Here is a 72,089-nt window from a genome sequence, read left to right as displayed (position 1 = left end):
TCAGGATACAGCACAGGATTTCCTCAGGATCTGTTATATACAGCACAGGATCTCCTCAGGATCTGTTATATACAGCACAGGATCTCCTCAGGATCTGTTATATACAGCACAGGATTTCCTCTAGAACTCTTATATACAGCACAGGATCTCCTCTAGAACTCTTATATACAGCACAGGATCTTCTCAGGATCTGTTATATACAGCACAGGATCTCCTCTAGAACTCTTATATACAGCACAGGATCTCCTCTAGATCTGTTACATACAGTACAGGATCTCCTCTAGTTCTGTTATATACAGTACAGGATATCCTCTAGATCTTTTATATACAGCACAGGATCTGCTCTAGATATATTATATACAGCACAGGATCTCTTCTAGATCTCATATACAGCACAGGATCTCCTCTAGAACTGTTATATACAGCACAGGGTCTGCTCTAGATATGTTTTATATACAGTACAGGATCTCCTCTAGATCTCTTATTTACAGCACATGGTCTCCTCTAGATCCGTTATATACAGTACAGGATATCCTCTGGATCCGTTATATACAGCACAGGATCTCATCTAGATCTGTTACATACAGCACAGGATCTCCTCTAGATCCGTTATATACAGTACAGGATATCCTCTGGATCTTTTATATGCAGCACAGGATCTCTTCTAGATCTGTTATATACAGCACAGGATCTGCTCTAGATATATTATATACAGCACAGGATCTCTTCTAGATCTCATATACAGCACAGGATCTCCTCTAGAACTGTTATATACAGCACAGGGTCTGCTCTAGATCTGTTATATACAGCACATGATCTCCTCTAGATACGTTCATATACAGTACAGGATCTCCTCTAGATCTGTTATATACAGCACATGGTCTCCTTTAGATCTGTTATATACAGCACAGGATCTCATCTAGATCTGTTACATACAGCACAGGATCTGCTCTAGATCTGTTATATATAGCACAGGATCTCCTGTATATCTGTTATATACAGCACAGGATCTGCTCTAGATCTGTTATATAGAGCATAGGATCTCCTCTAGAGCTATTACATATAGTACATGATGATCTCCTCTAGATCTGTTATATACAGCACAGGATCTCCTCTAGATCTGTTATATACAGCACAGGATCTCCTCTAGATGTGTTACATAGAGCACAGGATCTCTTCTAGATCTGTTATATACACCACAGGATCTCCTCTAGATCTGTTACATACAGCACAGGATCTGCTCTAGATCTGTTATATATTGCACAGGATCTCCTGTATATCTGTTATGTACAGCACAGGATCTGCTCTAGATCTGTTATATAGAGCATATGATCTCCCCTAGATCTATTACATATAGTACATGATGATATCCTCTAGATCTGTTATATACAGCACAGGATCTCCTCTAGATCTGTTATATACAGCACATGATCTCCTCTAGATTTGTTACATAGAGCACAGGATCTCTTCTAGATTTGTTATATACAGCACATGATCTCTTCTAGATCTGTTATATACAGCACAGTATCTCTTCTAGATCTGTTATATACAGCACAGGATCTCTTCTAGATCTGTTATATACAGTACAGGATATCCTCTGGATCTTTTATATACAGCACAGGATCTCTTCTAGATCTATTATATACAGCACAGGATCTGCTCTAGATATATGATATACAGCACAGGATCTCTTCTAGATCTCATATACAGCACAGGATCTCCTTTAGAACTGTTATATACAGCACAGGGTCTGCTCTAGATCTGTTATATACAGCACAGGGTCTGCTCTAGATCTGTTATATACAGCACAGGATCTCATCTAGATCTGTTACATACAGCACAGGATCTCCTCTAGCTCTGTTACATACAGCACAGGATCTCCTCTAGATCTGTTATATACAGCACAGGATCTCCTCTAGATCTGTTATATACAGTACAGAATATCTTCTAGATCTGTTATCTACAGCACAGGATCTCTTCTAGATCTCATATACAGCACAGGATCTCCTCTAGAACTGTTATATACAGCACAGGGTCTGCTCTAGATCTGTTATATACAGTACAGAATATCCTCTAGATCTGTTATCTACAGCACAGGATCTCTTCTAGATCTCATATACAGCACAGGATCTCCTTTAGAACTGTTATATACAGCACAGGGTCTGCTCTAGATCTGTTATATACAGCACATGATCTCCTCTAGATATGTTCATATACAGTACAGGATCTCCTCTAGATCTGTTATATACAGCACATGGTCTCCTTTAGATCTGTTATATACAGCACAGGATCTCATCTAGATCTGTTACATACAGCACAGGATCTGCTCTAGATCTGTTATATATAGCACAGGATCTCCTGTATATCTGTTATATACAGCACAGGATCTGCTCTAGATCTGTTATATAGAGCATAGGATCTCCTCTAGAGCTATTACATATAGTACATGATGATCTCCTCTAGATCTGTTATATACAGCACAGGATCTCCTCTAGATCTGTTATATACAGCACAGGATCTCCTCTAGATGTGTTACATAGAGCACAGGATCTCTTCTAGATCTGTTATATACACCACAGGATCTCCTCTAGATCTGTTACATACAGCACAGGATCTGCTCTAGATCTGTTATATATTGCACAGGATCTCCTGTATATCTGTTATGTACAGCACAGGATCTGCTCTAGATCTGTTATATAGAGCATATGATCTCCCCTAGATCTATTACATATAGTACATGATGATATCCTCTAGATCTGTTATATACAGCACAGGATCTCCTCTAGATCTGTTATATACAGCACATGATCTCCTCTAGATTTGTTACATAGAGCACAGGATCTCTTCTAGATTTGTTATATACAGCACATGATCTCTTCTAGATCTGTTATATACAGCACAGTATCTCTTCTAGATCTGTTATATACAGCACAGGATCTCTTCTAGATCTGTTATATACAGTACAGGATATCCTCTGGATCTTTTATATACAGCACAGGATCTCTTCTAGATCTATTATATACAGCACAGGATCTGCTCTAGATATATGATATACAGCACAGGATCTCTTCTAGATCTCATATACAGCACAGGATCTCCTTTAGAACTGTTATATACAGCACAGGGTCTGCTCTAGATCTGTTATATACAGCACAGGGTCTGCTCTAGATCTGTTATATACAGCACAGGATCTCATCTAGATCTGTTACATACAGCACAGGATCTCCTCTAGCTCTGTTACATACAGCACAGGATCTCCTCTAGATCTGTTATATACAGCACAGGATCTCCTCTAGATCTGTTATATACAGTACAGAATATCTTCTAGATCTGTTATCTACAGCACAGGATCTCTTCTAGATCTCATATACAGCACAGGATCTCCTCTAGAACTGTTATATACAGCACAGGGTCTGCTCTAGATCTGTTATATACAGTACAGAATATCCTCTAGATCTGTTATCTACAGCACAGGATCTCTTCTAGATCTCATATACAGCACAGGATCTCCTTTAGAACTGTTATATACAGCACAGGGTCTGCTCTAGATCTGTTATATACAGCACATGATCTCCTCTAGATATGTTCATATACTGTACAGGATCTCCTCTAGATCTGTTATATACAGCACATGGTCTCCTTTAGATCTGTTATATACAGCACAGGATCTCATCTAGATCTGTTACATACAGCACAGGATCTGCTCTAGATCTGTTATATATAGCACAGGATCTCCTGTATATCTGTTATATACAGCACAGGATCTGCTCTAGATCTGTTATATAGAGCATAGGATCTCACCTAGATCTATTACATATAGTACATGATGATCTCCTCTAGATCTGTTATATACAGCACAGGATCTCCTCTAGATCTGTTATATACAGCACATGATCTCCTCTAGATTTGTTACATAGAGCACAGGATCTCTTCTAGATTTGTTATATACAGCACAGGATCTCTTCTAGATCTGTTATATACAGCACAGTATCTCTTCTAGATCTGTTATATACAGCACAGGATCTCCTCTAGATCTGTTATATACAGTACAGGATATCCTCTGGATCTTTTATATACAGAACAGGATCTCTTCTAGATCTATTATATACAGCACAGGATCTGCTCTAGATATATGATATACAGCACAGGATCTCTTCTAGATCTCATATACAGCACAGGATCTCCTTTAGAACTGTTATATACAGCACAGGGTCTGCTCTAGATCTGTTATATACAGCACAGGATCTCATCTAGATCTGTTACACACAGCACAGGATCTCATCTAGATCTGTTATATACAGCACAGGATCTCCTCTAGCTCTGTTACATACAGCACAGGATCTCCTCTAGATCTGTTATATACAGCACAGGATCTCCTCTAGATCTGTTATATACAGTACAGAATATCCTCTAGATCTGTTATCTACAGCACAGGATCTCTTCTAGATCTCATATACAGCACAGGATCTTCTTTAGAACTGTTATATACAGCACAGGATCTCCTTTAGAACTGTTATATACAGCACAGGGTCTGCTCTAGATCTGTTACATACAGCACAGGATCTCCTCTAGATCTGTTACATACAGCACAGGATCTCCTCTAGATCTGTTATATACAGCACAGGATCTCCTCTAGATCTGTTATATGCAGCACAGGATCTCTTCTAGATCTGTTATATACAGCACAGGATCTCTTCTAGATCTGTTATATACAGCACAGGATCTCCTCCAGATCTGTTACATACAGCACAGGATCAGGTTTTTCTCTATAGTAGACTGTAGGATCCATTATGTGACCATTGTGATTGATCGGCGTCTCCCTCATTCCTTTGCTCCAATCCTAAACAATGTATGGCACAATGCTGTTGACTGATCTTTGCAGCCGCAGCAGGAGTCCAGGAATGATGAGGATGAACAGGTAATTCCCAGGCCATGGTGACAGATGACTCTGATCTCCTTCATGCTTTGTGACAGCAAAGACCAGAAAACAAAGCCGAGTCTTTCAGGCTGGACTGTGTATAGAGGGAGGACATTGCCCCCTGCTGGACCTGCCAGGTAATGTCCTGCAGAACAACCCACTGCCTATAGAAATGTATACATGACATATGGAAAAGAGCATAGAGAGGGGGGCCCTAGACCTAGTCCTGCCTGACATTACAGCTTTCAATGCCTGAAAATCATTTGCTAATATTCTACAAACTCTGCCTGCGGTCAGTGAATGGAAACCCTGGAACTGACCTTATACTTGTCACAGCAGGCTGCTCGCTACTGTACTTATGAATGAGCTTCTAGGAGAAGCAACCCCCCTCCAATCAATCACCTATTTCGCTGCTGCCCCTAAACCCTGCGGCCCTATGCAGGAGCCCAGTTTGTACTGGTTTGCCATACAGGTTTCTTTTTCTAAAACTAAAAGAAGACGATGGTTTATGGCGACAGTGTGGGTAAAAAACTGTTCTGATGGAAACCTTCTCCACTTCTCCACCCAACAGAGATATATCAGAACGTCCTCCGTAGTCGCTTTCCTGACGCCTGCGGGTTCCTGTCGCTGCGACCCGGACGATGGGAAATGTCTGGGTCGTGGGTCGATAAAACGGCCTAATTAGGCGCAGAGGCGATTAGATGGCGAGAGATTATCTTCTCATTGCTGAGAAATGATGTGACATAGGGCAGTGATGGCGAACCTTTTACAGACCGAGTGCCCAAACTGCAACATAAACCCACTTATTTATCGCAAAGTGCCAGCACAGCAATTTACCTTGAATATTACAGTCCGGTATAGAATATCTTCCATGTACTGTATCATTTATCTACAATATCCTGCCTACAGTCAGTGCGCTGCCTGCGCTGTTCATAGTGCGTCCTGCGCTGCTGAATGGCAGGAAAAGTCTAAGGCATATTGGTACACCTTAGACTTTTTCCAGGGTGCGGGTGCCCACAGAGAGGGCTCTGAGTGCCGCCTCTGGCACCCGTGCCATAGGTTCGCCATCACTGACATATAGTGTATGTGTCAGTCAGGCAGCAGCTACGCCGCCACTACCCTAGGGTGCCACCTTTCCCAACAAAAAGGGGGTGTGGATGTGGGTGTGGCTTAACACAGGGTGTGAAGTAGCTGTCATACTGTGACTTCCAGGAATCTTAAAGCCTCCATTAGTGCCCCCAGTAATAGTAATGCCCCATTAGTGCCCCCAGTAATAGTAATGCCCCATTAGTGCCCCCAGTAATAGTAATGCCCCATTAGTGCCCCCTCAGTAATATTAAAACCCCATTAGTGCCCACAGTAATAGTAATACCCCATTAGTGCCCCAGTAATAGTAATGCCCCATTAGTGCCCCCAGTAATAGTAATGCCCCATTAGTGCCCCTTCAGTAATAGTAATGCCTCATTAGTGCCCCCTCAGTAATAGTAATGCCCCCAGTAATAGTAATGCCCCCTCAGTAATAGTAATGCCCCATTAGTGCCCCCTCAGTAATAGTAATGCCCCCAGTAATAGTAATGCCCCCTCAGTAATAGTAATGCCCCATTAGTGCCCCCTCAGTAATAGTAATGCCCCCAGTAATAGTAATGCACCCAGTAATAGTAATGCCCCCTTAGTAATAGTAATGCCCCCATTAGTGCCCCCTCAGTAATAGTAATGCCCCCATTAGTGCCCCCAGTAATAGTAATGCCCCATTAGTGACCCCTCAGTAATAGTTATGCCCCCATTAGTGTGCCCCAGTAATAGTAATGCCCCCATTAGTGTGCCTTAGTAATAGTAATGCCCCAATTAGTGCCCCCAGTAAAAGTAATGCCCCCATTAGTGTCCCCTTAGTAATAGTAATGCCCCCATTAGTGTGCCCCAGTAATAGTAATGCCCCCATTAGTGCCCCCTTAGTAATAGTAATGCCCCCATTAGTGTGCCCCAGTAATAGTAATGCCCCATTAGTGCCCCCTCAGTAATAGTTATGCCCCCATTAGTGTGCCCCAGTAATAGTAATGCCCCCATTAGTGTGCCTTAGTAATAGTAATGCCCCCATTAGTGCCCCCAGTAAAAGTAATGCCCCCATTAGTGCTCCCTTAGTAATAGTAATGCCCCCATTAGTGTGCCCCAGTAATAGTAATGCCTCCATTAGTGCTCCCAGTAATAGTAATGCCCCCATTAGTGTGCCCCAGTAATAGTAATGCCCCCATTAGTGTGCCCCAGTAATAGTAATGCCCCCATTAGTGCCCCCTTAGTAATAGTAATGCCCCCATTAGTGTGCCCCAGTAAGAGTAATGGCCCTATTAGTGCCCCTCAGTAATAGTAATGCCCCCATTAGTGCCCCCTCAGTAATAGTAATGCCCCATTAGTGCCCCCTCAGTAATAGCAATGCCCCCATTAGTGCCCCCAGTAATAGTAATGCCCCCATTAGTGCCCCCTTAGTAATAGTAATGCCCCCATTAGTGTTCCCCAGTAATAGTAATGCCCCCATTAGTGCCCCTAGTAATGCCCCCATTAGTGCCCCCTTAGTAATAGCAATGCCCCCATTAGTGTGCCCCAGTAATAGTAATGCCCCCATTAGTGCCCCCTTTGTAATAGTAATGCCCCCATTAGTGCCCCCTTTGTAATAGTAATGCCCCCATTAGTGTGCCCCAGTAAAAGTAATGGCCCTATTAGTGCGCCCCAGAATGAATAATTCCCCCTTTTAGTGCCCCCCAGTAAGAATAATGCCCCCATTAGTGACCCGTCATCCCCCTCATTGTTATCCGGCCTGATCTGGGAGTGAGGGCGGCTCAGTCCCGGCGCGGCCGCCATGCTGTGGGGCGAGGGTTTGCTGCTCTCCTTCAGCAGCGTCTTCGTGCTCCTGACCACCCGCAGCCCCCAGCTCTCCGGCTTCCAATCCATCCTGACCGGCGGCCTCATCCTCTTCAGGTTCGAGCTGGTCCCGGAGTGCCGGCCGCTCACAGCTCGCCGCCGCTCAATCACCGCCAGCTGTCAGGACCGTGAGTGAGCAAGTCAGACAGTCTGCACTGCAGTTTGAAATTAATCCTGTGCCCGGGTGTGAGAAAGGCTTGTACCTGGGCACAGGATTACAAACCCGGACTGTCCGGCTCAATCCCGTACGGGTGGCAACCCTAGACTACGGGGGGGGGGGGGGGGGGGCGACTGGAGGTCACATCTGCGGTCACTTTTCCATGAAAGGAGCAGAAAAATTGAAAAAAATCAATCCAGTAAATGGATTCATAACAGATAAAGGGATCACCTTCTATTTCTGTCCGTTATTCATTCATTGCCTTTAAGCTCCTTATCGCCATGTTTCCACCATATTTGGGTCATATTTCCACCATATTTGGGTAATATTTCCACCATATTTGTGTCATGTTTCCATCATATTTGGCTCATATTTCCACCATATTTGGACCATGCTTCCACCATATTTGGACCATGCTTCCACCATATTTGGGTTATGTTTCCACCATATTTGGATCCTGTTTCCACCATATTTGGGTAATATTTCCACCATATTTGGGCCATTTTTCCACCATATCTGGGTCATGTTTCCACCATATTTGGGTCATATTTCCAACACATTTGGGTCATGTTTCCACCAAATTTTGGTCATGTTTTACACTATATTTTGGTCATGTTTTACACTATATTTTGGTCATGTTTTACACTATATTTTGGTCATGTTTTACACTATATTTTGGTCATGTTTTACACTATATTTTGGTCATGTTTTACACTATATTTTGGTCATGTTATACACTATATTTTGGTCATGTTTTACACTATATTTTGGTCATGTTTTACACTATATTTTGGTCGTGTTTCCACCAAATTTTGGTCATGTTTCCACCATATTTGGGTCATATTTCCACCATGTTTTAAACATATTTGGGTCATGTTTCCACCATATTTGGGTCATGTTTCCACCATATTTGGGTCATATTTTCACCATATTTGGAGCATGTTTCCACCATATTTGGGGCATGTTTCCACCATATTTGGGTCATATTTCCACCATATTTGGGTCATATTTCCTCCATGTTTCCACCATATTTGGGTCATGTTTCCACCATATTTGGGTCATATTTCAACCATATTTGAGTCATATTTCCACCATATTTGGGCCATGTTTCCACCATATCTGGGTCATGTTTCCACCATATTTGGGTCATGTTTCCACCATATTTGGGGCATGTTGCCACCATATTTGGACCATGCTTCCACCATATTTGGGTTATGTTTCCGCCATGTTTTCACCATATCTGGGTCATGCTTCCACCATATTTGGGTCTTGTTTCACCATATCTGGGTCATGTTTCCACCATATTTGGGTCATGTTTCCACCAAATTTTGGTCATGTTTCCACCATACTTTGGTCACGTTTCCACCAAATTTTGGTGATGTTTCCACGATATTTGGGCCATATTTGGGTCATGTTTCCACCATATTTGGGTAATATTAGGGTCCATGTTTCAAACATATTTGGGTCATGTTTCCACCACATTTGGGCCATGTTTCCGCCATATCTGGTTCACATTTCCACCATATTTGGGTCATATTTCCACCATATTTGGCTCATGTTTCCACCATATTTGGGTCCTTTTTTCTCCATAATTGGCTCTTCCACCATGTTTCCACCATATTTTGGTCATGTTTCCACCATATATGGGTCTTCCACCATGTTTCCACCATATTTTGGTCTTGTTTCCACCATATATGGGTCTTCCACCATGTTTCCACCATATTTGGTACTACAAGAGAATTTAGACTGGAACCTTCAGAATCACAGGTGCATATCCATGAACCAAACATAATTATAAAAAACTAAATGGCTGCACACCATTATACATACAAACAATAGAGCTAAGAAATGGGGGTCATTCTAAATAAAAGTGGTACAATACCGACCATAAATGAGTTATTGGAAGCTCTTAGCGCACATATTTGATCAAACGTGTGTCGGGCCCATCTACCAGGCGTCAAGGTGGCTTCCGCAGATGGGTGCCTAACACTAAATATACTGCCTCACTATACTGAGCTTGGTTCTGGTGCTGTATCTATGTAATGGGCTTGGTTCTGTATTTATGTAAAAGGATTGGTCTTGGTTCTGTATTTTGTAATGGATCTGGTGCTGTATCTATGTAATGAGCTTGGTTCTGGTGCTGTATCTATGTAATGGGCTTGGTTCTGGTGCTGTAGATATGTAATGGGCTTGGTTCTGGTGCTGTATCTATGTAATGGGCTTGGTTCTGGTGCTGTATCTATGTAATGGGCTTGGTTCTGGTGCTGTAGATATGTAATGGGCTTGGTTCTGGTGCTGTATCTATGTAATGGGCTTGGTTATGGTGCTGTATCTATGTAATGGGCTTGGTTCTGGTGCTGTAGATATGTAATGGGCTTGGTTCTGGTGCTGTATCTATGTAATGGGCTTGGTTCTGGTGCTGTATCTATGTAATGGGCTTGGTTCTGGTGCTGTAGATATGTAATGGGCTTGGTTCTGGTGCTGTATCTATGTAATGGGCTTGGTTCTGGTGCTGTAGATATGTAATGGGCTTGGTTCTGGTGCTGTATCTATGTAATGGGCTTGGTTCTGGTGCTGTATCTATGTAATGAGCTTGGTTCTGGTGCTGTATATATGTAATGAGCTTGGTTCTGGTGCTGTATCTATGTAATGGGCTTGGTTCTGGTGCTGTAGATATGTAATGGGCTTGGTTCTGGTGCTGTATCTATGTAATGGGCTTGGTTCTGGTGCTGTATCTATGTAATGGGCTTGGTTCTGGTGCTGTATCTATGTAATGGGCTTGGTTCTGGTGCTGTATCTATGTAATGGGCTTGGTTCTGGTGCTGTATCTATGTAATGGGCTTGGTTCTGGTGCTGTATTCATGTAATGGGCTTGGTTCTGGTGCTGTATTCATGTAATGGGCTTGGTTCTGGTGCTGCAGTGAGAAAGGCCGCCCCCATGACTCCAAAGAACAGAAAAAGCAGAAAGCTTTCAATATGTAAATTCCCTGTTTTCTGACTCTTTCCCTGTCACACCCGGCTCCGCTCCTCCTGCAGGCCGCACTGGTTACTCCTAGTTGTATTCCCCATTATAAGGTGAGGTGCAGTATACGGTAATAATATGTGTTGCTGTATGTGGAGCAGTAGATGTGATGGTCTGTTACTGACACTCTGCAGTGTGTTTTATAGGATGTGGAGCTCTGCTGTGGCATAGTGTGTTACCAGAGTATTGTGCACCCCAAAATTGTGACACATGATCACAGGGTCCACTGGAGGAGGCAACAAAGCGCTTCCTCAATTTCCTGCATATCACTCATCCATTCACCCAGCATTATCGTCTCCTGACAACACCTCCCCCACTGGCAGCAGTATTGTTCCCAGACCACCTATCCTCATCTCCCATGACAGCACTATTGTCCTCTGACAACCCCTCCTCCACTGGAAGCAGCATTGCCCCCATATGTCTCACCTGTCTTGTGGACTTGTAGGACAGGAGCCATAAAGATGGATTAGGAGGCAGAGAGCTTCTCTTGCAGTTCTTCTATATACTATCAGGAAATGAAGGACCTGCACCCCCCGATCCTCAGAACTAAACACCAAAAACCTTGAGCGTATCATGCAGTTTTGGAATGAAGTAAACGCACCAAAACGCATCAAAAAGCACAAAAAAAAAAAGCAATGTATGTACACAGTAACTGCACTGGCATAATAGTGAGTGCAGCTCTGGAGTATAATACAGGATGGAGCTCAGGATAAGTACAGGATAAGTAATGTATGTACACAGTGACTGCACCAGCAGAATAGTGAGTGCAGCTCTGGAGTATAATACAGGATGTAACTCAGGATCAGTACAGGATAAGTAATGTATGTACACAGTGACTGCACCAGCAGAATAGTGAGTGCAGCTCTGGAGTATAATACAGGATGTAACTCAGGATCAGTACAGGATAAGTAATGTAATGTATGTACACAGTTACTGCATCAGCAGAATAGTGAGTGCAGCTCTGGAGTATAATACAGGATGTAACTCAGGATCAGTACAAGATAAGTAATGTAATGTATGTACACAGTTACTGCATCAGCAGAATAGTGAGTGCAGCTCTGGAGTATGATACAGGATGTGACTCAGGATCAGTACAGGATAAGTAATGTAATGTATGTACACAGTGACTCCACCAGCAGAATAGTGAGTGCAGCTCTGGAGTATAATACAGGATGTAACTCAGGATCAGTACAGGATAAGTAATGTAATGTATGTACACAGTGACTGCACCAGCAGAATAGTGAGTGCAGCTCTGGAGTATAATACAGGATGTAACTCAGGATCAGTACAGGATAAGTAATGTATGTACACAGTGACTGCACCAGCAGAATAGTGAGTGCAGCTCTGGAGTATAATACAGGATGTAACTCAGGATCAGTACAGGATAAGTAATGTATGTACACAGTGACTGCACCAGCAGAATAGTGAGTGCAGCTCTGGAGTATAATACAGGATGTAACTCAGGATCAGTACAGGATAAGTAATGTTATGTATGTACACAGTGACTGCACCAGCAGAATAGTGAGTGCAGCTCTGGAGTATAATACAGGATGTAACTCAGGATCAGTACAGGATAAGTAATGTAATGTATGTACACAGTGACTGCACCAGCAGAATAGTGAGTGCAGCTCTGGAGTATAATACAGGATGTAACTCAGGATCAGTACAGGATAAGTAATGTATGTACACAGTGACTGCACCAGCAGAATAGTGAGTGCAGCTCTGGAGTATAATACAGGATGTAACTCAGGATCAGTACAGGATAAGTAATGTATGTACACAGTGACTGCACCAGCAGAATAGTGAGTGCAGCTCTGGAGTATAATACAGGATGTAACTCAGGATCAGTACAGGATAAGTAATGTAATGTATGTACACAGTGACTGCACCAGCAGAATAGTGAGTGCAGCTCTGGAGTATAATACAGGATGTAACTCAGGATCAGTACAGGATAAGTAATGTATGTACACAGTGACTGCACCAGCAGAATAGTGAGTGCAGCTCTGGAGTATAATACAGGATGTCACTCAGGATCAGTACAGGATAAGTAATGTAATGTATGTACACAGTGACTGCACCAGCAGAATAGAGAGTGCAGCTCTGGAGTATAATACAGGATGTGACTCAGGATCAGTACAGTCCCTTGGACCTTCTATGCGTTACACATACAGTCAGTGACTCTAGTGTATACATTGCACATGCGTAGTTGAGAGTATGAACACCTGCGCTCTCCGTCATTGGAACCCCGCCCCTTTTCTGCAGCCACGCCTATCAACTGACAGCCCCTCCCTCCCATTTGACAGCCACCGCTGTACAGTAGGTGACGTCACGCAGGTCACATGACCTCTCAGTACAGTAGCGGCCCCAACAACATGGCAGCTGTGGGCAAATAACCGCGGAACGACCCGGGGAGAACCGGACACAGCATGAGGGACGCGGCGCGGAGGAAGAGGAGGAGGAGGCGGCGGAAGAAGAAAGGCAGGACGTGGGCTGAGGCCGCCAGGACGGTAAGAGCCGGCAGGAGCCGCCACAGGTGTCTCGGGCCCGGGCACTGCCTGCTGTAAGGAAGAGAGCCCTGCCGGACACAAGGGGTTAATGCTGAGCCTGACCAGCAATGTGTATGGTGCTCGGCGGAACCCAGAGCTGTATGCAAGGTGCACAAAGGGTTAACCCTGATCCCAGAGCTGTATGCAAGGTGCACAAAGGGTTAACCCTGATCCCAGAGCTGTATGCAAGGTGCACAAAGGGTTAACCCTGATCCCAGAGCTGTTTACAAGGTGCACAAAGGGTTAACCCTGATCCCAGAGCTGTTTACAAGGTGCTCAAAGGGTTAACCCTGATCCCAGAGCTGTATGCAAGGTGCACAAAGGGTTAACCCTGATCCCAGAGCTGTATGCAAGGTGCACAAAGGGTTAACCCTGATCCCAGAGCTGTTTGCAAGGTGCACAAAGGGTTAACCCTGATCCCAGAGCTGTTTACAAGGTGCACAAAGGGTTAACCCTGATCCCAGAGCTGTTTACAAGGTGCTCAAAGGGTTAACCCTGATCCCAGAGCTGTATGCAAGGTGCACAAAGGGTTAACCCTGATCCCAGAGCTGTTTACAAGGTGCACAAAGGGTTAACCCTGATCCCAGAGCTGTTTACAAGGTGCACAAAGGGTTAACCCTGATCCCAGAGCTGTTTACAAGGTGCACAAAGGGTTAACCCTGATCCCAGAGCTGTTTACAAGGTGCACAAAGGGTTAATCCTGATCCCAGAGCTGTTTACAAGGTGCACAAAGGGTTAACCCTGATGCCAGAGCTGTTTACAAGACGCACAAAGGGGTTAGTAGTGATCTGAATGCTGCAGGCAACATACACAAAGGGTAAATAGTGATCCAAGCACCGTATACAAGATACTTAAAGAGTTAATGCTAATCCCAACTGTATGCAAAGCACATAAATGGTTATCTCTGATCCCAACTCTGTATTCAAGATGCAAAAAGGAATAATCCTCAACCTCGAGGGGTATACAGGGTGAATAAAGGGTTAATGCGGCTACAGGTGCAGAGTGGTAATTTAGAGATTTATGCAAGGTGTAGAAAGGGATAATCTGGAGCGTATACAGGGTGCAGAAGCGGTTAATATGGAGCCTGGCGGCGTATACAGGGTGCGGAAGCGGTTAATATGGAGCCTGGCGGCGTATACAGGGTGCGGAAGCGGTTAATATGGAGCCTGGCGGCGTATACAGGGTGCGGAAGCGGTTAATATGTAGCCTGGCGGCGTATACAGGGTGCGGAAGCGGTTAATATGGAGCCTGGCGGCGTATACAGGGTGCGGAAGGGGTTAATATGGAGCCTGGCGGCGTATACAGGGTGCGGAAGGGGTTAATATGGAGCCTGGCGGCGTATACAGGGTGCGGAAGGGGTTAATATGGAGCCTGGCGGCGTATACAGGGTGCGGAAGGGGTTAATATGGAGCCTGGCGGCGTATACAGGGTGCGGAAGGGGTTAATATGGAGCCTGGCGGCGTATACAGGGTGCGGAAGGGGTTAATATGGAGCCTGGCAGCATATACAGGGTGTGGAAGGAGTTAATATGGAGCCTGGCAGCGTATACAGGGTGTAGAAGGGGTTAATCTGCAGCCTGGCAGCGTATACAGGGTGTAGAAGGGGTTAATCTGCAGCCTGGCAGCGTATACAGGGTGTAGAAGGGGTTAATCTTGAGCCTGGCAGCGTATACAGGGTGTAGAAGGGGTTAATCTGCAGCCTGGCAGCGTATACAGGGTGTAGAAGGGGTTAATCTTGAGCCTGGCAGCGTATACAGGGTGTAGAAGGGGTTAATCTTGAGCCTGGCAGCGTATACAGGGTGTAGAAGGGGTTAATCTGGAGCCTGGCAGCGTATACAGGGTGTAGAAGGGGTTAATCTTGAGCCTGGCAGCGTATACAGGGTGTAGAAGCGGTTAATCTGCAGCGTATACAGGGTGCAGGAGGGGTTAGGATGAGAGTTTTGTTGAGGGTGACAGAACCCAGAAGGGGTTAATGCTGACAGGATTGGAGACTAGAAAGGGTTAATCTGCACATGGAGATAACAGGGAGGGGTATTTCAGCTGTATGACCGGGAATATAATGGGTTAACAGGATGTAGAGCTGGGCAGGTGACAGGTGCTGAAGGGAAGGGTTAAGGAGCGGTGAGGGGCAGATGCTTCCTGTTTACATCCTCTGCTTGCAGCCTGCCCTCTGGAGGCTGAATACTAATACTGCATGGAAACCATCAGCAAGCTGCTACTGATGGATCCGTCATTACCATGCTGTGATCAGTAACGTCCATCTGATGCCAGGTCCGGAGGCTTCCTGCAGAGCGTCGCACTGCCCGCAGCTTGTCCTCTCCCCATGATAAGTGATGTAACCTGATTCATCAGACTGGGCCGCGGCTTCCATCGCTTCGTGGTCTCCCATTCACCGATTATCGTTCCTTGGACCACATTTGGTAGGTACTGGTGACTGCCACATACTGGGAGCACTCCACCAAGCCGGACCCTCTGGAGATCCTCGGAGCCGGTCACCACAGTTTGGCCCTTGTCGCTCACGTCCTCCCGCTTGCTCATGTTTCCTGCTTCCAGCACATCTACCTCAAGACCTGACTATTTAAAGGGGTTTTATCATCTCAGACATTGCTAGCATATCGCTAGGACACGCCCACAACGTCAGAGAGGTGCCGCTCCCACCTCTGGGACCTGCACCTATCTCCAGAACAGGCTCCCAAAAGTGAAGGAGAGTGCGCTGCGCATGCGTGTGGTGCTCTCCATTCATTTATTTGGGAGTTCAGAAGATACTGAAATAATGAATGGAGAACACACTGCGCAAGCGCTGCCGCCGCTCCAGTCACCTCTATGGCCGCTCCAGTCACCTCTATGGCCGGCGCTCGGCTATTTTCGGAACTCCGATAGAAATGAATAGAGGGCGATGTGCATGCGCAGTACGCTCCCCGTCACTTTCCGGGCTCCCTCCGTTCTGGAGATAGGAGCAGGTCTCAGAGGTGGGAGCGCCACCTCTCTGAGACCACTACCCCCATCATTGGTATCACCACTAGGACGAGTGATTGGCCGCAGGGGGCACCTGGCGGGCGGGGGAGTGAACGGGTGAAGCCGGCCCTGCCTTTAAAACCATTATTTTCCTTACTGGAAGCCCCCTTTACAGGGCTGGAGACTCGGACAGATTGGCTGCCAGGATTAGACGGCTTTACAGGATTAGACTCTGCAGATGGAGGAGCGGTGATGGTGTCACATGTCACGTCTGGTTCGTGTCTCCTGGATATCTACACTGGTGCTCGAAAGTTTGTGAACCCTTCAGAATTTTCTATATTTCTGCCTAAATTTGACCTAAAACTACATCAGATTTTCACTCATGATTCCATGATCCCACCACCCCCGTGTCTCACAGATGGGATGAGGTTTCCATGATCCCACCACCACCGTGTCACTCAGATAGGATGAGGTTTCCATGATCCCACCACCACCGTGTCTCACAGATGGGATGAGGCTTCCATGATCCCACCACCACCGTGTCTCACAGATGGGATGAGGCTTCCATGATCCCACCACCACCGTGTGTCACAGATGGGATGAGGCTTCCATGATCCCACCACCACTGTATCTCACATATGGGATAAGGTTTCCATGATCCCACCACCACCGTGTCTCACAGATGGGATGAGGCTTCCATGATCCCACCACCACCGTGTGTCACAGATGGGATGAGGCTTCCATGATCCCACCACCACTGTATCTCACATATGGGATAAGGTTTCCATGATCCCACCACCACTGTGTCTCACAGATGGGATAAGGTTTCCATGATCCCACCACCACTGTGTCTCACAGATGGGATGAGGTTTCCATGATCCCACCACCGCCGTGTCTCAAAGATGGGATGAGGTTTCCATGATCCCACCACCACCGTTTCTCAAAGATGGGATGAAGTTTCCATGATCCCACCACCACCATATCTCACAGATGGAATGAGGTTTCTATGATCCCACCACCACCGTGTCTCACAAATGGGATGAGGTTTCCATGCTCCCACCACCACCGTGTCTCACAGATGGGATGAGTCTTCCATGATCCCACCACCACCGTGTCTCACAGATGGGATGAGGCTTCCATGATCCCACCACCACCGTGTCTCACAGATGTGATGAGGCTTCCATGATCCCACCACCACCGTGTCTCACAGATGGGATGAGGCTTCCATGATCCCACCACCACCGTGTCTCACAGATGGGATGAGGCTTCCATGATCCCACCACCACCGTGTCTCACAGATGGGATGAGGCTTCCATGATCCCACCACCACCGTGTCTCACAGATGGGATGAGGCTTCCATGATCCCACCACCACTGTGTCTCACAGATGGGATGAGGCTTCCATGATCCCACCACCACCTTGTCTCACAGATGGGATGAGGCTTCCATGATCCCACCACCACCACTGTGTCTCACAAATGGGATGAGGCTTCCATGATCCCACCACCACCGTGTCTCCCAGATGGGATAAGGTTTCCATGATCCCACCACCACCGTGTCTCACAGATGGGTTGAGGTGTCCATGATCCAACCACCACCGTGTCTCACAGATGGGATGAGGTTTTCCCTCCTCCAAACCTAATGCTTCTCATTTACACCAAGAAGTTTTATTTTGTTCCACAAAACATTGCTCTAATAGCAAACTGCAGATAGGCAGCAATGTTCTTTTTGGAGAGCAGCGGCTTTCTCCTTGCAGTCCTGATATGCACACCACTGTTGTTCAGGGTCCTCCTGATGGCTCATCAGCTAATGTGAGAAAGACATTTAGTTGCTTAGAGCTTACCGTGGGCAACTTTGTGACCTCAAGGAGTATTGTATTTTTTGCCCTTGACATGATCCTTGTTGGTCGACCACTCCTGAGGAGGGTATAATGGTCTTGAATTTCCTCCATTTGTACACAGTCTGTCTGACAGTGGATTGGTGGAGTCCAAACTCTTCAGAGATGATTTTGTAACCTTTTCCAGTCTGATGAGCATCAACAGCTCTTCTTCTGAGGTTTTCCACAAACGTGTTCCTTCAAATTATCTGCTAATCCTAAAGGTTCACATACTTTTGCCAGTCCCAGATGCGTGATATTGGATCATTTTCCTCAATAAACATTGACCATTTTTGACTTGGTTCTTTGATTTGGTTCTTTATGTACTTTTAGGACATGTGTGAGAATCTGATGTACAGTAGGTTTAGGTCAAATGTATGCAGAAAATTCTGAAGGGTTCACAAACTTTCAAGCACCACTGTATTTAAACACTTCACCACTCGATAACACCAAGAAGGCCACGATAACCCCTTCAGCACACAGTACCACCAGGGAGGCCGGGATAACCCCTTCAGCACACAGTACCACCGGGGAGGCCACGATAACCCCTTCATCACACAGTACCACTGGGGAGGCCACGATAACCCCTTCATCACACAGTACCACCGGGGAGGCCACAATAACCCCTTCATCACACAGTACCACCGGGGAGGCCACGATAACCCCTTCAGCACACAGTACCACTGGGGAGGCCACCGATAACCCCTTCATTACACAGTACCACTGGGGAGGCCACGATAACTCCTTTAGCAAACTACCACCGGGGAGGCCACAATAACCCCTTCATCACACAGTACCACCAAGAAGGCCACGATAACCCCTTCAGCACACAGTACCACCGGGGAGGCCACGATAACCCCTTCAGCACACAGTACCACTGGGGAGGCCACCGATAACCCCTTCAGCACACAGTACCACCGAGGAGGCCACCGATAACCCCTTCAGCACACAGTACCACCGGGGAGGCCACCGATATCCCCTTCAGCACACAGTACCACCGGGGAGGCCACCGATAACCCCTTCAGCACACAGTACCACCAGGGAGGCCACCGATAACCCCTTCAGCACACAGTACCACCAGGGAGGCCACCGATAACCCCTTCAGCACACAGTACCACCGGGGAGGCCACCGATAACCCCTTCAGCACATAGTACCACCGGGGAGGCCACCGATAACCCCTTCATCACACAGTACCACCGGGGAGGCCAGCGATAACCCCTTCATCACACAGTACCACCGGGGAGGCCACCGCTGGCCACTAAGCACCCAAGACAATCAGAAATCTCACAATTTTTGTCTTCCCCAGCTAACACAACCAGGGAGGTCACCACTAAAGGGATTTTCTGGGATTCATATATTGATGACCTAATCTCAGGATATGTCTTCAATATCAGACCGGTGAGGGTCCGACTCCCTGAACCCCCGCCGATCAGCTGTTTGAAGAGACCTCGGCATTCCGGTGAGCTCTGCAGCCTCTTCCTAGGCCAGAGATGTCAGGTTCATTGGTCTCATAGCCTATGTGCAGCTCAATCCCATTGAAGTGAATGGCCTGGGTTGTAATACCAAGCACAACCACTATGCACGGTACAGCACTGTGCTTGGTACGTTGTGGCCGGAGCTCTGCGTCCTCATACATCTGGTCGGCGGGGTGTTGGGACTTGGTGTTGGATTTTAGATATTGATGACCTGATCCTGAAAATAGTCTGTCAGTATTGAACTCCTGGAAAACCCCTTCAACCCCTTCCACAGCCAACACCTTCAGGGTTGTCACTAATAACCCCTAACCACCCAACACAACCAAGGAGGTCTCCATTAAACCCTTCAACATCCAACATCATTCCCTCACCACCCAGTATCACCAGGGATGTCACCATTAACTCCCTCACCACCCAGTATCACCAGGCATGTCACCATTAACTCCCTCACCACCCAGTATCACCAGGGATGTCACCATTAACTCCCTCACCACCCAGTATCACCAGGGATGTCACTATTAACTCCCTCACCACCCAGTACCACCAGGGATGTCACTATTAACTCCCGTACCACCAGGGATGTCACTATTAACTTCCTCACCACCCAGTATCACTAGGGATGCCATCTTCAACCCCTTCACTACCCAGCACCACCAGGGATGTCACCATTACCTCCCTCACCACCCAGTATCACCAGGGATGTCACCATTACCTCCCTCACCACCCAGTACCACCAGGGATGTCACCATTACCTCCCTCACCACCCAGTACCACCAGGGATGCTATCATTAACCCAGCACCAATAGAGATTCCATCGTTAACCTCTTCACTACCCAATACCTCCAACGGTGTCACAATTAATCCGTTCACTGCGCCATTCTACCATCCTGTACATAGACAAGGGACAGGACCCCCACCAAACCTAAGAACGGGAGTCCTGTTCCTCGTCTGAATGGAGCAGCAGGTGGAGCATGCCCCCCGGATGCACAGCGCTCGGCAATAGACCGATACATAATGTATGTTCTCAGTGACTTTAGTAGGTTCTACTTGTATGTAGAAAGGTGTCCATGCAGGGGTCTAATGACCTCTTTGTTCATTTCAAAAAAACTTTATTTACAGTATTGGCATGACGCTGGTTGTTATCGTTATGGGAGCAGCCGGCGGCCACTTACCCGGTGGTGTTATTCTTAGAGGCTGATGACTGATCCCGGCTCTCCTGACCTAATCCTGCCTGCAGATGAGAAATTCCCAAGACACCAGCTCCAGGGTTACAGCCAAACACAGCAGACGATTTATCCTGGAAGTCGCTGCCCCTGGGACCTACCCCGGCACGGGGCCCTCTGAGCAGTGGGGGCCAGTAATGAGTCCTCACCTCTTTGTTACACAGTCTATTCAGTTCTTAGCGTTGTCTGTTCCTGGGAAAGCTGGATGACAAGCAGTACTGCTCCCAAAGGAGCAGACTTCTGAATGACAAATATGCCCATTTGGGTAGGAATGCAGAATAGGGAGCGCAGCTCTGGAGTACAGATCAATACATTTCTAGGGGAACCCGTCACTCAGGACTTCAAGAAAGCTGGGTAGCTACCAATATGGCTCCCAACAGAGTTGTTTCCCAGCTCTCCGACACTCCTCAATGTCAGATGCAGAATAGTGAGCGCAGCTCTGAAGTACAGATCACTACATACTGTAGCTAGGGAAACTCGTCACTCAAGACTCCAGAAAAGCTTGGTGGCAACCAGTATTTTTCCCAACAGAGTTGTTTCCCAGCTTTCTGATACTCCTGAATGACAAAGCTGCCTCTTCAGGTAGGAACACAGAATAGTGAGCGCAGCTCTGGAGTACTGATCACTGCATAACGAGGGAAACTCGTCACTCAGGAAAGCTGGGTGTGGGAGCGACATGTCATGGCTACAGTTATAGCGCCACATGCTTCACCTGTCAGATGAACTATGATAAGGGTAAAATCTGGCACTGATCTTGAATAACGTAACGTTGTATACTCCAGTCACATCCAGAGCTGCAATCACAAATCTGCTCAGTGCCCGGTGGAGACTTTCTGACACATCCCTAAATGTATTCTCCTGGAGAGTGAGGGACTGATGTTTGTGAGTAAGGACTACATCTTCCACATTGCGGAACAGCAGAATCTGCAGTGCACAGCAGTGCCAGCAGGGGGCATAGTGCAATCCTAGACTGTGATTGCAGCTCTGCCTGTGACAGGAAATTATATCAACCTGTTGGAGCACATGCAGAGCTGATCTGTCAGAGGACACGCCCGATCAGCATGTTCACTTCCTCTGTTCCCCTCGGGGCGCTCACTGAGCACCATGTCCAGAGAGAAAGAAAAGCCAAATAAACCACCTGTGTCTTCATGAGGTCCCCGGGTGTCTCTGACAGCCTGGTACCAGACCCCGCCGCTAGATTAGAGGAGCAGGAGCTGTAATCCCGCACCGTAAATGTACGGCACTTGGTTGCCATTACTAACACTTCTCAGGTTAAGGACGTCAGCGGTATACTGATACTCTTCTCCTCAGACTGCTGACTGTTTCCATCCTCTACTCCTCTGCAGGTACTGGAGAAATACCACAACACACCCATGAGCCATAAAGAGATCCTGCAGGTGATCCAGCGAGAGGGGCTGAAAGAGATCAGGTCAGTCATTATCCTGGGTACACTGTGCTCCGCGTTCACCCTCGGTATGCGCCGTGCTCCGCGTTCACCCTCGGTATGCGCCGTGCTCCGCGTTCACCCTCGGTATGCGCCGTGCTCCGCGTTCACCCTCGGTATGCGCCGTGCTCCGCGTTCACCCTCGGTATGCGCCGTGCTCCGCGTTCACCCTCGGTATGCGCCGTGCTCCGCGTTCACCCTCGGTATGCGCCGTGCTCCGCGTTCACTCTCGGTATGCGCTGTGCTTGCTGTTGGTATACACTGTGCTCCGCGTTCACTCTCGGTATGCGCCGTGCTCCGCGTTCACTCTCGGTATGCGCCGTGCTCCGCGTTCACTCTCGGTATACACTCTCGCTGTCGGTATACGCTGTGCTCGCTGTCGGTATACATTGTGCTCCGTGTTCCCTGTCACTGGGCGCCGCGCTCCTTGTGCCACTAAATCAGCTTCTGTTTCATCACCTTCATCGTGTCCTGTATACCCACATGCGGTTAGAGTACAGAGCACTGCTTCCTGTAGTGCCATCACCCTCATCATCCCTGTATACTCCCCTGTGTACAGTGTGTATAACCGTCTTGTATTTTCCTCGGACCCTCCTCATATACCTGTGTCTTACAGCGGCACGTCGCCCCTGGCCTGCCTGAATGCCATGCTGCACACTAACTCCCGTGGTGATGAGGGCATGTTCTACAAGGTCCCGGGCAGGATGGGAGTCTACACGCTGAAGGTAAGTGCCCTGGGGACCTTCTGTATGGCATGTAGTGCAGGATGTTGTTATTGATGGTCTGTCCTCAGGATCGGCCATTACTATCAAATCGATGAGGGTCTAGTATCCAACACCCCCCTCTGATCAGCTATTTACTGGTAGCTTACATTACTTATCCTGTACTGATCTTGAGTTATAGCCTGCCTGTATTATACTCCAGAGCTGCACTCACTATTCTGCTGGCGCAGTCACTGTGTACATACATTACTTATCCTGTACTGATCTTGAGTTATAGCCTGCCTGTATTATACTCCAGAGCTGCACTCACTATTCTGCTGGCGCAGTCACTGTGTACATACATTACATTACTTATCCTGTACTGATCCCGAGTTACATCCTATATTATACTCCAGAGCTGCACTCACTATTCTGCTGGTGGAATCTATTTGTACATACATTACATTACTTATCCTGTACTGATCCTGAGCTATATCCTGTATTATACTGCAGAGCTGCACTCACTATTTTGCTGGTGCAGTCACTGTGTACATACATTACTTATCCTGTACTGATCCTTAGTTACATCCTGTATTATACTCCAGAGCCGCACTCACTATTCTGCTGGTGCAGTCACTGTGTACATACATTACTTATCCTGTACTGATCCTTAGTTACATCCTGTATTATACTCCAGAGCCGCACTCACTATTCTGCTGGTGCAGTCACTGTGTACATACATTGCATTACTTATCCTGTACTGATCCTGAGTTACATCCTGTATTATACTCCAGAGCTGCACTCACTATTCTGCTGGTGCAGTCACTGTGTACATACATTACATTACTTATCCTGTACTGATCCTGAGTTACATCCTGTATTATACTCCAGAGCTGCACTCACTATTCTGCTGGTGCAGTCCCTGTTTACATACATTACTTATCCTGTACTGATCCTGAGTTACATCCTGTATTATACTCCAGAGCTGCACTCACTATTCTGCTGGTGCAGTCACTGTGTACATACATTACATTACTTATCCTGTACTGATCCTGAGTTACATCCTGTATTATACTCCAGAGCTGCACTCACTATTCTGCTGGCCGCCTTGTCTCAGGGTCTCCTCCTTGTATTACAGAAGGACGTGGCGGACATGGTGAAGGATCTCTCGGACTGCTCAGAAGACAGCAATGAAGCTCAGTCCGATTCTCAGAGCTCAGAGAGCAGCTGCTCGACCAGCAGCACCAGCGCGATCAGTAACAAGGAGCCGAGGAGGAGCTGCTGGAAGAGGAAAGGTAAGGAGCCTCCACTGCTGCTCCTCCAGCCTGGAGCTCGCACAGCTGCTTGGCTTGTTACAGTGTCTCAGCGCAGGTGGTATCTGTCAGCCTGGAGATTTGAGCTGCTGCTGTGCCTGCACTGATACACTGTAACAGAGCAGCTGTGAAGGCGGTCAGTGCAGTGCCCACCTCACCTCTGCGCTGGCAGCAGCGTCTGTGCAGATGACATCAGCGAGCGATGCACGTACGTGTGACAAACAGGAAACAGATCTGTACAAACCACTTCCTTATAAGAGCGAAAAGATTCAACGTATATTCAAAAAACGAGAACCCCGAGAGCACAGCCAGCGCCCCCCCCCATATTACCGCAGACTGTGCCGCCATATCTGCCGGGCACCAGCAGCACAGAGGATGGACAGAGGTCAGCAGCGAGGTCAGTGACATCTCCAGCCCCACACTGCTGCATCCTGCTGGCTCTGCAGCACCCAGCCCTGCTAGGTCGCCCGCCTCATCATGTATAGTGCGGTATTATGGGCTGTGTAACATATCACTAAACTCCACTACTACCGCACTATCTGCTCTAAAGTCTCCTCCTGAAGAGATGATGGGAGTGTTCACAGCCACAGGAAGAGCACTCCCATCATCCACACTGTGTTATATATATGTGATGTGTGTGTACACAGCACACTTACATGTATACCGTGCACCAAGCCGGTGTGATTGGTTTTTGTGCAATGTGTAGTTTTGGATTATTCATGTGTGTGTTGTGTCTGTATAGATAGATGTGTGTTGTGTCTGTATAGATGTGTGTGTGTTGTGTCTGTATAGATGTGTGTGTGTTGTGTCTGTATAGATGTGTGTGTGTTGTGTCTGTATAGATGTGTGTGTGTTGTGTCTGTATAGATGTGTGTGTGTTGTGTCTGTATAGATGTGTGTGTGTTGTGTCTGTATAGATGTGTGTGTGTTGTGTCTGTATAGATGTGTGTGTGTTGTGTCTGTATAGATGTGTGTGTGTTGTGTCTGTATAGATGTGTGTGTGTGTGTGTGTGTTGTGTCTGTATAGATGTGTGTGTGTGTGTGTTGTGTCTGTATAGATGTGTGTGTGTGTGTTGTGTCTGTATAGATGTGTGTGTGTGTGTTGTGTCTGTATAGATGTGTGTGTGTGTGTGTTGTGTCTGTATAGATGTGTGTGTGTGTGTGTTGTGTCTGTATAGATGTGTGTGTGTGTTGTGTCTGTATAGATGTGTGTGTGTGTGTGTGTACTGTCTGTATAGATGTGTGTGTGTGTGTGTGTGTGTGTACTGTGTATTCAGCTGTGTATAGTCTTTGTAGTATAGAGTTTCTTGCTGATCTTTTCTGTATTGTGTGTATTACATCTGTGTGTCGCCATACCAGTGTGTGTGCTGTGAGTGTCTTCACAGCGGTGTGTGCATTATGTGCAGTCATTCTGTAGCAGTACCTTTCTGTATTGTGTGTGCTTAATACATGTTGTGTATGTGTTCATAGCTGTGTGTTGTGTGTCTGTATATTACACTCTGTACTAATGTAGATATCACTGTGCAGGATGTTATGGTTTATGGCGCAGTATGACAGTATTATAGTATTTCATCATGTGTTCTAGTTTTTTTAATGGTATATTGGAGCGATCAGACAGCCTGCGATGGACCGTACCCAGTGCATGATATTTGTTGCACGTGTGTAGAAAGCACGCTTCTCGGGCGAAAAAATACATTAAAAAATAAGTAATGTATGTACACAGTGACTGCACCAGCAGAATAGTGAGTGCAGCTCTGGAGTATAATACAGGATGTAATTCAGTATCAGTACAGGATAAGTAATCTATGTACACAGTGACGCCACCAGCAGAATAGTGAGTGCAGCTCTGGAGTATAATACAGGATGTAACTCAGGATCAGTACAGGATAAGTAATGTAATGTATGTACACAGTGACTCCACCAGCAGAACAGTGAGTGCAGCTCTGGAGTATAATACAGGATGTAACTCAGGATCAGTACAGGATAAGTAATGTATGTACACAGTGACTGCACCAGCAGAATAGTGAGTGCAGCTCTGGGGTATAATACAGGATGTAACTCAGGATCAGTACAGGATAAGTAATGTATGTACACAGTGACTGCACCAGCAGAATAGTGAGTGCAGCTCTGGGGTATAATACAGGATGTAACTCAGGATCAGTACAGGATAAGTAATGTATGTACACAGTGACTGCACCAGCAGAACAGTGAGTGCAGCTCTGGAGTATAATACAGGATGTAACTCAGCATCAGTACAGGATAAGTAATGTATGTACACAGTGACTGCACCAGCAGAATAGTGAGTGCAGCTCTGGAGTATAATACAGGATGTAACTCAGCATCAGTACAGGATAAGTAATGTATGTACACAGTGACTGCACCAGCAGAATAGTGAGTGCAGCTCTGGAGTATAATACATGATGTAACTGAGGATCAGTACAGGATAAGTAATGTATGTACACAGTGACTGCACCAGCAGAATAGTGAGTGCAGCTCTGGAGTATAATACAGGATGTAACTCAGTATCAGTACAGGATAAGTAATGTATGTACACAGTGACTCCACCAGCAGAATAGTGAGTGCAGCTCTGGAGTATAATACATGATGTAACTCAGGATCAGTACAGGATAAGTAATGTATGTACACAGTGACTCCACCAGCAGAATAGTGAGTGCAGCTCTGGAGTATAATACAGGATGTAACTCAGGATCAGTACAGGATAAGTAATGTATGTACACAGTGACTCCACCAGCAGAATAGTGAGTGCAGCTCTGGAGTATAATACAGGATGTAACTCAGGATCAGTACAGGATAAGTAATGTAATGTATGTACACAGTGACTGCACCAGCAGAATAGTGAGTGCAGCTCTGGAGTATAATACAGGATGTAACTCAGGATCAGTACAGGATAAGTAATGTATGTACACAGTGACTGCACCAGCAGAATAGTGAGTGCAGCTCTGGAGTATAATACAGGATGTAACTCAGTATCAGTACAGGATAAGTAATGTATGTACACAGTGACTCCACCAGCAGAATAGTGAGTGCAGCTCTGGAGTATAATACATGATGTAACTCAGGATCAGTACAGGATAAGTAATGTATGTACACAGTGACTCCACCAGCAGAATAGTGAGTGCAGCTCTGGAGTATAATACAGGATGTAACTCAGGATCAGTACAGGATAAGTAATGTATGTACACAGTGACTCCACCAGCAGAATAGTGAGTGCAGCTCTGGAGTATAATACAGGATGTAACTCAGGATCAGTACAGGATAAGTAATGTAATGTATGTACACAGTGACTGCACCAGCAGAATAGTGAGTGCAGCTCTGGAGTATAATACAGGATGTAACTCAGGATCAGTACAGGATAAGTAATGTATGTACACAGTGACTGCACCAGCAGAATAGTGAGTGCAGCTCTGGAGTATAATACAGGATGTAACTCAGTATCAGTACAGGATAAGTAATGTATGTACACAGTGACTCCACCAGCAGAATAGTGAGTGCAGCTCTGGAGTATAATACATGATGTAACTCAGGATCAGTACAGGATAAGTAATGTATGTACACAGTGACTCCACCAGCAGAATAGTGAGTGCAGCTCTGGAGTATAATACAGGATGTAACTCAGGATCAGTACAGGATAAGTAATGTATGTACAATAGTTGCACCAGGTATCCAAATTTCGATATTTATTCAATACTTTTTCACCCAGTTTGATACAATACCGGGATTTGCATTTTAATATACAGTCCTGATCAAAAGTTTAAGACCACTTGAAAAATGGCAAAAAATCATATTACATTATCATATTGTTGGATCTAAACAAGGTTCCAAGTAGAGCTTCAACATGCAACAAGAAGAGATGGGAGTGAGACAGAACATTTTTTGAGCATTCAATTAATTGAAAATAATGATTAAACTGAAACAGGCTGTTTTTCAGCTGATCCCAATTTTAGGACCACATGCCTTTAAAAGGCCAAATCTGTGCAAAGATGTGGATTCATTGTCACTTTCTGTCAGGTAGTCACACATTGTGATGGCAAAGGCAAAAAAACTCTCCCTTTTTGAACGTGGTCGGGTTGTTGAACTGCACAAGCAGGGTCTCTCACAGCGCGCCATCGCTGCTGAGGTGGGACGCAGGAAGACAGTCATTTGGAATTTCTTAAATGATCCTGAGGGTTATGGAACAAAAAAGTCAAGTGGAAGACCCCAAAAAAATTTCACCAGTACTGAGCCGGAGGATCCAATTGGCTGTCCGTCAAGACACTGGACGATCCTCGACCCAAATTAAGGCCCTTACTGGTGCTGACTGCAGCCCCATAACCATCAGACGGCATCTGAGACTGAAGGGCTTCAAAAACAAAAAACTTCTTCAAAGACCTCGTCTCCTTGAACGCCACAGAACTGCTCGTTTGGACTTTGCAAGAGAGCACCAAACATGGGACATTCAAAGGTGGAAGAAAGTTTTATTCTCTGATGAGAAAAAATGTAACCTTGATGGTCCTGATGGTTTCCAACGTTACTGGCATGACAAGCAGATCCCACCTGAGATGTTTTCTACGCGCCACAGTGGATAGGGCGCCATAATGGTCTGGGGTGCTTTTACCTTCAGTGGAACAATGGAGTTCAGGAAGTGCAGGGGCGTCAAACGGCCGCTGGCTATGTCCAGATGTTGCAGAGCATTCCTCATGGCTGAGGGCCCTCGTCTGTGTGGTAACGACTGGGTTTTTCAACAGGACAACACTACAGTACACAATGCCCGCAGGACAAGGGACTTCTTCCAAGAGAATAACATCACTCTTTTGGCCCATCCTGCGTGTTCCCCTGATCTAAATCCAATTGAGAACCTTTGGGGATGGATGGCAAGGGAAGTTTACAAAAATGGACAACAGTTCCAGACAGTAGATGGCCTTCGTGCGGCCGTCTTCACCACTTGGAGAAATGTTCCCACTCACCTCATGGAAACGCTTGCATCGAGCATGCCGAAACAATAACGGCGGAGCTACTCATTACTGGGTTCATGTTTGGAAGTTGGATTTCTGTTTTGGGGGGGTTTAGTTTTTTTTTGGAGGTGTGGTCCTAAAATTTTGATCAGCTGAAAAACAGCCTGTTTCAGTTTATTCGTTGTTTTCATTAAATTGAATGCTCAAAAAATGTTTTGTCTCACTCCCATTTCTTCTTGTTGCATGTTGAAGCTCTACTTGGAACCTTGTTGAGATCCAGCCATGCTAAATAGGATTTTTTTGCCATTTTTCAAGTGGTCTTAAACTTTTGATCAGGACTGTATGTACACAATAAAATGCAGTGCGTGAACGAGGCCTTGCTTATGAGATACATGTCATGTTATGCGGAGAATATGTAAGCGTTGTCCTTGTGGATATGGACCTGCACATGTACAGCTTCCATTCTCCTGCAGAGCCTGACGTCTGGGTCTTAACACTGGATCTCTGAGGTATTTTGAGCCTCTGACATCACAGATTTACTGGGCGCCGGCGTTACATACTATATATAGTCCCAGGAGCAGCGGACGGCAAGCACCGCGTGTTTCATTCATAGCGCGACCGCATACATTCCTGGAAATGAGCTATCTAGATAGAAAGTACCAGGGACCCCATGTGTGGCCAATAGTCTGATCTGCCTGGTGAGAGGTCTGTATTCTGTATGAAGATTTACTGAGTGCGCGGTATGAGGGACCAAGAGGTGTTGTCATAGCCTCATATCCAGCTACCTATGGGTAAGGTCTACCGCAGGTATAGTACACAACTATAGTGCCAGTGTCACACACTGTTCCTCAAATTCCACATAGCAGACAGTATTATAGTATATTCCTGCACATAGGAGGCAGTATTATAGTAGTAATATTCTTGTACATAGGAGCAGTATTATAGTGGTTATATTCTTGTACATAGGAGGCAGTATTATAGTAGTTATATCCTTGTACATAGGAGGCAGTATTATAGTAGTTATATTCTTGTACATAGGAGCAGTATTATAGTGGTTATATTCTTGTACATAGGAGCAGTATTATAGTGGTTATATTCTTGTACATAGGAGGAGTATTATAGTAGGTATATTCTTGTACATAGGAGCAGTATTATAGTAGTTATATTCTTGTACATAGGAGCAGTATTATAGTAATTATATTCTTGTACATTGGAGCAGTATCATAGTAGTTATATTCTTGTACATAGGAGCAGTATTATAGTAGTTATATTCTTGTACATAAGAGCAGTATTATAGTAGTTATATTCTTGTATATAGGAGCAGTATTATAGTAGTTATATTCTTGTACATAGGAGCAGTATTATAGTAGTTATATTCTTGTACATAGGAGGCAGTATTATAGGAGTTATATTCTTGTACATAGCAGACAGTATTATAGTAGTTATATTCTTGTACATAGGAGGCAGTATTATAGTAGTTATATTCTTGTATATAGGAGGCAGTATTATAGTAGTTATATTCTTGTACATAGGAGGCAGTATTATAGTAGTTATATTCTTGTACATTGGAGCAGTATTATAGTAGTTATATTCTTGTACATAGGAGCAGTATTATAGTAGTTATATTCTTGTACATAGGAGCAGTATTATAGTAGTTATATTCTTGTACATAGGAGGCAGTATTATAGTAGTCATATTCCTGTACATAGGAGGCAATTTTTATTAGTATAAACAAACATAACAATATATTCAATCTGAATGAACAGAAACAATGGTCATTTACCAGAAATCGTACATATCCAACGGTATAAATAATAATGATAATAATTTTAAAGAGGACCTTTCACTAGAATAAAACTTCTAAACTAACTACACAGACATGTAGAGCGGCGCCCAGGGACCCCACCTGCACTTACTGTTATCCCCGGGCGCCGCTCCTTTCTCCCGGTATAGCCTCTGGTATCTTCACAGTTAGGCTCCACCCAGGGGAACCTGCCGGCGCCTCCCTCTCCCATGCTGCAGCGCTGGCCAATCGCAGCGCTCCGCTCATAGCCTGAGAGGCTTTTTTTTCTCTCAGGCTATAAGCTGAGCGCTGCGATTGGCCATTTCTACAGCATGGGAGAATGAGACAACGGCAGGTTCCCCTGGGTGGAGCCTAACTATGAAGATACCGGAGGCTATACCGGGAGAACGGAGCGGCGCCCAGGGATAACATTAAGTGCAGGGGGGTCCCTGGGCGCCGCTCTACATGTCTGTATATAGTTAGTTTAGATTTTTTATTCCACTGAAAGGTCCTCTTTAACTTAACAGTAGTCCATTGCTATTAAAGGGAAAGAAAGTTAATAAATGAGTAATAAACACAACAGATAAGTCCGCCTCCACCATACAGATGTAGCAGGGGTAACACACACATTCTTAACTCAAATTTCTTAACTCAACGCATTCTCTTGAAACAAAAGCCATTGAAAAGCAATTGCTTAACGCATTTAGTGTAGATAACATGTCTCCTAAAGCATGTGTGTTAACCCTGCCACATCCACCAGATGTACATTCCTCCATAACACCCTGTTTCTCTCCTTTTTCCTACATTCTAAGCTCTTTATCCACCTCAGCTCTGACAGGATCAGGGTCACCGCTTGCCTGCGATGGAACGGCTCGCTATGTACGGACACTTTCGTTCTAGTATGCCAGTGGTAGTATTTAATGACTGATATAATCGGGTACATGGTCCTCCGGTCAATGTCAGGTATACTGGCTGGTACCCCATAGATGATGTCTGGGTATGTAAGACGCCGCAGTCTGGGGATCCCTAACCTGGAGGATACTTCCTGCCATATTTTCTGCCCTTCCTCGCACTCAGATATAAAATGTGCCATAGTCTCCTCCTGTTGACATCCTAAGGGACACTTACGCTCTGAGACACTCAGATGTTTTAGATTCCCCTTAACATAAAGCTTTCCCTGCAAGGACAGCCAGGCTATGTCAAAAATTTTGCAGGGAGCCTGACTCCATTAGGAAACCTCAGACTTTCTTCTAAGGTTACTGTTGTACAGTCTTTTAATGCGGGCTGTATATAAAAGAAAGTCCTACATATGGTCAGGTACAGCTCTTTCCTGGTCTTACTCTCAATACACACTTTATCAATCCGCCAGTTTCTCAAGCACCGGAGACCATAGTTCAGGTACTGGGGGAGGAAGCCACGAGTAAACCGACCCCTCTTGAGACTGCGGCCTCGCACCCAAGACTCTGCAAAAGGCAATATCCAGTCCCTGACACTGTTCGCCCACAGGGAGCTGTTCTCTGAGTCCAGACTACCAAAATTGACTTTTAGGAACAAGGAGTCAAAGAACACCCTTGGATTTAACATATCCAGCCCACCCTCTCTCCTCTGTAGGTAGGTGATCCCTCTTTTTACTGGGTTCAACTTGTTCCCCCCAAAAAGCTGGAAGAACAGGCTAAAGAGCCTAGCCGAGAAAGATTCTGGCAAAGGAAAACTGACAGACACATATAAGGGTCCTTTCACACTTGCGTTTTGCTTTTCCGGCACTGAGTTCCGTCCTAGGGGCTCTATACCGGAAAAGAACCGGTCTTTTTTTTCCCCCATGCATTCTGAATGCATCAGGATGTCTTCAGTTCAGTCTTTTTGACTTTTCAGGACAGAGATAATATCGCAGCATGCTACCGTTTTATCTCAGTCAAAAATTCCGGAACACTTGCCGGAATGCCGGTTCCAGCATTGGTTTACATTGAAATGTATTAGTGCCGGATCCGGCATTAAAAATACTGCAATGACAGATCTGTTCTTGCAATCCATTTGTGAGACGATCCGCATCGGGATCCATCTACCAATGCTGTCCGTTTGCATGCAGATTGCCGGATCACTCTGCCGCAAGTGTGAAAGTACCCTAAGACAGGAACCAGGTAAGTCTTTAACATAGTGACCCTTTCTCTATAGGTCAGCCTCCAGTTCTTCCATCGCTGAACCTTCCGGCTTCCAACTTCTCCTCCCAATTTATTCTGGCGTTATCATCCCTCCCGAATTTAACCCCTAAGATCTTAATATAGGTGGAGGCTTTTGCGAATTGTGGCAGATCAAAGTCTGGAACAGAACCCAGTGTCCAGAAAGCTTGACTCTTCTCAAGGTTCACTAGAGACCCTGAGGCCTCCGAGTATCTTCTGATGGCTGCAGACAACATCTGCATCTCACGAGGTTCAGATATCACCACAGTCACATCATCCGCATAGGCAACAACACTCAGAGGCAAGCAGTGGGGGACCCCCCCCCCCCCAAACACATACAGCAGTGTACAGCAACCCCGCATCAACCCTGAACGTGTCACCCTGCCAACCATTAACCAGAGGAAAGCGCTCTGCCTCTCTATACAAGGTTTTCAGCCAATTAATAAATTGTCCCGGAATACCGTACTTTAACAAAGTGGCCCATAGATACTCAGTCTACTTTGTCAAAGGTTTTAGCCTGGTCAATAGTGATGGACGAACATCGGCCGGGACGTTCGCGATCAAATGTTCGCGGACCGCGCGTTTGCGGTGGGCCCCATTCACTTTAATCGCAGGCGAACCTGAAAAACCTTCAGGTCATATTTGCAGCCACCAAATACTTACTAGAAGTGCACAAATAGTCCCACAACATGGACAGTGACATAGCAGAGGGGGGTCAATGGAAAAATTCCCACAAAAAATATGTATTTTAATCAGGGGCCATTTTTATGCGTCTTAAAGGGAAACTTAAAAATGTGCCCTGCTGGAGCCTAGAAAATTTATATTTTAGGCCACGGAAGTACGGGCCCCTAAAAGCAGGGCACAGCACTTGTTTTGCTGTGGATGGAAATTCCTCTGCCAGCGCCCGCAGCAGCAGAATGCAGCATCTCTCACAGCAAGGCCTAAAAATGCTGCATTCTGACAGGGAGTCTAAGTACGTTGCCACCCAGTACTGGTCCTTGCCCTTTATGCTTTTTATATGGGGGTCCCTCTTAAAACACTGGAGCATGAAGGCCCCCCTTTGCACTAAATTGGAAGCAGTGGAGCACCCTGCCTCCTGCTCATCGCCCAGGAGAATGTCCCCCCCCCCCCCCCCAGCTACGGACAACACCAGGGATCTCCGAAAAGTTTAAAGTCCCCCTCAAAGCCTGCTCTTCTTGCTCCTCCTCCTCCCCCCAGCCAGCATCCTCCTCTGAATCCTCTTCAGACCTCCATCTGAGACAAGTCAGAAGGAAAGCCCCCCCTGGGAATTCATTCAGCATTGCGACTTCCTCATCTTCCAGCTCCTGCACCTTGATGGCTTGATCAGCGACACGACGCAATGCACGCTCCAGAAAGAAGGCGTAAGGTATGATGTCACTGATGGTGCCCTGGCTGCGACTGACCAGTTTGGTGATCTCATCAAATGGCGGCAGAAGTCTGCATGTGTCGCGCATGAGCAGCCACTGGCGCGGTGAAAAGAAAACAAGCTCCCCAGAACCTGTCCCGCTGCAGAGTTTGTACAGGTAGTCGTTAATGGCACGTTTCTGCTGGAGAAGCTTATCAAGCCTATACAAGGTGGAGTTCCAGTGCGTCGGGCAGTCACAAATCAGACGTCTGACGGAGGTGTCGCCGCTGAATGTCAGCAAGGCGAGCCATGGCCGTGTAAGATCTTTTAAAATGGCCAGAGATTTTCCTGGCCTGCCGCAAGACATCTTGGACCCGGGGGTATTTGGTAACCAAACGCTGCACAACTAAGTTCAGGACGTGTGCCATGCACGGCACATGTGTCATTTTGCCCTGTTTCAGCGTGCTCAGCAGATTGGCACCGTTGTCGCACACCACTTTACCAACTGTCAAATTGAGCGGGGTTAGCCACTGATCGGCCTGTGACCGCAGAGCCGAAAGCAGTGCAGGACCGGTGTGGCTCTTGGCTTCCAGGCACAACATCCGCATCACAGCATGACAACGTCTCACGTGGAACGTTGAATAGGTTCTGGGGAGCTTGGGGGATGCAGCAGAAGAGGTGGTAGCAATGGAAAAGGAGGATGGAGTAGGAGGAGGAGAAGAAGAGGCAGGCCTGCATGCAATCCGTGGCGGTAACACCAAATCCACACGGGTGCCACGGGTTACATGCTTGACGGCCGGCAGAAGGTTCACCCAGTGGGCAGTAAAAGTTATGTACCTTCCCTGCCCGTGTTTGCTAGACCACATGTCTGTGGTCAGATGTATCTTGGCACCGACCCTGTGTGCCAGAGATATATTCAATTGCCGCTAAACGTGGCCATATAGCTCAGGGATGCCCTTCTGGGAGAAATATTTCCTTCCGGGGACCTTCCGTTGCGGTGTGCCAATGGCCAAAAATTTTCTAAATGCCTCTGATTCCACCAGTTTATATAGCAGTAGTTGGCAGGCTAGCAGTTCCGACAAGCCAGCGGTCAGCCATTGGGCAAGAGGGTTATCCGGCATCATCAACTTTTTACGCTCGAACATTTGGGCCACGGAAGCCTGTCTTCTGCCAGATGAACCCGACGACGGCACGGTGGATGGTGGAGTGGAGGACAAATGGGAGGAGAAGGAGAAGAGGCAGGACGTGGAGCGCCGGGAGCGTGGCTTTGTGGGTTCTGACGGCGTTGCTCCCACTGGGCTCAGTGATGGGAGGCCAGGTGCCTTCTTAAGGCGGTCGTACCTAGGTGAGTGTTGGTCTTACCGCAACTTATGCATTGACAGCACAGGCTGCAGATGGCAACACTATTGTCAGCAGCTGACACGTTAAAAAAAGCCCACACTGCGGAGCCATGTGCCGGCGTCCTGGGAACGCAAGATGTGACCGTGCATGGTGGATGGCTCGCACCAGATACATTTGCAGTCTGCTTTTTGCCTCCTGTGTACTGCAAGTTCTGACTGCTTCTCCTCCCTATCCTCCGTCTCCTCCTCTGAACTCTCCTCCTCTTCCTCTCTTGTGGGCACCCACGTGACATTGTCCCATCATCATTGTCCCCTTCACCACCACTGACATTAGAGATCTCGGAGTAGGCAGCAACAGCGGGTGGTGGCTGTTGCTACCGCCTCTTCCTCATCCGATGCCAAGAATGGCTGTGCATCGGTAAGGTCTGGGAATGGATGGGAAAATAATTCCTCTGACTCGAGTAGAGGGGCTATGGTGGTGTCTTTGGGGGTGCACACAGCAGAGAGTGAGGAGGGTGCAGATACAGAGGATGAGGGTGCGGAAGGCTGAGTGAGCCACTCAACCAACTCTGGTGCGTCCTTTGATGTAATCTCACGCACCTTCTCCAACTTCCCACTTATTCTCTGGCCTGGTGCACCTGCCCCACCCCTGCGGAACGGCCTGCCTCTTCCTCTGCCTGTCATGTCAAATGACCCGGTGCCAAAGTCCCTAGAGAAGAGCAGTATTTGTGGAAGCAGGTATATTTCAGTCTTCAATCAGTATTTGGTGGAAACAGGTATATCGCACCCCTCAATCAGTATTTTGGGAAAGCCGGTTTATCTCATGCCTCAATCGATATTTTGTAGAAGCAGGTATATCGCACCCCTCAATCAGTATTTTGTGGAAACAGGTATATAGAACCCTTGAATAAATATTTGTTGGAAGCAGGTATATCGCACCCCTCAATCAGTGTTTTTATGGAAGCCGGTGTATCGCAGACCTCAATCAGTATTTTCTGGAAGCAGACCCCTCAATCTGTATTTTGTGGAAGCAGGTATATAGAACCCCTTAATCAATATTTGGCAGAAGCAGGTATATCGCACCCCTTAATCGGTATTTTGTAGAAGCAGGTATATCACACCCCTCAATCGGTATTTTGTAGAAGCAGGTATATCACACCCCTCAATCGGTATTTTGTAGAAGCAGGTATATCACACCCCTCAATCGGTATTTTGTAGAAGCAGGTATATCACACCCCTCAATCAGTATTTTGTGGAAACGGGTATATCAAACCCCTTAATCAGTATTTTGTGGAAGCAGGTATATAGAACCCCTTAATCAATATTTTGTAGAAGCAGGTATATTGCACCCCACAATCAGTATTTTGTGGAAGCAGGTATATCGCAGGCCTCAATCAGTATTTTGTGGAAACAGGTATATCGAACCCCTTAATCAGTATTTTGTGGAAGAAGGTATATCGCACCCCTCAATCAGTTTTTTGGGGGGCAACAGGTGTATCACACCCGTTGAAAATAGTTGTTCCAATAACGCTTGTCCCTCTATATACCTGCGGTATCGCAGCAGAACCGCACACAACTGCTGACAATACAAATGCACTATAATATACTTTCTATGTTAGAAAGTATATTATAAGTATATCACACTCCTTAGTATATCACACCTATCGATAGCACATCTATACCAGTCCTTAAAAGGACTTTTGTGGCCCTATTATCTAGCGCTTGGTGTCCCTAACAGTCTGTCCCTGCTCCACAAAGCAACCTCTCCCTACACTGGCAAAGCACAGAATGTAAAATGGCTGCCACATCGGGTTCTGTGATAGGGTGGGGGTGTGTCCATGTGCTGAAATTGGCTGTCCTGTCCCACCTGATGGATGTGTCATGGGGCAAAGTTCGCCGCAAAACGACTGCCGGGCGAATTGCAAGGCCATCTCTACTGGTCAAGACCAACAACATATCTCCCACACCATAGAGCTTTACATCTCTCAAACGTCTCCCTTATCGAGATGACTGCTCCAGAGATGTTCTGCCCTTTTACTGTGCCGAACTGACAGCCTGCCAACAGTGCCCGGAACAAACAAACTAATCTACAAAACAGAATTTTTGCCAGAATCTTCCTGTCGACATTCAAGAGGGCAATTGGCCTCCAGTTCTTGATGTCACTAGGCTCCTTACCTTTAGACAGCAGAATTAAAGAGGACACCCTCATGGACGGAGGCATCGAGTGATTTCCTAGACAATTTTTGTACACGTCCACGAGGATTGAAGCTAAGTGGTCTCTGAACTTATTAAATTCTGCTGTTATACCATCTGGACCTGGTGCCTTCTTTAGATGTAATGGCCACTTTAACCTCTTTCACTGTCAAGGAGAAAAGTCCACATTATTAGTATCAGGTCCTGGAGTTGCCTCCAAGAATTGAGTCATCTTATCTTTATCCAAAGCCTTCCTCTGAAATAAGTCAGTATAGTAAGATCTCACCGCCCCCAGAATACCCTCCCGAGATTCTTGCAAAACACCCTGGGAGTCATTGAGACCTGTGACCACTTTGTTCGCCACACGCTCCCGACAGTTTTCAAAGGGATCAGGTGACCCTAATGAACCATAATCCCGTTGCAGAACCAGGGAGGTGTACCTGCTCTACTGATACTGCCTTGTCTCAGATTTCAGTCGGCTTATCTTTTGTTGGTCCCCCCCATCTGCCGAATACAGTGACTCCAATTCTTTCCGCAGCTTGATATACTGGCTGTACTTACTCTTCCCTTTCTTAAATGACAGTCTCCTTAAGAGGGATCTGATCTCCTCCTTGATGTCCTCCCACCAGTCAGCCATGTTGTCATAAAAGTCCACTCTCTCTAGTAGATGCTGAAAAAGAGAGTGGACGACTCTCTAAACATAAGGGTCTTCCAAGAGACTGCAGTTAAGTCTCCATAGCCGCCTACCAACATCAGGACGCTTAGTGGTCCCTAAGCAGAAAGACAAGGCAAAGTGGTCAGAGAACGGGATGATTTTCTCACACATCCCACTAGCCACTTCTGTAGGGTTTACAAAAGCCATATCAATGTGACTACTTCTGTCAGCACAGGAATATGTACATTTTGGCTTTTTCCTATCCTGTGTGAACACATCACTGAGGCCTGCCTGCTGGATCATGCTATTTAGGACCTTGGAGTCCCTGGTCACTGCTCGGCCAGAGGATCTGTCACCCGATGTCCTAGTGACATTGAAATCTCCAGCCAACCCTACTGGGACGGAGGTAAAAAGATACTGTTTAACCTTATTAAATAATTGGATCCTTTCCGCCACTGACTGTAGCCATAGGTATTAATGAGCCGGAGTCTTCTACCATAGATTGTGACCTTCAGGACCAGATTCTGACCCATAATAACTTCTGTCAGTCTATGTACAGTCACATCATTGGTGGTGAACAATATAGCAACCCCAGCATAAGGCTCCACAGCCAGTGACCAGAAAGAAGGATCGGACAGCAATTCCCTCTCAGCCTCACGTAGAAGTCCTGATGTGGTCAGACGCGTCTCCTGCAAGAAGATGACTTCTGCATTAGGGTTGTTTCGATACCAAAATTTTTATTCGGTTTCAATACCATAAAAAAGTATTGCGATACTCAATACCATGCGATAAAAATAAAATGCCCAAAAAATCTGCGTGCATTCCACATTTTATGGAACGTCCAGCCCATAATCGAACAGTCCTATCCTATTTTTTGGGGGGACAAGGTGACTAAAAAAAAATATGGCGAATCATGCAGTTTTTCTTTTTATTTATTTTTTATTTTACAGCATTCACCGCATAGGAGATATTTTTTAATAGTTTGGACTTTTCGGACGTGGCGATATGTAATATTTTATTTATTTATTGTTTATATATTTTATATGTAAAATTGGGAAAGGGGGTGGGTGATTTATACTTGGTGTGTTTTAAAAAAAAAAACTTTTTTACAGTTTATTTAATAACTATTTCCCCCTTAGGGGCCAGAACCTGAGATCTTTTAATCCCTTGTCCTATTCACCCTGATAGAGATCTATTAGGGTGAATAGGATCTCACACTCTTCCTGCTGCCCTGTGCATAGTGCACACAGCAGCAGGGAGGTTACCATGGCAGCCAGGGCTTTAGTAGCATCCTGGCTGCCATGGTAACCGATCAGAGCCCCAGGATTACACTACTGGGGCTCCGATCAGAGGCTGCCACTACCACCAATGAGGAGGAGGGGAGAGGCCACTGTCCCCAATGATTTTAATACTGGGGATGGGGGGGAAGGGCGCACTGCGCCACTATTGATAATTAACTTTTAATATACAACTACAGCCGGCGGCAGAAACACATTGCCGGCACCCTGCCTCTGACAGGGTGCTGCGATCCGCGGCAGTTAACCCCTCAGGTGCGGCACCTGAGGGGTTAACTGCCGCGGATTTCTGCGCCCTGTCAGAGGCAGGGTGCCGGCAATGTGTTTCTGCCGCCCGCTGTAGTTGTATATTAAACGTTAGTTATCATTGGTGGCGCAGTGGCCACAGCCCCTCCCCTCCTCCTCCTCTCTGCACTCTCATTGGTGGTGCAGTGGCCACAGCCCCTCCCCTCCTCCTCCTCTCTGCACTCTCATTGGTGGCGCAGTGGCCACAGCCCCTCCTCCTCCTCTCTGCACTCTCATTGGTGGCAGCAGCAGCACAGGGGGAGGGAGAGACTGCTTCCTTCTTCCCATGCTGCTGAGAGTGCTGAGAGCAGGGCGGCCATGTTCTCTGATACTGGGCTGTGCAGTAGCACAGCCTAGTATCGATAAAAGGCAAATCCCGGTGTCGTATCGATACCGGGCTAAAAGTATCGATTGGGTATCAAAAGTTTGATACCCGAAACAACCCTAATCTGCATCTAGAGATCTCAGGTGGTCATAACACTATGTGCCTTGTCTTTCTTACTTTAATACTATTTACATTGCTGGAAAGCACTTTTAAAGAGAACCCGGCCATCATCACACAGCACAGAAGATTCTTGTAGCCGCTGTTACACACTGTTTATAGCTTCCAGCACAGGTCTTGTCGCCTCTGACAGGACCCCGTACCTGTTGGATATGACCATTACCTGTGACCCCTTAAGGACTTTCTTCCTGACACTCTCGGCCATGCTGTGCTCTCTCTCAGGGTTACGCGAGGACTTGTCTTTTTTCCTCCTCTTGATATTTTTGCTTTTCTCAAATACTGCTGGTGATGGAGAAGAAGCTACCTCTGACTGTTGCTGACCCTCAGGGACAACCTCCATACTCCCCTGTGTAGTATCTGGGACCTGATGTTCTGGAGCTGCAGTACCTGATCCCTGCTGGACTTCTTGTCTGGTCAGAATGGACCCTGACATTAAGGCCTCCTCCTCTACAGCATCTGCCTCCAACAATTCCTCATCAGGAACCTCCTTACAGATTTTGTGCCATGCGTCCGGACAATCTCTGTGAGGGTGACCCACCGTTAGATTACATCTGATGTCAATTTGCACTTATGTGGCCGACCTCAACGCACAGGTTGCACTTGACCACAGTGCACACACTCGCGACATGACCGGCTCTGCCACACTTAAAACACTTCCTGGGCTGACCTGGGTAGAAGCGGACGCCTTTCTCTCTGCCAATGAAGGAGTTTGGTAGATGCCACGTAACATTATTATGCTGGCGCAGCTTCACCAAAACCTTCCACCCTCCAGTCCAGATACCATCATCATCTCTGTTCTTGGTGAGATCAGAGACCATGTCACAGTGCCTCCTGAGCCACACCACAAAATACTGGGGAGGGACGGCTTCATTCCAGAAGATGATATTAACCGTGACGGTATCTGGCTTGGATATTGGAATAAAAATAAACTTACCGCAATCTTCAGTGTCTCTGAACTTGGGGAAATTAGCCCAAAATCGATCCAGATTAGTCATGAGCTGGAAGCTGACGTCATAGCCTTGTCTATCTGGTAGATTAATGACTGCCAAGATGTCCGCTGGCACAAACCCCATCTGGCGACACAGGAGTTCCCGGACCACAAGCCTCCGATCTGGGAGGTCTTCTTTGGCGCCTCGATGTTTGAATCTCACTACATTCCTCCTTTAAAAGGCCTGACCTGTATAGTGAGCTCCGTAGGAAAAAGATGGAGCGCCACGGCTCCAGGCATTACTGGAGGACCCCTGGCGGGGTTCAGGGCCCTGACTTATTGGGGGGGTGTCTGCACTAGAGGGGCCACTCACACCTTCTGTGCTTGGGGTGGAAAATCGCCCTCATTACTCTGTGGAGATTCCTCCAGCCCGTCCACCTCTATGCCATCCTCAGATATCTCCCATACAGACTGTACATTCCCCCCAGACACTGACCCCTCAGGTACATGTCCACCATCACCCCCAGTCTCTGCCCCAGCAGTAGAGATCTGCTCTGCCACCCCATCACCTGGATGTACGGATAGATGTCCATTGTCCTGCTGCACTGTGCCTCCTGGGACTTGTAGTGCTGGTGTCTGAGGTCCATGCGTCTCCTCAGGGACAGCTGCAGATTCTTGTGGCCACTGTTGCATACTGTCCTGTTTATGGATCTCTTCTTTTTGAAAGGAGAACTTTGCAGCTTGAAGCACATGTCTTATCACCTGCTGGGCCTCCTCAGGGGTAACACTGGAAAATCCAGATTCAAAGCTCAATCCATGGATGGCAAAATGCTCCTGGTTTCTGTAAGATTCTGCAAGTGGTCCCATCCTGTCCAGGACAGTGTCCATCTGCTTCACCAGGTCACAAAGTTTCAAGCTGAGTGCATGTAGCTTACGGTCATACACGGCTGCACAGTTTGGATTTGCAGTCTTTAGCTTGTAGACACAGTCAATCTCCATTTGCAGCATTTGTTTGTGTCCCTTCAGCTCCTCATTGTTCCTCACCAGGGCAGGGATCTCCTCTGGTAGCTGCAGCTCAGGTGCACGGGTCTCTCCCGTTTGGTGTCCAGTCTTAGGCAGCTTCTCAGGCTGTTTGAACTCAGCAGACCTGGAGCCTCCATGAGATTTCTCTGCAGATCTCTCTTGTGCCACATCCATAGATCTTTCATCATTTTTGCTGCTGCCACCTCCAGACTGAGACCTGGTGCGGCCTAAGCGTGCCATGGCCACCACCTCACACTGCTGCAGGTTCTGCTGTAATGTCAGCCTCTACAGAGATGTCCTCCTCTGCCTGTGTGCTGGAGGGGTGAGCTGCACACCTGACGCATGTGCTGCGTCCTGTCTCACCTCCTGTGTTTTGGATTGCCACTTTTCATAGAAGATACCTTTTGGGAGTCACTATACTCTACTGGACGCTGCAGGCCTGGGCTGGAGGACGGCTTCACCTCACATCTCTTAGCTGTACTCACTGCGGCTGAATCCTTCTTTTCTGCTGGAACCACAACTGTTACTCCATCTTTCTTACTTGCACTTAATGCACTGATGTTTCTTCCATTCTGGTCTTTTCTTGTCACAGGATTCACTTTGGGACTTGTATCCATACTGGAAAGAGCCTGGGAGTTTCCTCCCAGTGGAGGCCTGGAAGCCTGGGCCTTGCTTGGGGAAGTTCCCTGCCCAGGGAGGCCCTTCCCTGGGCTTGCTCCAGACATGAGGAGAACCACCAACACACGTCCTCACAGCTAGGAGGCAGCATTATAGTAGTTATATTCTTGTACATAGGAGCAGTATTATAGTAGTTATATTCTTGTACATAGGAGCAGTATTATAGTAGTTATATTCTTGTACACAGGAGCAGTATTATAGTAGTTATATTCTTGTACATAGGAGCAGTATTATAGTAGTTATATTCTTGTACATAGGAGCAGTATTATAGTAGTTATATTCTTGTACATAGGAGGCAGTATTATAGTAGTGATATTCTTGTACATAGGAGCAGTATTATAGTAGTGATATTCTTGTACATAGGAGCAGTATTATAGTAGTTATATTCTTGTACATAGGAGCAGTATTATAGTAGTTATATTCTTGTACATAGGAGCAGTGTTATAGTAGTTATATTCTTGTACATAGGAGCAGTGTTATAGTAGTTATATTCCTGTACATAGGAGCAGTATTATAGTAGTTATATTCTTGTACATAGGAGCAGTATTATAGTAGTGATATTCTTGTACATAGGAGCAGTATTATAGTAGTGATATTCTTGTACATAGGAGCAGTATTATAGTAGTTATATTCTTGTACATAGGAGCAGTATTATAGTAGTTATATTCTTGTACATAGGAGCAGTATTATAGTAGTTATATTCTTGTACATAGGAGCAGTATTATAGTAGTGATATTCTTGTACATAGGAGCAGTATTATAGTAGTGATATTCTTGTACATAGGAGCAGTATTATAGTAGTTATATTCTTGTACATAGGAGCAGTATTATAGTAGTTATATTCTTGTACATAGGAGGCAGTATTATAGTAGTTATATTCTTGTACATAGGAGCAGTATTATAGTAGTTATATTCTTGTACATAGGAGGTAGTATTATAGTAGTTATATTCTTGTACATAGGAGGCAGTATTATGGTAGTTATATTCTTGTACATAGGAGCAGTATTATAGTAGTTATATTCTTGTACATAGGAGCAGTATTATAGTAGTTATATTCTTGTACATAGGAGGTAGTATTATAGTAATTATATTCTTGTACATAGGAGCAGTGTTATAGTAGTTATATTCTTGTACATAGGAGGCAGTATTATAATAGTTATATTCTTGTACATATGAGACAGTATTATAGCAGTTATATTCTTGTATATAGGAGGCAGTATTATAGTAGTTATATTCTTAACCATATTTCTTTTTATTGAAAGAAAATCAAGGCCGAGGCCCACACATGACCATACAATGGCCAGGAATACAGAATAGTCATCTAGCGTACATGTCAAGTGAGGGCATCACATGCTATCATTGTCAATGAACAAATCATGAAAACATGACACATGAAAAAAGGTGAGGGGGGGAAAAGGAGGAAAAGTCAGGAAGGGGAGGAGGGAGGGGAAACAAGAAGTGATACATTTCTGCTCTATCAAGCAAAGTGTCTATATACTTTCCATGGGGACCACAGTGTTAGGAAGCGAGAGCGTGAGTTACTTTCCCAGTGCGCCAACTCCTCAAAACGGTAGATCTGGTCAACCTTATCTGACCACATGTGGAGAGACGGTGGGGAATCACTTTTCCACAAAAAGGGGATAAGCAGCTTCGCTGCGGTAAGTAGCATTGTCGGGAGGTTATTCTTAGCAGGAGTAAGGGCGTCGTTAGGGCACCATACCAGAACAAGTTTAGCATCTAGTACAATCTTGGTCTTACAAATAGTGTTAATCAGAGACTCCACCTGCTTCCAAAACGGCTGAATCTTGTGACACAGCCACCAAATGTGAGACAGGGATCCAGTTTCTATGCCACATCTCCAACAGGTTTCAGGGATTTCTGGATTCAATTTATGCAGGAATTCGGGCGTCTTATACCACCTGCTGAGTAACTTAAAATAATTCTCCTGGACTCTAACACAGCGGTTAAACCCATGCGAATGAGCTAAAACAAAGGCTTTCTCTGGTTCTGTAAAGGTCAGAGATAGCTCCTTTTCCCAGGAGGCCATATAACTGAGCTCCGGAGGCAAGCTGGAGAGCATTTCTTTATACATCAGAGAGAGTTGCCTAAGGGGGGGCTTAATCGCTAAGACCTTCTTCTCCAGCCAGGAAGACGAACCATTCCCGGCAAAGGAACCAGTACACCTAACTGAATCCCTCTTGAAATCCGCCAGGTGAAAGAAGGGAGCAGCTTTGACTTCGGGGCGGTTCAGTATCAAATTCCAGTCCAAACTACCATCTGGAAGAAGGACATCTCGCAAAGTGAGGTCAGCGAGCTTGGACCAAATCCCAGAGGGGTTTGACACGGCAGGGTGGATATGGGATTGCAGAAATTTGAGTGGCATACAGGAGTTTGGAAAGTTGAACAGGTGGGATTGGACCATCTTAGACCACTCTACCAGCATCCCCTTCAAAAACGGAGAGGAGGCGCAGTGATTGGCTGAGAAGGGCCTGACACCCCATAAGGTAAGCCATTCCTGATTGGAGATCAGTACAGACTCAAGTCGTGAACATAGTGAGCTAGATGGCCGGGACAAGGCTGTTACACACCTACATAATTGAACAGCAGTATAATATAATTTTACATCTGGCATCCCAAAGCCCCCAAACCTTCTATCCCTTGTCAGGATATGGTAGGCAATACGCGGAGATTTGCTATTCCATAGAAAGCGCGTGAACACTCGGCGGACCTCTGTGAAATACGAATTCGGCAACCAAATAGGGAGGGATTGCAGCATATATAGAAATTTGGGAAGGATGAATGTCTTAAGGTAATTTTTCCTTCCAACCCAAGATATAAATGGAAGCTTCAGGTTTTGTAAATGATTACGCACATCTTGCAAAAGTGGCGCAAAGTTGAGAGAGGCTAAGTCTTGAACATTAGCTGAAACTCGCGTCCCCAAGAACGTAATGTCTCAGGAGGCCCAGGCAAACGGGGTACGTTGTTGAAGGTTATTAATCACAGTTTTGGGGCAGGAAATATTGAGAGCCATGGATTTCCCATAGTTTATTTTAAAATTGGACACGAATCCAAAGTCCTCAAATATATTCAACAATTTGGGCAAGGACTCCGAAGGGTTGGATGTCATAACTAAAAGGTCATCCGCAAATGCTGCAGTAACATGGTAGCCAGAGCCAACCCGTAGGCCTATAATATCTGGGTCATCTCTAATTTTACACAGTAGGGTCTCCATCACTAAAACGAATAGTGCGGGTGAGAGGGGGCATCCCTGCCTCGTCCCATTAGTGATGCGAAATGGTGGGGACAGTGCTCCATTGACCTTGACCATGGCAGAGGGGGCCGAATATAGGGTATGGATAGCAGTAACAAACTGGTCTGGGAAGCCAAACCTCGCCAGGGTCCGCGACATAAAGTGCCAGCTGACCCTGTCGAAGGCCTTCTCCGCATCTGTACTTACCAGAACCAGAGGCTTTGAAGCTCTCTTCGCCCAATTCACCAGATGAAGAAGCCGCACCGTGTTTTCCGACCCCTGTCTGCCATGGACGAAGCCCACCTGCTCCTCATGGACCACGTCAGGAAGAACATCCTGAAGCCTAGAGGCAAGAATCTTCGCCCACCACTTCACATCATTGTTAAGCAGGGATATCGGCCTATAATTACTGCAGCAAGTCGGATCCTTATTTTCCTTATGGAGGACAGTAATGTGTGCCAACAAGGAGTGGGGAGCAAGCGAACCACCAGTCAGGAGGTAGTTACACAGATTCTGAAAACAAGGGATTAAAACATCTTGGAATGATTTATAATACACGATGGAAAAACCATCGGGCCCTGGACTTTTGCCTGACGGGATTGACATAAGAACTTTGCGGATTTCTGACTCTGAAATAGGTCTAGTTAGTTGGGAGGCCTTAGATGAGGAGATAGAAGGGAGATCAAGGGTCTGCAGGAATTTATCAGTGGCTTCCGCCAGGTCACCAGGCGTAGCTCCTGCCGGCGGGGGTAGATTATACAGGGCTTCATAAAAGGAACAAAATGCTTTGGCTATGTCTGGGGTGGACTTATGTAACAACCCCTTGGGATCCTTGATAGAGGAAACAAAGGAATCAGAGAACTGCTTTTTGGCAATAGCCGACATCAGTTTGTTTCCCCTATTCCCATGGGCATAGGCCCTGAATCTGGATCTCAACACTAATTTTGCAGAAGTGACGTTTAATAAGTTTTTAAGACGCGTTCTGGCTTCGGTCAATTCCGTTAGGGTATGAATAGCCTGTGACTCCTTGTGGGAGGATTCCAAACGAGCAATAGTAGCTAACAAAGCGTCTAAGGCCTTTGTCCTTTGCTTTTTTACATAAGCCCCCAAGGCAATAAGTTCTCCCCTAATGACCACTTTATGGGCTTCCCAAAGTATAGCTGGCGAGGGGGGGGAATCTGGGGTGTCATTAATACTAAAGAATTCCGAGATCGAGGCCCTAAGTTTGGTTGCGTGTGAGGGGTCTAAGACCAAAGTGTCGTTAAGGCGCCACACACGGTCCTTCCTTTGCGGACCTGTCAAAGAAAAGCTTATAAAAACAGGAGCATGATCAGATAACGTTATATTGCCTTTCCGGGCTCCAGAGACATTACGTATATGTGAATCAGACATGAATAAGTAATCCAATCTATGGAAGGACGTCTTAGCATGGGAGTAAAATGTGTAGTCCCGGCCATTGGGATTCATGATCCGCCAGACGTCTAAGACTTTTAGTTTCCTCAGCGAAATTTTTAGCCTTTTTAATAACCGGTACGACACAGAGGGTCTGCCCGCCGAAGTGTCCACCGCTGGTTCCATGGCAACATTAAAGTCGCCCCCTAGAATCAGTAACCCCTCAGAGAAGGATGAGAGTGCAGTTAGGGTCTGAACGAGCCATGGGATTTGGCCTTTATTGGGTGCATACAAATTGGCGAGCGTCACCGGGGAGTCCCCTAAGACGCCCTTTACAAACAGGAATCTGCCTTCGGGGTCAGCGGATATAGTCTGGGGCTTAAAAGGAAGGCACTTATGTATAGCAATACTAACCCCCCTACTGGCCGAATCATGTGTGCTGTGAAACCATTGCACAAATTTCTTAGGAGGAAACTTGGGAATTTTGCCTGTCCTAAAATGAGTCTCCTGCAGGAAGACCACTGACACCCTGTCCTTCAGGAGGAGAGAAAGTGTCTGGGCCCGCTTGCATGGCTCGTTCAGACCATGTGCATTAAGTGAGGCTACAGTTATGGAGGACATTTTAGTAAACATACAGCTATATATGAGCATATGGTGCACCAGGTCCCAGAAAGAAGCACCAAGATAAAAAGAGCAGCGGAAAGGAGGGGAGGGAAAGAGGTCAAGGAACAAAAAATAAGGGGAACAACATGGAACATAATGGACAAACACATGACCTGCTCGGACAAGCAACCTATCCGAGAGGTGACAAGCGCCTCACTCATCACCAGCCCAAATAGAAATGGACTGGTGAGGGGGCAAGTAAAGCGCTTATGGTCTCTAACATACAGACCAAAAAAAAACGAAAAAAGTGAAAGAAAACACATCCAGCACCGGGATCATCCGGTCATTACCCTGCACATGAGGGGAGAGGAAACCCCTCTTTGGAGACCTGCCTCAGCAGGAAATCGTTCCATTTAAGACATAACGTCTCATAAAAACCATAGATTATGAGCTGAATAGCCGCGAAACATAGGGCCATCAGGGAAAGGCCAGAGTCCGCTAAACAAAACATTTTGCACAGAGGTAGAGGTTACCAACTCTTCACATTAACGGAGTAAAATAAAGCATGGCATTAGCAGTTCATGCCCATACAAACAACCAAAAACCTTGTCACAGGCTCAGGTAAGAGCCCTGTCCGACTTGCTGCGTCCCGATCGATCCGACCTGCCCGCAGATGCCGTCTGCCAGGCAGATACTCGCGGTGGTAAAGGCAGGGGGCCATCTTGGTCGGCTGGCAACCACGAGGGAATTTCCACTGGAGGGACATCTAAGGACCTCCAGACCGATTCCAAATCCGCAGGCGACCGCACCGTGAGCAGTTTTTTATTCCTGGACACCGACAGACCGAATGGGTACAGCCACCTGAACGGAGTAGATGTCTTGCGAAGAACATCAAGGAGAGGCTTGAACAAGCGTCGCTTTGCCAGGGTAGATGGCGCCAGGTCCTGGAACATCTGTAGCGGTACGTTGTCATACTCCAGCACTTCCATCTCTCTTTGCCTTTTCAGAAGAGCTACGGTGTCTACGTAGCTCAGTAGGCCGCAAATTACGTCGCGTGGCGGATCTTGGGGTTTAGGCCTAGGGCGCAATGCCCTGTGTATGCGCTCCACCACTATCCCCTCCGCTCTATCAGGCCCAAGCATCGTGGAGAACAGTTCTCGCGCCACTTTCGGCAAGGCCTCCGCCGCCATTGATTCAGGTAGGCCGCGAATGCGTATGTTGCGCCGGCGACTCCGGTTCTCCTGATCTTCCAATTTCAAGAAGGCGTCGTTCAATAGGGCTTTGTGAGACGCAAGCACCTCTGCCGCTTTACCCTCATAGGTCAGTATGGCTTCTTGCGTGCTTTCCAGCGTGACCACCCTCTGGCCTAGATGTTTTATATCGTCCTTAATGTCCGCCAAATCCTGCTTGAGAGGCGTAAGGGCAGATTCAAGAACCCGGCGAAGGGTCCGTTCCGACAGCGGCGGATCTCTAGGCCTCCTGTCTGAAATATCAGAACCACTGCCCGCATCCGACATTTCTCCTGCATCAGAGTCCGGAGCGGTAGACGCCGCCATATTGGCGCCTTTCAGTGCGGCAGCTCTTGGCGTTTTTCGCAGGAATTTCTCCATCTCTGGTTGTTTAGGGAGCCTTGGGGTCAACTCTGAACTTCCTCTGGTCTTATCCTTGCCAGATCTCCCCATAATGAGGCAAATCACACGCTTATATAGGGCAAATGAGCCGGAATGCTGGAGGAGCTCAAGCTCGTGCGGCCATTCAGCAGCGTGGCTAGGCTCCGCCCCTATAGTAGTTATATTCTTGTACATAGGAGCAGTATTATAGTAGTTATATTCTTGTACATAGGAGCAGTATTATAGTAGTTATAGTCTTGTACATAGGAGCAGTATTATAGTAGTTATATTCCTGTACATAGGAGGTAGTGTTATAGTAGTTATATTCTTGTACATAGGAGCAGTATTATAGTAGTTATATTCTTGTACATAGGAGCAGTATTATAGTAGTTATATTCTTGTACATAGGAGCAGTATTATAGTAGTTATATTCTTGTACATAGGAGCAGTATTATAGTAGTTATATTCTTGTACATAGGAGGCAGTATTATAGTAGTTATATTCTTGTACATAGGAGCAGTATTATAGTAGTTATATTCTTGTACATAGGAGCAGTATTATAGTAGTTATATTCTTGTACATAGGAGCAGTATTATAGTAGTTATATTCTTGTACATAGGAAGCAGTATTATAGTAGTTATATTCTTGTAGATAGGAGGCAGTATTATAGTAGTCATATTCTTGTACATAGGAGGCAGTATTATAGTAGTTATATTCCTGTACATAGGAGCAGTATTATAGTAGTTATATTCTTGTACATAGGAGCAGTATTATAGTAGTTATATTCCTGTACATAGGAGGCAGTATTATAGTAGTTATATTCTTGTACATAGGAGGCAGTATTATAGTAGTTATATTCCTGTACATAGGAGGCAGTATTATAGTAGCTATATTATTGTACATAGGAGCAGTATTATAGTAGTTATATTCCTGTACATAGGAGGCAGTATTATAGTAGTTATATTCTTGTACATAGGAGGCAGTATTATAGTAGTTATATTCTTGTACATATGAGACAGTATTATAGTAGTTATATCCTTGTACATAGGAGCAGTATTATAGTAGTTATATTCTTGTACAGTATTATAGTAGTTATATTCTTGTACATAGGAGCAGTATTATAGTAGTTATATCCTTGTATATAGGAGGCGGTATTATAGTAGTTATATTCTTGTACAGTATTATAGTAGTTATAGGTGTAGATAGATAAGTGTCTGTATTTTAATCTTTTAGGATGATGCTGGGAGTTATCGTTCTCCACTATATCCAGGACCTCATTTCGTAGGCATGTTGCGGTGTGTTCTGTGGCTCACCTCTTGCCTCGTTGCTGACATAACTCATTGTTCTGTTTCTCATTTGTTTTTGTAGTTACATCTCGACTCTCCCAGCCATCATCCCCCCCGTCGAGCTGTCCATCTCCCCCCATCCCTGCCGGTAAAGTCATCTCTCCATCTCAGAAGCTCAGCAAGAAGGCGCTGAAACAGGTAACTGAGATGAGGGGTTCATCTGTACACATCGATGGATGGTCACTTATCCATGTTCACCACTCCCATCATCCATAATCAGGGGTAGCACACTTATTACTGTGTCTTATCTTTTCATGGATGTACAGTCCTGGGATTAGACCTGTAATCCTTCTCTTGTGCAGGTTCTGGGTAAGTTGGGTGATGAGAATTGTGGCTGCCATTATACATCATAGTCATGATCCTGCTTTCTTAGGCTCCTGAATGTCATTTCTGTCAGGGTGTCCACTGATAATTTAGCTGCTGTTTCTTTCTCTTAGTCATTTTCGGGGTGGATTCTTGTAGAATCTGTGAATACAATCTTTTGATGCCTGTTTTGGCTGTAGGATTGTCCTCTGCAGCCATTTCAGGCTTCAGGGATCAAAATATGTTTTCAGTTCAATGGCTGGAGGTTTGGCGCCCTCCGGTGGACAAACATGTGCCCTGCGTCTGATTTTGGAAGACCATATGCAGCTGATTAAATGATTGTGCTGTGGGAGGCGGCGGGGCCGTCCCAGTCCACATCGGCCATATACACTGAATGGCCCCTTTAGTACAGACATCGGCCTGATCACACTGGCTATGATGAATCCAAATTTCTTCCTGGATTTGATGATAATCGGCATGAATGGAGTAATGGCTCCTCCGATACCTATGAAAGGGCTCTATGGACGCTTACCCTATAGCAGAAGTACAGTGCTCGATGCCTCAAGGGTGGCATAGTTATGGATTGGTTCCAGGAACATGGCATCAAGCAGGTCTTCAGCCTGGGATAGGGTAGAAGAGGCCGTTCAGATCATCAGCACCTTCATCTAATATCCTGGTCACAGGGCCAGTATTCCTCCAGGACAATGTCAGCGCGTCAGGGGGTTTGTGTCATTCCAAATTGCTGCCCAGTGGAGGTCCCGTGTCCCAATTAATGGGAGGGGGCTCTATTAACCTGGCCATTTAATGTGTGTACAGGGATGTCTAGTACAGTGTGCCCCATCTTTCTCTGATGTGTGGGGTGTATATAATACAGTGTACCCCATTTTTCTCTGATGTGTCGGATATATATAATACAGTGTACTCCATCTTTCTCTGATGTGTGGGATGTATATAATACAGTGTACCCCATCTTTTTCTGATGTTTTGGGGTGTATATAATTCAGTGTACCCCATTTTACTCTGTGTTGGGGTGTATATAATACACTGTGCCCCATCTTTCTCTGATGTGTTGGGGTGTATATAATACAGTGTGCCCCATCTTTCTCTGATGTGTGGGGTGTATATAATACAGTGTGCCCCATCTTTCTCTGATATGTGGGGTGTATATAATACAGTGTGCCCCATCTTTCTCTGATGTGTGGGGTGTATATAATACAGTGTATTCCATCTTTATCTGATATGTGGGGTGTATATAATACAGTGTACTCCATCTTTCTCTGATGTGTGGGATGTATATAATACAGTGTACCCCATCTTTTTCTGATGTTTTGGGGTGTATATAATTCAGTGTACCCCATTTTACTCTGTTGGGGTGTATATAATACACTGTGCCCCATCTTTCTCTGATGTGTTGGGATGTATATAATACACTGTGCCCCATCTTTCTCTGATGTGTTGGGATGTATATAATACAGTGTACTCCACTTTTCTCCACAGGCTCTGAAGCAGCAGAAGAAGCAGCAGCAGCGGCGGCGATCTGGGATCCCTGTTCCGACTGGACAGCACCTCATGCTAAAGACTGTGAAAACTGCCAGCAACGTTGCCCCGTCTAAACCACCAGCCGCTCACAGTACGTACAGTGCGTTTCACTGAACCCAGGCGAGGGGCTGCGAGCAGAGTCGGGAGAGGCTGGGGGGCTGCGAGCAGAGTGGGGAGAGGCTGGGGGGCTGCGAGCAGAGTCGGGAGAGGCTGGGGGGCTGCGAGCAGAGTGGGGAGAGGCGGGGGGCTGCGAGCAGAGTGGGGAGAGGCTGGGGGGCTGCGAGCAGAGTGGGGAGAGGCTGGGGGGCTGCGAGCAGAGTGGGGAGAGGCTGGGGGCTGCGAGCAGAGTGGGGAGAGGCGGGGGGCTGCGAGCAGAGTGGGGAGAGGCGGGGGGCTGCGAGCAGAGTGGGGAGAGGCGGGGGGCTGCGAGCAGAGTGGGGAGAGGCTGGGGGGCTGCGAGCAGAGTGGGGAGAGGCGGGGGGCTGCGCTCCTTGGCACTTCAGATACACTGGCCTAAAATATATAACAGAATAACCCTAGGCTGGGGGCTGCGAGCAGAGTGGGGAGAGGCTGGGGGCTGCGAGCAGAGTGGGGAGAGGCGGGGGGCTGCGAGCAGAGTGGGTAGAGGCGGGGGGCTGCGCTCCTTGGCACTTCAGATACACTGGCCTAAAATATATAACAGAATAACCCTAGGCTGGGGGCTGCGAGCAGAGTGGGGAGAGGCTGGGGGCTGCGAGCAGAGTGGGGAGAGGCTGGGGGCTGCGAGCAGAGTGGGGAGAGGCGGGGGGCTGCGCTCCTTGGCACTTCAGATACACTGGCCTAAAATATATAACAGAATAACCCTAGGCTGGGGGCTGCGAGCAGAGTCGGGAGAGGCTGGGGGCTGCGAGCAGAGTCGGGAGAGGCTGGGGGCTGCGAGCAGAGTCGGGAGAGGCTGGGGGCTGCGAGCAGAGTCGGGAGAGGCTGGGGGCTGCGAGCAGAGTCGGGAGAGGCTGGGGGCTGCGAGCAGAGTCGGGAGAGGCTGGGGGCTGCGAGCAGAGTCGGGAGAGGCTGGGGGCTGCGAGCAGAGTCGGGAGAGGCTGGGGGCTGCGAGCAGAGTCGGGAGAGGCTGGGGGCTGCGCGCAGAGTGGGGAGAGGCTGTGGGCTGCGCGCAGAGTGGGGAGAGGCTGTGGGCTGCGCGCAGAGTGGGGAGAAGCTGTGGGCTGCGCGCAGAGTGGGGAGAGGCTGTGGGCTGCGCGCAGAGTGGGGAGAGGCTGTGGGCTGTGGGCTGCGCGCAGAGTGGGGAGAGGCTGTGGGCTGCGCGCAGAGTGGGGAGAGGCTGGGGGCTGCGCGCAGAGTGGGGAGAGGCGGGGGGCTGCGCGCAGAGTGTTTTATATACCTGACAGGAGAGGCTGGGGGCTGCGCGCAGAGTGGGGAGAGGCGGGGGGCTGCGCGCAGAGTGGGGGGAGGCGGGGGGCTGCGCGCAGAGTGGGGAGAGGCGAGATTCTTTGCTCCTTGGCACTTCAGATACACTGGCCTAAAATATATAACAGAATAAACCTATTTTTGGGTTTGTGATATCCATGAATAGAATACAAGAACCGCAGTGAATACTAATACCCAGGCAGACCAGAAGCAGAGAGGACACACCCATTACAGATGTCTTGTCTCCTATATATATCTCAGGACACTTGAAAAGGACCAAAGGTGCTGAGATCGATGTTGAGACGCCGGATTCGATCCTGGTGAACACGAACCTGCGGGCGCTGATTAATAAGCACACCTTCTCGCTGCTCCCGGTGGACGGCCAGCAAAGGCTTCTGCTGCTCTTACCTGAGGTGGACCGTCCGGTGAGCTCACCACTCGATGGGGGGTTATATAGAATATGGGGTGCAGACAAGGAGGGGAGACCCTCCGCCGAGCCTGTGTGTGGGGGTGCCCTGGGAGGATGATCCTTACACTTCATATACCTCACTGCAGGGGGGGTGATGGCAGGGTGACAGTGAACATATAGCATTATGGTGTCATCACACTAGATGGCGCTGTCTCACTGTATACATCATATGATGGTATGGTGTCATCACACTAGATGGTGCTGTCTCACTGTATACATCATATGGTGTCATCACACTAGATGGCGCTCTCTCACTGTATACATCATATGGTGTCATCACACTAGATGGCGCTCTCTCACTGTATACATCATATGGTGGTATGGTGTCATCACACTAGATGACGCTCTCTCACTGTATACATCATATGGTGGTATGGTGTCATCACACTAGATGGCGCTGTCTCACTGTATACATCGTATGGTGTCATCACACTAGATGGCGCTGTCTCGCTGTATACATCATATGGTGGTATGGTGTCATCACACTAGATGGCGCTGTCTCGCTGTATACATCATATGGTGGTATGGTGTCATCACATTAGATGGCGCTCTCTCACTGTATACATCATATGGTGGTATGGTGTCATCACACTAGATGGCGCTGTCTCGCTGTATACATCATATGGCGGTATGGTGTCATCACACCTAGATGGCGCTCTCTCACTGTATACATCATATGGTGGTATGGTGTCATCACACTAGATGGCGCTGTCTCGCTGTATACATCATATGGTGGTATGGTGTCATCACACTAGATGGCGCAGTGTCACTGTATACATCATATGGCAGTATGGTGTCATCACACTAGATGGCGTTGTCTCGCTGTATACATCATATGGTGGTATGGTGTCATCACACTAGATGGCGCTCTCTCACTGTATACATCATATGGCGGTATGGTGTCATCACACTAGATGGCGCAGTGTCACTGTATACATCATATGGTGGTATGGTGTCATCACACTAGATGGTGCTGTCTCACTGTATACATCATGTAATACTGTATTTCCCCTACCTCTTTCATTGCCACAGCTGCTGCAGAAGCTCTTTGAGGAGGGGATTTGCAGAAGCAGCACAGGCTTCATTCTTGTCCTTTTCCTCACAGGCCGGACCGGACGGACTCCTCAAACTGAACAGTTCAGCTCTGAATAACGAGTTTTTTACGTCAGCCTCTCAGAGCTGGAAGGAGCGTCTGTCAGAAGGTGAGCCGATACACCGGGGGCACCACAAATAGCCTAAAGTAGAGCTCCGGCCTGCCCCTAGCACTGTCTGTAAGCAGGCTTTCCATAGCCCCTAGCACTGTCTGTAAGCAGGCTTTCCATAGCCCCTAGCACTGTCTGTAAGCAGGCTTTCCATAGCCCCTAGCACTGTCTGTAAGCAGGCTTTCCATAGCCCCTAGCACTGTCTGTAAGCAGGCTTTCCATAGCCCCTAGCACTGTCTGTAAGCAGGCTTTCCATAGCCCCTAGCACTGTCTGTAAGCAGTCTGTCCATAGCCCCTGCACTGTCTCTGTCCTGTAAGCAGTCTTTCCATAGCCCTTGCACTGTCTCTGTCCTGGTAAGCAGTCTTTCCATAGCCCCTGCACTGTCTCTGTCCTGGTAAGCTGGCTTTCCATAGCCCCTGCACTGTCTCTGTCCTGTAAGCAGTCTTTACATAGCCCTTGCACTGTCTCTGTCCTGGTAAGCAGTCTTTCCATAGCCCCTGCACTGTCTCTGTCCTGGTAAGCAGTCTTTACATAGCCCTTGCACTGTCTCTGTCCTGGTAAGCAGTCTTTCTAAAGCCCCTGCACTGTCTCTATCGCTCCCAGCACTCCTCTGCACTATCTCTGTCCTGGGTAAGCAGTCTCTATTACTCCCAGCACTCCTCTGCACTGTCTCTATCGCTCCCAGCACTCCTCTGCACTGTTTCTGTCCTGTGTAAGCAGTCTCTATTGCTCCCAGCACTCCTCTGCACTGTCTCTATCGCTCCCAGCACTCTTCTGCACTGTCTCTGTCCTGGGTAAGCAGTCTCTATTGCTCCCAGCACTCCTCTGCACTGTCTCTGTCCTGGGTAAGCAGTCTCTATTGATCCCAGCACTCCTCTGCACTGTCTCTGTCCTGGGTAAGCAGTCTCTATTGCTCCCAGCACTCCTCTGCACTGTCTCTGTCCTGGGTAAGCAGTCTCTATTGCTCCCAGCACTCCTCTGCACTGTCTCTGTCCTGGGTAAGCAGTCTCTATTGCTCCCAGCACTCCTCTGCACTGTCTCTGTCCTGGGTAAGCAGTCTCTATTGCTCCTAGCACTCCTCTGCACTGTCTCTGTCCTGGGTAAGCAGTCTCTATTGCTCCCAGCACTCCTCTGCACTGTCTCTGTCCTGGGTAAGCAGTCTCTATTACTCCCAGCACTCCTCTGCACTGTCTCTATCGCTCCCAGCACTCCTCTGCACTGTTTCTGTCCTGTGTAAGCAGTCTCTATTGCTCCCAGCACTCCTCTGCACTGTCTCTATCGCTCCCAGCACTCTTCTGCACTGTCTCTGTCCTGGGTAAGCAGTCTCTATTGCTCCCAGCACTCCTCTGCACTGTCTCTGTCCTGGGTAAGCAGTCTCTATTGATCCCAGCACTCCTCTGCACTGTCTCTGTCCTGGGTAAGCAGTCTCTATTGCTCCCAGCACTCCTCTGCACTGTCTCTGTCCTGGGTAAGCAGTCTCTATTGCTCCCAGCACTCCTCTGCACTGTCTCTGTCCTGGGTAAGCAGTCTCTATTGCTCCCAGCACTCCTCTGCACTGTCTCTATCGCTCCCAGCACTCCTCTGCACTGTTTCTGTCCTGTGTAAGCAGTCTCTATTGCTCCCAGCACTCCTCTGCACTGTCTCTATCGCTCCCAGCACTCTTCTGCACTGTCTCTGTCCTGGGTAAGCAGTCTCTATTGCTCCCAGCACTCCTCTGCACTGTCTCTGTCCTGGGTAAGCAGTCTCTATTGCTCCCAGCACTCCTCTGCACTGTCTCTGTCCTGGGTAAGCAGTCTCTATTGATCCCAGCACTCCTCTGCACTGTCTCTGTCCTGGGTAAGCAGTCTCTATTGCTCCCAGCACTCCTCTGCACTGTCTCTGTCCTGGGTAAGCAGTCTCTATTGCTCCCAGCACTCCTCTGCACTGTCTCTGTCCTGGGTAAGCAGTCTCTATTGCTCCCAGCACTCCTCTGCACTGTCTCTGTCCTGGGTAAGCAGTCTCTATTGCTCCTAGCACTCCTCTGCACTGTCTCTGTCCTGGGTAAGCAGTCTCTATTGCTCCCAGCACTCCTCTGCACTGTCTCTGTCCTGGGTAAGCAGTCTCTATTGCTCCCAGCACTCCTCTGCACTGTCTCTGTCCTGGGTAAGCAGTCTCTATTGATCCCAGCACTCCTCTGCACTGTCTCTGTCCTGGGTAAGCAGTCTCTATCGCTCCCAGCACTCCTCTGCACTGTCTCTGTCCTGGGTAAGCAGTCTCTATTGCTCCCAGCACTCCTCTGCACTGTCTCTGTCCTGGGTAAGCAGTCTCTATCGCTCCCAGCACTCCTCTGCACTATCTCTGTCCTGGGTAAGCAGTCTCTATTGCTCCCAGCACTCCTCTGCACTGTCTCTATCGCTCCCAGCACTTCTCTACACTGTTTCTGTCCTGGGTAAGCAGTCTCTATTGCTCCCAGCACTCCTCTGCACTGTCTCTGTCCTGGGTAAGCAGTCTCTATCGCTCCCAGCACTCCTCTGCACTGTCTCTGTCCTGGGTAAGCAGTCTCTATCGCTCCCAGCACTCCTCTGCACTATCTCTGTCCTGGGTAAGCAGTCTCTATTGCTCCCAGCACTCCTCTATCGCTCCCAGCACTTCTCTACACTGTTTCTGTCCTGGGTAAGCAGTCTCTATCGCTCCCAGCACTCCTCTGCACTATCTCTGTCCTGGGTAAGCAGTCTCTATCGCTCCCAGCACTCCTCTGCACTGTTTCTGTCCTGGGTAAGCAGTCTCTATTGCTCCCAGCACTCTTCTGCACTGTCTCTGTCCTGGGTAAGCAGTCTCTATCGCTCCCAGCACTCTTCTGCACTGTCTCTGTCCTGGGTAAGCAGTCTCTATTAATCCCAGCACTCTTCTGCACTGTCTCTGTCCTGGGTAAGCAGTCTCTATTGATCCCAGCACTCCTCTGCACTGTCTCTCTCCTGGGTAAGCAGTCTCTATTGATCCTAGCACTCCTCTGCACTGTCTCTGTCCTGGGTAAGCAGTCTCTATTGCTCCCAGCACTCCTCTGCACTGTCTCTGTCCTGGCTAAGCAGTCTCTATTGCTCCCAGCACTCCTCTGCACTGTCTCTGTCCTGGGTAAGCAGTCTCTATCGCTCCCAGCACTCCTCTGCACTGTCTCTGTCCTGGGTAAGCAGTCTCTTTATGTATATTGCCTGACAGGTGAGTTCACACCTGAGATGCAGCTGAGGATTCGTCAGGAGATTGAGAAGGAGAAGAAGGTGGAGTCCTGGAAGGAGCAGTTTTATGAGAGTTACTATGGGGAAAAGTAAGTATGGGTCTCAGGACCTGATGTGGTGGTGTCAGGTTGGTTGTGTAAATCTGATCTTCCTGCGCCAGGCATGATGTGCCCGGGAAGAGCTTGTTACCCTTGTGCCCCTGACATGGATGTAAATTGTGGTCTACGCTTTTCTTACATTCTTCTACTATTTTTGTCTTTGAAGTTCGGGTCTTAGTGAAGAGGACCTGAGCAAAATGACCGCAGAAGAGGAGGCCGAGGACAAGGTCTCTCCACCCATAGTACACAATACAATGGATCCTGCTCAGGACACCTCAAGCAGTCCCTCTGTCGAGCAGCAGCACCCTGTGAAGACTGAAGATGATCAGGACAATCATGAGATCCCCAAGGTTACAGAAGCCATAAAAGAACCGGAGACAAGGAATGTGGCTGTTATTGATAAGACCACAATTGAGGATGAAAACCAAGAAGTCAAGGAGGAAACAGAAACCACTAATGATGAGTCCAAAGACAAGGAGCCCAAGAGCCATACTTGCACGACCCCGGTCAAACCAAAGAGCCCGACCCAAGTAGAATCACTGAGAACAATGGCAAGTGAAGACGACTTTCCTGAAAGCTCACCAGAAAAGTCTGAAGCGACCACCCCTAGCCTCGGCACCAAGAGACGTCTGGAGGTCGGTGAGGATCCTCCGGCTGCTCCTGAGAAAAGTCCACGTATGATGGAACTCAGCCGGTCCCCACAGTCATTTCGTGCCTTATGTAAACCTCCTACCGAAACGCAGCAGCACACACCGGAACAGAAGGTGCCACCGCTCAAGGTAAGAAGCTATAGCAGGAGCAGAAACACAGTTTGGTGGTTCTACCTTAATAATGATGGGTTCTCGAGAGGTACTTTGATTCAGACACTAGGGTGGAATGCTTCTAAGAAGTGTCCCAGACAGCACTCCTCCAGAAAATGGAATAAATGTCTCTAGTTCTACTTATAGGTGACTGCCTTGTAGGTAAGGGTTCTGATTCTCCTTGTGGAGATCCAACTGGGGATGGAGTCTTAAGAGCAATGTTCCATGGGAAACATGTGGAAAAAAGGATGCAAAATAGCTCCACACCTAAAAGAAGTGAACTATCTGTCTAGTGCAGGGGTGCACAACCCGCGGCCCCCAAAGCTAAGGTTTGCGGCCCCTGTACTGCTGTGCAATCGGCTGTGTTTCTGCCTGGAGAGTAACACAGCGCAGGATTACAGCTCCTGCACTCTAGAAGGAGCAGGTCAGGTCCTGCTGAGGAGAAGGCAGTAGCAGGTTGTCAGCTCTTCTACCTTCTCCTCAGATAGGTGAGAGCTGTGCAGTTTGGACCTGATGATGAAGTGATCGCCGGGTGTCTTGAGGTCAGAGGTGTGCAGAGCCCCCACACAAGGCTGGTTTCCCCTCTAACTGGGGCTCCTGTGGATGCTCCAAGTACAGTGGGAGTAATGCCCAATTCAAAAAAATAAAGTCTGTGTCCCCAAAGGTCTTTCAGTGACCTCTTGGGGACAAATCATTTGGCAAATATATATATATAAAAACATAAATAAAAAACTTATATGAAAAAAATTTAAAACACAAATAAAATACATGTAATAAAATGCAAAAAGTGCAAAAGAAAAAATTCCCCCAGAGGCCTTTCAAAGATCTCTTGGAGGACATATTATGTGGCAAAAATATATTTAAACAAATAAAAGAAAATGCAATTCACCCTGGGAATAAGTATGCAAGATAGCTCTAAGTAAAAGGAGGTGACCACCCATTAAAGGGCTAGTGCCCTGATTGATGTAAAAAATGAAAACCAGACATAATATAGGACATGACAATACATTTCTAACAAGGCTAGAACCAGTCCTGTACCTCACATGGATCCAGAGATCTCCACATTCACTGCTCCGATTGCTCTGCTAGATTCTCTTCAGGCTGGCAGCTCAGGGGGAATGTCCTTTCTGCTGCAGTTCTCTCCCTGTAATTGTCACAGCTTCTGACAGAACATATGGCCCGTGGCAGTTTAAGAGTTAAACTGAGCACGTTGGACCAGCTCAGTGAGATAAGCCAAAAAATATAAATAAGTAAAAGAACAAACAGCAGGTGGCGGATTCACCTTTTGAGGATCTAGCAGGGTTGGAGTCTTTAGGACAATCCTGTAGCCACAATGGCCAGGAATCACATTGTAAGGAATGAGAACCATTGTCTCCAACCCCCCAAGCTGCTTCTAAGACATCTCTCATCCCTGCAAACCAGTGTCCTGCTCTGAACAGATGAGGGGCAAGAACCCCAAAGATGTGTAGCCCACAGATCAGTGTCTCTGGTTTGGCTTGTATGACTTAAGTTGCATACTTTTTCCCATAAAGCCTTTCCTGATAATGAAGTGTCTATCCACCACTGTGTTTCTTCGATGAGAACCAGTACCAGTAATATATTTTGGCTTGTGGAGCTTCATAAAGAGGTTTCCACCCAGGATATTAGTGCGGCAGCCATTGAAGATCAGTCAGGACCTACATGTTGTAGACTCTTCTCTTCAGCCCTTTGACTTCAGGGATCTGCATGACTTCTTAGAAGATAAATTTAGGAGAAGCCCCCCCCCCCCCTTTCAATTTAGGGAGTTTTTAATTTTATCCCTGAAAATATTATGCATGACTTCATACTGGCCTGGTCTGGTAACTGGTCAGCAGGCCATACATTATGGATTCAGTTAAGGTTGATGGTCCCAATATACAGACACCTATGGCCCATTTCTTCCATAGATCAGGTGGCCCAAACTGACTGGTTGGGGATCGACCAGTCTCTGAATGACGCGGCTGTGGAGTTCCAGCATTGCCGTTTTCATTGTGGCTGTGCCTGGTGCTGCGCCTAAGTCCCATTCATTTGGATAGGACTGAGCTGCAGTTGGGACCAATTCAAAAAGTTACAAATGACAAGACTTTGCTCAGTCTGTTTATTTATCTAAAGAGGCCTCAGTGTCCTATAACTAACAACTCATTTGCTTTGTCTTTTGTGGTCTAGATTCCCGTGGCGTGGCTCTCTCCAAAGCCATTTCGCAGCTGCCAGGTCTCTCCCAGGCCCACGTTTCCAACCACCGGTACCAGTCCTAGCCGAACAGGAGCCCGCACACTTGCCGACATCAAGGCGAAGGCTCGCTTGGCCCGTGCGGCGAGAGCGGCGGCTGTTGCAGCCCATGGAGGTTCCATCCCTGGACCTGGACCTGGAGGGGGCCCAGCAGGTGGACCTACAGGGGAGATCGGGAGCAGAATACTGGACTTGGGAAATACTGGAAGCAGGAGAAGTGAAAGGGGAACTTCACCCTCTAAACCAGATAACCAAAATCAAAGGGAGGTCACGAAACCAGTACAGGCATCACCTGACAGTTCAACAAGAACACAGTTACTGCAAAAACCCTGTGTACAACCCGGATTCACAGATGCTTACCATCAACTCCGCCCCAGTGAAAGTAAAAGGCATGTCACCCAAATCACCGAAAGAGGCAACTCAAGAAGACTGACTCAGGAACCAATAACATCTGATAACTCCATGCAGTCTTCTGAGATTCTGAAGGCCTCAGCCAGTGGAAGCTCATTTAAGATTGGCAGGGTTTTATCTCTCGAAAGCACAGGCGTTCCATCAGTGCAAAGCACAAAGAGAGCACAAAATGAGGAGGAAAGCAAACAAATAACTGCTACACCACCTTTTTCATCAGCAAAGATGGTTTCATGTCACCCACAACCAGAAACCTGTTTCATAAAGTCAAGGACATCTGCCATAGCCCATGGGATTGACAAGGTACCATCCACCCAAACGCACGACCTGAGCGCGAAGCCATTACGATTGGGGAGTGGGCAGCATACCAAGTCAAGTTCCAGCATTCCAGCAAATAATCCACTTGTTACACAACTTCTTCAAGGAAAGAATGTCCCACTAGAGCAAATCATGCCCCGACCTCTCAAAAAAGTGGAAACGAGGACCGTTCCATTGTCATCTGTTGAAAGACCACAAGGGGCAATACAAGGATTGGAAACTTTTGGAAGGGAAGAGGGAGAACGACCCTCAAGTATAGCTGCTCAACAACTAGAAAGATTTTTATGCCACAACCGCCAGCATCCTTCAGGTCAAAGGATATGGCAACTTTTTTCAGGAAAAGACTTGACCAGTTCTAGTAACAATCCAACGCAAGGTCCTGAGGAGCATGTCACAAGCCAGGAGCAGGTGTTACAGACCTTGATCAAGAAGGTTTGGCAAGAGAACACCAATTCATCTGAATTAAATTCGGACCCTTTTGTTTCTGAGAGAGAAAACATTTCTCAGAGATTCATGCTCGGTTTTCTCGGAAGAAGGACATCCAAGCCAGCTATGTCTGGCCATTATCTGCTCAACATCTCAACATACGGTAGGGTCCCAGAGGTGTGCAGACAAGCTCCTTCAGACAACATGGTCGATACTTCTTTGAATGAGGCTGAGCATTTGGTTAGTAAAGGGAGTAAAACTGAGCTGATTACAGAGAGTGGAGAAGAAGACACCGAGACTGATAACCATCGCTCTCCATCTAAATCTCAAGGTATCTCCTCCCCGAAATCCGAAGCTCAGAAGACGACAAGAAATGAATTCCTTCCAACATTTGATGTGAAGGAGAGTGTTCAAATCGTCACAAAAGGCAACATTTACAGCGAGTCAGATATAGCTCGAGATTTGATCCAAGCTGCCCAGGCCCAAATTTCCAATGTTTTGGGGGTCAGGTTGAAACATAATGCCTCGGACATGTTCGGAATCCATGCTTCATCCACTTCACCCCATCCAGAGTTACTGCCATCGTCAAGGACTTGTGGGAATCCTGCTGGTCTACTTGGATCTGGCTACGGTGGTAGGATCAACATCTCTACATCACCCGAGGTCCTAAATAGGTCCTCCATCCCCATAAGTGGAAATTTCAGTCCAGCCAATACAGACAATGTTGTGTCCTTCTCCGTGACTGTGACGACGATCCCTTCCAGTCAGAGTGTTGGCTCTGGCGGTTGCGAACAACCCATCTCAGTCCAGGCTTACACTGACGATGGCAGTATGGAAATGTCTCCTTCCAACTGCTACTGTCGACTGAAAGCGATGATCATGTGTAAGGGCTGTGGTGCATTCTGCCACGATGATTGCATTGGCCCCTCTAAGCTCTGTGTCTCCTGCCTTGTGGTACGGTGACCTCCTTCCCCCAGTTGTTTTCTGGGTGACAGCCATCTCCAATAAGCAAGGATCTGTAGTTTACCTTATGATGTAAACCCTTGCAGTGGGTCATACTCGGGCTAGGATAGCCTTTTAGATATTTTTAATGATGATCTCATCAGGTACTTTGTAGGGTTCTCGTCAACCCTAAGTAATCATGACATAAGTTTGCACTTAACGCTGTAAATAATACACGAGTGTCCTATATATTTTTTTTCTTACAAATTTTAAAACAGGTTTCCAAAGACTGAAGCAATATGTCCTTGGTCAGTTTCCCAGTATTTTACACTTCCTTCTTCTGGTGTATGCACTATGGGAGTTATGGGATCCCCGACTCAAGCAATAATTTTGAACTACCTAAAATTAGTGCCCAACAGGTACCCCGCATGGAATCTAGCTGTCAGATATTACCGACAAGGGCTTAGCTTTTGGTTAACAAGACTATCCTATATTGTAGGTTCCTGCGTGAGTAGGAATATCTCATGGTAGTGACCTCCTGGGCCTGTTCTACATAGAGGTGCAATGTATATATTGGGTGACCAAGATCAGCCTGACTACCATGTTCTGTGTGACGGTGCACGCTTTATTTAGGGTGTTCAACAGGACCATCTAGAGAGGAATATTGCTGATCCTGGAGCTTCTAGCTATCTTGGTCCAGATGGCACTTTGGTTAATAGATAAGCACTTACAACTTCAGTCGTGCTCAGCACCGGGCACGATTGATATTATTTCAAGCCTTCGATTGATAGTCATGGACAACACTGTGATTGTTTTGCTCCCTCGTCAACATAAGCTTTGTATGTGATGACAAGCCATAGTCCCTTTTGGCTCATCCTAGAGGCCTCAAGGGCTTCAGCCTGCTAAATGAGGCCTTCAATACAGGAGGCTAAGAGAAAAATCCCAGTGACCCCCTCCAAGTCTTTCTATATGGCCTCCAACTGTAGTGTGTAACATAACCCATGGATTTCCACCAGCCACCCCCCTTATTTCTCAATTTCATGTACAGTACTTAACATAGTCTTAGCAGATTTTACTCGCCGTTTCAATAACACTAAATCCATATAAATCTAAAGATGCATTTATGAACAGATCTTCTTTCAGTCTGATATCCCTGTGACTAGAACGTAGAGAGCGTTTACATTGTGTTATTAAATCATAGCTTCATTTTAGAGAAAATAGTGCTGGTTTCCAGTTAAGTCTCAGGCTGCACGGTCTTACATCTCCCAACCTCCCTCCCCAGTTCAGAGTCTGACAGTCCCATACATAGAAGTTGGGTACCCCTAGTAAAAATGGGTACATGTTCACGTCACACCCCTAAGCCAGCGGCGTGTGTTTTCTTTGAGTATACATAGGCAGTGTGGCCCCTGAATCTGTTCCTTCCTCCGTTGTGGGCCTGTTGGAGAGCAAATACTCTGCGCAAGTTTACAATACCTTGACCTACAATATGCTGCACCTCTGATCTCAGCATAGGCTGCAAGGAAGACATCAATCAGCACAGTGGTGTAACTCAAGCAAATAATTTGGAAGACCGCTAAGCTCCTCTATACCACCAACACCTAAAGTACTTGTATTATAAGTGGTACTGCAATTGAGGGACAGTAATGGGGTTCCATCTCACCCCTTAATCTCTTTCCAAGTTTGCTATTGTCGTCTTCAGTAGCTCACCACTATACCACCATCTGAAGTATTTGTATAATATGTATGGATAGTGCTGTAATTGAGGAACAGTAATGGGGTCCCGTCTTGCCCCTTAATCTCTAAGTTTGCTCTTGGGGTCCACAGACCAAGTGTCATATGATTCTGGGAGCTGTTAAGTGTCAGACTGAGCACAAAGAATTTTTTTTCCCACTCATAACATTGTTCAGGGAGCTTAGATGAAAGTACTGGACCTATGAGCCTATTAATTCTTAAGTTACTGACTTTGTAAACAGTTAGTAAAGAACCAGTCCACCTGGATTTTAGAATATGTTGGGCGTTACTGGTCAGTTTCTACTGCTCAAGGCACATGGGCTGTGGAATGTTGTCGGCCATCTCTAGGGAATTATTGAGTCCTTGATGAAACGTTAATTTGAGATCATAATCTGACCATGCTCCAAGCGGTTTCTGTCAAAACATTTCTGAAACAGGCGTTACATAGGTAATTTTCACCACTGTAAAATTAATCACGGAAAAAACTTTTTGCACTTTAGATTTTTCTTCAAGAATATGTTTCATTGTATAGTTCACCTCCGAGGGTCACGGTATCCATAACAATACATTAATGAAGCAGGGTCAACTGAAGACTTAAAACATCTCATCATCTCGGACCTTTACTGGTGACGTTACCAGCGCCGCAGTAATCCCACCCTTATTATGGGGTGATGGTGACTAAGTTCTAGATCTGCCCATTGTTGAAACATTCTACATGCTGCTACATGTCTCTGTGTGGACTTACACAATCCGGCTAGATGCCCCACAAGAATATTTCCTAGTACAATATGGGATGAGCAGTGCAGGTTTCTCCTAATGAAGTGATAGGGCTCATGTAAACTGCCATGTTCTGGTACGAGCACTTGTAGTGATCAGTGGACCCATAACGTGCCTCGATGCCTCACATTTCTTAGGTAGTTTTTTTTTCGATATGGCAACTTATGGCATGTACCATTGCATACTGTATTATGGAGGCATTTCAAAGCATTGCATTATGGTGACATACAGAGGCATCATATTGTGACCCACCTGGTGCCTACAACTGTTCAGATGCCATTGGGACTCCATGTGGGATTTGCATGAGACCTTTTGCTTAGCAATGTTGAATAGCTACAGGTGACTCAGAGGAGAACGTGGTGCCACCTCCTACTGGAATCTACACCACCATCTATTAAAAGAACATACTTTATACTTTTTATTTTGGATTACAGATGCGTCCAATAGTAGAAAAAGTATACTTAGTAATGCAGACAGATTGATGATTGCCATGTATCGTCCATGGCGAGGTAGTTGCTGGTGGTGAATTATTGACCTTCTTCTGCATTAAGGCATAGAGAATTTGGATATATTCATTTGACTGTACCGCTAGTCCTTCTAGCCCGAAACTGGAGAGGTTCCTGTTGGTAGAAAGCATTAAAACCTTCGATGAGATCTGGTAAAGTCTTTGGGAATAGTTGGAAATATCATGTCAACACTGAGCAACGTCAACCTGCGCCATCGTGACCACTTGCCCTCTTATTTGTGGAGATGATACTCAGGGTTAACGTTCATTGATGGGTTAGACCACCCATTGACACATACCGGCTCCGGGGTGGAACTCCGGGGGGCATCGGCTCTGCTTACAGCAGACGGGATTGAGGCAAACCCCCCAATTCTTCAATGGTTCTTGGTAATCCAGACTTTTATATTCGCACTATGTATATGGATAAAAAAATGAATTAAGCATATGATAATATATTTGAAGTAATATATATATATATATATATATATACACGTATATGAGAGAGTCTAGAGTTTATATACAGGCTATTGAGTACGCTATTAACGAGGTGAAGACAATGAGTTTATAAAGAAGAAAAAATATTTTACTCAACTGCAATAAGATTTGCATTTGTCAGGGAAGATCTGGCCCGCTGTGATTTTTTTAGTATTTTTTTTCTTGTGAATGTTTTTAAATCAACGTTTTCTGAATAAAGGGACTGTTATAATCGGACCATAGGGTATGTACAGTGCAGGGACAGCAAGGAAATCCTTTATAGAAAAAAAAATCCTATTTTTCCAGACTGTAAGAAGAAAAATCATATTATGTAAAAAATAAAACAAAATCATTGTAAGGCTGTGGAGAGTCCTGTACATTGACGTTTATGGAAATTTATACTCTTGGTATATTCTTTATTTTAGAAGTTATTTGTAAGCAATTGCAAAATAAAAGAGTTTAACTTGTGAGCTGCGTGTGCAATGCTTCATTCATACATTTATTTATTTGTTTTTAAAACTCTCTCTGTTCCAGACATCAAGTGGTTTCAAGTTTTTTTTCCCTTCCAGTCGATCACATATTCTACAGCGCTTGTACAGAGATTGTCACCTTTCACATCAATTTCACTGAATCCCTCATATTTAAATTGATCAAAGATATTGCCTGCAGGGATAAGGATGAAAATCTGTAAACTAGATGCAGAATAAAAAATACAACTTGTAGTCTACCGTCAATTGGCTGCACGGCTAGATGCAGTTCTCTCACAAGCAAGACATTTCCCTTCTGTGGAATCTGCCAGCACTATAATGCTGTGACATCTTCTCACGATGTTTTTAGCTCCGGAGCTCACAGAACAGATAAGGGGAAATCACACAGACACAAAGGATGCTCCTATAATCTTTAAAAGCTTTGTAGAAGCAGTTCTTTTATCAGGCTCAGGACCTCAGCTTGCTTTGACAAGCCCCCATTTCTTGAGAGCCGTCTTCTGGGGATGAAACTCGCCTGAGATAGTCCATTTGCTGTGTAAAAATTGGGTATTAACCAAGAATGATGGCACTCATACTAACATGATGGAGCTGCAATAATTTTAATGTGCTAATGATAAGACGTGACTTAGTAGGGGCCCTAAAGCACAGATAAAATGCCCATGGACATTAGGTCAGCCTTAACAACCATAAAATCATGTTATTCCAAGGTCCCCCACCAGAAATAGTGTAAAGGGGCTACCATAAAGCACTAATAACAAGAGACCAAAATCATAAAGGGTTAATGGTAGCGAAGTAGTAAGAGGCAGCAATGTAGTAAATGGCAACAGGTGAAGACCCCAGTTAATAGGTTAGGAGTTATGGCAACAATGTAAATCTAAAGATTACTAAGACCAACCTTAAAGGGATTGTCCAGGTTCAGCACTGAACACGGACATATCCTCTTCTTTACACCTCTGGCCCCTCTGAGATGAGCATCGGAGCATTCCACGCTCCAATGCTCTCCCTTGTCTTGCGCTGAATCGAGCAGGGCAAGGACTTGTTCTTCAGATCCGGTGATGTACTGGGTCTCTGCTAGGCAGGGGCTTCCGCCTAGCAGTGTTACCGGTGACGTCACAGACAACACTGCTAGGCGGAAGCCTCACCTAGCGGTGTAAAAATGTAAACAAAAAAGCCCTTGTCCTGTGCGATACAGCATGAAATGCCTGGGTAAAAAGGGGATATGTCCGAGTTCAGCTGTGAACCCGGACAACCCCTTTAACTACCATGTATAGAGTAAGAGAAACCCAACACAAGGAAAATACTCACATGGCTGATGAAGATCAGAATCCTGGCTAGTGGGAGATTCAGCTTCGGTGTGTAACGCCATGCTCGGCTTCCACATGGTTGTGGTCACTGGCTGAACACTAGGGTAAGAGCGTACCGCCAGTGTCGTCATGCCCCAAGGCCGCTCTTCTTATGGTGATGTGAGTTATGCCAGCAACAGTGTGCAGACAGCTTAGAAATGTGCACCCAAAGGCAAGCCCAGGGCAGCTAAGGCCAGATAGTAGGTAAATAAGTGTGTGAGGGTAGGGCAGAAAAGAAGAACGAGGGGGAGAAGGGATTAGGAGCTAAGGGGGGATATTAAAAATCGGATGTATCCATAATAATAAGACTAAAACAAAATTATAGTGGCAAAAGGACACATTACTTAATGGGCATGTCCTGCACATATATACTGGATCCTGTGGATTTTTGCCTTAGAAAAAAAAAATGGCACATCCATCTGAGGAACTCCATTAGGTAGGTATATGGAGATGTACTATATAAAAAGTATAAACGGACAAGATAGACCAGGACAGGAGATGAAACAACATGGAGTGCTACACTCGGCAAGAGGGTGGCATCAATGGATTTCACCATTGGTCAGGAAATTCAGGCACCGTAGTCCAAGATGAATCAACATCAATGTGTATACAAAAATATGCTGACAGGTCGGTCTATCTCTACTAACTCTCAGCTGCTCTATTCCTATGTGCTTGTGTTTCTGACTAATGGAGCGCCAAGCCATGACCTATCGGGTCTGATCCACGGACTGAACCCCTTCCTGGCCATACACCAGGGCCATTGATAGTCTCTGACTCACTAGCTGTGTTCCTGAGCTTATTGGATCGCTTGTTCCTTTGACCCCAGCTTGTCTTCTGACCACTCTCATTTAAAACTGCGTTGTCTGTTTGGTTCTGATCTGAGCTTGTCTTCTGACTACTCTCTATCTCACATTTGGTACTGCATAGCCTGTCTGGTTCTGACCCATTTACGTATGACCCTGTTTTTGTGTTGTTTTGTCTCTTGGTGTTTGTCTGTCTCTGCATGTAAGTAGTGCAGGGGCTGTCAACCAATTGCGGTCTTACTACCTAGGGCTTGTACGGAAAGTAGCTAGGGAAGTTGGCTGGGTTCTAGATCAGAGCTCACTGTCCGTGTCTGTCCCTACCTACAGGCATAACATTATCACTGGCCTAAAAAGGCTGGTGCCTGCACTATTATAAATGCCATGGCAGCCTTAGCCCCACAAATGGAGGGCAATGCTCAGTTGGTGCAGGATTTAGCAGAGAGGTTTTCCAAAGAGGCCTCAGAAGCTTTGCCCTCTCATGGCGACTACGATTGCGCCATTGAACTTGGCCCTGGTATAAAACTTCCCAAGGGCTGAATTTTTAATCTTTCCAGGCCTAAAAGACAGGCTATGAAGGATTATATTCAGAATAGCCTTAATAAAGGGCAAATCTGACAATCTGTATCTCCCGTAGGTGCTGGTTTCTTTTTTGTGAATTAATAAAGACAGTGGATTGCGCT

At 46.7% G+C, this 72,089-nt stretch overlaps 1 protein-coding gene across 3 annotated transcripts; it reads left to right on the top strand.

Annotated features, from left to right (window-relative positions):
• The first annotated feature begins 13,349 nt into the window (after window positions 1-13,349).
• On the top strand, window positions 13,350-69,245 carry ASXL2 (ASXL transcriptional regulator 2). 3 transcript variants are annotated; one of them, XM_044288815.1, is made up of 11 exons: window positions 13,350-13,517; window positions 22,431-22,513; window positions 23,145-23,253; window positions 24,368-24,524; window positions 51,942-52,057; window positions 53,720-53,852; window positions 55,427-55,590; window positions 56,740-56,836; window positions 60,033-60,138; window positions 60,314-60,926; window positions 63,132-69,245. In XM_044288815.1, exons 1-11 carry the CDS (start codon window positions 13,437-13,439, stop codon window positions 65,307-65,309), a joined length of 3,837 nt encoding a protein of 1,278 aa, XP_044144750.1. In that variant the 5' UTR covers window positions 13,350-13,436; the 3' UTR covers window positions 65,310-69,245. The 3 variants fall into 3 exon arrangements, with proteins under 3 accessions (XP_044144750.1, XP_044144751.1, XP_044144752.1); XM_044288816.1 differs by lacking the exons at window positions 13,350-13,517; window positions 22,431-22,513; window positions 23,145-23,253; window positions 24,368-24,524 and adding an exon at window positions 24,823-24,939; XM_044288817.1 differs by lacking the exons at window positions 13,350-13,517; window positions 22,431-22,513; window positions 23,145-23,253; window positions 24,368-24,524 and adding an exon at window positions 30,150-30,285.
• Window positions 69,246-72,089: the final 2,844 nt, after the last annotated feature.

The sequence above is a fragment of the Bufo gargarizans genome, chromosome 4 (assembly GCF_014858855.1).
Source record: "Bufo gargarizans isolate SCDJY-AF-19 chromosome 4, ASM1485885v1, whole genome shotgun sequence".
Classification (NCBI taxonomy): domain Eukaryota; kingdom Metazoa; phylum Chordata; class Amphibia; order Anura; family Bufonidae; genus Bufo; species Bufo gargarizans.
The sequence above is the reverse complement of the archived record's forward strand: the minus strand, read 5'-3'. Positions and strand labels throughout refer to the sequence as shown.

Bases quoted from the DNA above. Each gene is read 5' to 3' on its own strand.
- ASXL2 (XM_044288815.1), top strand. From the start codon at position 13,437: ATGAGGGACGCGGCGCGGAGGAAGAGGAGGAGGAGGCGGCGGAAGAAG. The intron at 52,058-53,719 runs GTAACTGAGATG...TTTTCTCCACAG, and splicing joins GCAAGAAGGCGCTGAAACAG to GCTCTGAAGCAGCAGAAGAA. The intron at 53,853-55,426 runs GTACGTACAGTG...TATATATCTCAG, and splicing joins TAAACCACCAGCCGCTCACA to GACACTTGAAAAGGACCAAA.